At 34.7% G+C, this 72,089-nt stretch overlaps 1 protein-coding gene across 1 annotated transcript; it reads right to left on the bottom strand.

The window, feature by feature from the left end:
* Window positions 1-17,257: 17,257 nt before the first annotated feature.
* LOC132560324 (protein Wnt-5b-like) lies at window positions 17,258-62,261 on the bottom strand. Its single transcript, XM_060224997.1, has 4 exons — window positions 62,164-62,261; window positions 58,169-58,425; window positions 51,811-52,103; window positions 17,258-17,719 (listed from the first exon to the last, which is right to left on the bottom strand). The coding sequence occupies exons 1-4, from the start codon at window positions 62,259-62,261 to the stop codon at window positions 17,258-17,260; spliced, it is 1,110 nt and encodes a 369-aa protein (XP_060080980.1).
* Between the last annotated feature and the right edge of the window lie 9,828 nt (window positions 62,262-72,089).

Raw genomic sequence — 72,089 nt, 5'->3', positions numbered from 1 at the left:
CAGAAACAACACAAACCCGGAGAGAGTAAACTAAGCTATCAATTGCGGTTTTCTCTTCAAATGTAAGCTGCCTTAATATATTTAGACAGGTTTGTTATTTCTTTTGTATTGTTTGCATTTAAGAATTCTATCAATTTAAACATACTAGGTTTTTTATAATAGTATCTTTTCAAAAATTTTCTTCTGAGGTTCGAATAACAGGGACATTTCAATATAAAATGGAATTCGTCTTCGATATCATTCAAATCACAATTAGAACATATTCTTAAATTTCTTGATATATTCTGATATCGGCCTTTTCTACTTTTAGATTATGAGAAGATAGTCTTATTTTTGTAATTTCTTTCAACAATTACCTAGGTATTGATTTTTTCAGATAGCTTTGTAAATCATTATCATGATAAAGATGAGTATAAATTTGTCCTTTCGAGGAAGTTCTGATTTTTTCTTTACAATCTTGTCTAAACATATCAAACATTCTTTCTCTGATTATATTATAATGAACATCCGTATTGTTTTCTGACTCCCAAATATAACCTAAACCTAGATGATACAGCTCATTTTTTATATTTAAAACCCATTTGTCTTTCTTCTCCAACATATCATCGTAGCATGATTTCAATATACAATTTTCGGTCTTTTTCAATTTCATCCAGTACTTAATTATACGCAATTTTCTAGATACCATCAGTGGGAACCTACCAAGTTCCAAATAAACCATATTATTACAAGTATTTTTCCGCACACCTAAAAGTCTTTTACAAAACATCATGTGAATGTGCCTGGAATAACCACGTTGATTATATAGTGAAAAGTTGTCACCAAGACTAGCTGTATTAACATAGATAAAAAACGTGTCACCAAGACTAGCTGAATTAAGATAAATATAAAAGTGTCACCAAGATTAGCTGTGTTAAGATAAATATAAAATTGTCACCAAGACTAGCTGTGTTAAGATAAATATAAAATTGTCACCAAGACTAGCTGTGTTAAGATAAATATAAAATTGTCACCAATATTAGCTGTGTTAAGATAAATATAAAATTGTCACCAAGACTAGCTGTGTTAAGATAAATATAAAATTGTCACCAATATTAGCTGTGTTAATATAAATATAAAATTGTCACCAAGACTAGCTGTATTAAGATAAATATAAAATTGTCACCAAGACTAGCTGTATTAAGAAATTGTTTTTAAACGATATCTTTTGATTTATTAAGCATATATTAGAATTTTCTGACATCGTCTGGGAGAATTTGCCAAACTATTTATGTCAAAATCTAGAAAACATCCAGATAGAAGCTGCTATAATAGTCACAGGTCTACATAATCCTCATATCTATGTTTATTTTATAAAGATGTGGAGTGGCGAAATATCTAAAAGACGGGAAAATAAAAAATGACAGTTTCACAAAATGTGTCGTAATAAAACTACAACTTTTCCTTCAAACTTAATTCCAGGTAAAGCAGCGGAAAGTCACACACATAATTAAAGGAATTCAAATTGTTGATCTAAATTCATTGTTGTGACAATTAAACCACAATTGAATATCACACTGAAAAACCACTTCTATGGGGAAATAATGCTTACTCAAATCAGAAAAAATGATGAAATATTTTGACAGTCCTTAATGACATCAAACTACAATGTAAGTAAATATTTTATCTTTTATGTTTCCCTCTATTGTTTTTAAATATGTAAATTATTGTACGATATCACAAACCTATACTTGTATTTAGCAAGGTAACATGCATCTAACGATAAACACTACACGTCATGATTCACCACATGTATATACATATATATAGGTAAATTGTTAAACTTTGTTACTAATCATTCCATATAAGTGTTTCCAGCTCTGAAGATTTATTCACTTTTATGTGTGGACAGGAGTTTATATTACTTCTTAGCTTGTTTTCCTATTCCATGCGTTTTATATGTATGTGTTATATTGTTGAATGTTGAAAAGATATTGTTTAAGCTAACAGAAATACTCTTTGGTGACAACGAGCTTACAAATGATGACATTTTTTTCATGTGTTCAAAACTTCATTATTAGCTCCAAGAAATTTGAATGATTGCATTTTTGACCTAATACTCAGTTGTTTCAGTCCCAATCCCAATGTAATTTTTATCTTTCTTTAAGCAACATTCCTCTCTTATTCCTCAGTACCACCCTTTCACTTCCTCTCCGCATTTCTACTGCCCTACGTAATTCATATACACCAGAATCAACGTCCACTTGTTCACTTTCTCGACGCCTTGTCTCATTTTTATGTGCCTTGAAAAAACATGAGACGGATTTAAATAAGTCAAAAGAACTTCCGGATCGATTCCGATGTGATTGTTTTTATACAGCGTGACGTATATGTTTATATATTAAGCAGTAACTTCCATCTTGTAAGTATACACCATTACGCATTCTGAATCAGATACATTAAAGAATGCCATCCATAATACATTACGTGTTGTGATCTAGTAGATGCACGCCGTTGAACTACATCCCGTTAACTTCTATAAATACATACTGTAACACCAACAGCAGTACATCTTACTCCATTTCCCATTCTTCAAGTCATTCAGAAAACGAGGCTTAAGATATCAGATTTACATAATTACTCAATCAGTATTATCCTTATCTTGACGTCATCCCGCCTTTGATGTTTAAAAGGCACTGAAAGGTGCTAACATAGTAATTTTTTTCCTTGTCTTGATCACAATCATGCTAATTTGTGTCATTATAGCATGTCTCCGACGCTGTAACTGTTTCGGTAAATATTTTAGAGGTATGTGATGATAAATGATATGATAAACGGTATTGCCAGTTTTGTTAACCTTGTACAGACGCTGATTTCGGAAGGACAGATGACTGGTAACGCCGTGTACTTCAGTTTTATCTAACACAAACCTTCATAAAGTATTTTTAAATATGGTGTTATTAAACTTAATCTTTCATCTTAAGTAGAGTGCCGTATGTTAATTGGACCAGCTTGTAAATAATTTAATCACGCTCATTATCTCGAGTGTCTTAATTCAATTTTCAGCAATCTTGTCATCGTATTTCTTGTTTTATGGGTGGATGAAGCATTTAAGCGATAAAACCACATACGGATATAAAAATGGCGTTTTAAAATCATTATAATGTAAAGTTTGAAGCGGTTCATTAAAACATCCGGAAAGGGGGGATTTTATAGATTTATAGCCTGTTAACGTAGAACCTTAAAATAAATATATGTTTGACTTGTAATTGACTAGATGTATTGTTTTAAGATTGTATGATAACGAACTTCACGTTTACGACTATGCACCATGAATCCACCAGAGATTACAATTATACATATTTTTCAATAATTAAATACATTAATTCTACACACAAATAGTTCATTCTTATTCCAGAAAAGTCTTTCAAAAATATATAACTGGATCTTAAAATCAAAATAAAAGATGTACTTTTGCGCAGTGTTAGTGTGACAACTTGAAAGCAGATATTTACCATGTAAGTTTTGTTTTCTATATAAGATATCGGTAAAGATGTTATCGAGAAACGAATGGCATCAGTCAGACCTCATGCAATCTATTGCAAAAATGTGATCAATCAAAATGAAATATCACTTTTAAAGATATGAGGAAACTCATTTATGGTGTCACTCAATCAGCAATTAATAATGAAAAGGAAAAAAATGCTAATTTGAAACCAAATTAGAATTCTATCTGTTGAATGTTGTTGATTGCCACTTAATCTGATCGTGTTATGTTTATTTTCAATTTTAATTTTCTCAATGAATTTTATCTGAGAATGTTTTGGTTAATGTGCGAAATGGTATGTGTATGTGATAAATGATCGTAATAAAAAGCGAGAGTTTTATGACGCTATTTTCAATGATGGTGAAAAAGTGTTGGAAAACTAAAAAATAATCCTGGAAATATCAGCGATGCTAAACACGTGACCTCGTAAACACAGCTACAAAATAATTGCAAAACCAATATCTTTAAAATACTGTAATATCTATATACCTTCATAAACGTCTATAAGGAAATATCTATGTATATCTCTCTATTTCTGTTTAAACCCCAAAAATAACTAGGAACGTATTGTGAATAAGATATAGACATTGATTTTTTTAACAGAAATAGAGAGAGCATTCCTTACAATAAAAAAAACCTACTAGATCGTGAGTACGGAATGATGTGAGTAGATTAGAGAGTAACTGTATCTAGACAACACGGAATGATTTTCAATCAGCAATATGCTATCTATAGAGCACGTTAACAGGAAAATATGTAATGATAGGGTGACGTCCATTGTCTTCATCGTTTCCCGGGTATGGCTCATTGTCTGTCTCGTCACATAGTTGTATTCAAGTGCCTCTGTCGTCACTTAGGTGTATTCAAGTGCCTCTGTCGTCACAGGTGTATTCAAGTGCCTCAGTCGTCACTAAGGTGTATTCAAGTGTCTCTGTCATCACTAAGTTGTATTCAAGTGCCTCTGTCGTCACTAAGGTGTATTCAAGTGTCTCTGTCTTCACTAAGGTATATCGAAGTGTCTCTGTCATCACTAAGTTGTATTCAAGTGCCTCTGTCGTCACTAAGGTGTATTCAAGTGTCTCTGTTGTCACTAAAATGTATTCAAATGTCTCTGTCGTCACTAAGGTGTACTCAAGTGTCTCTGTCGTCACTAAGGTGTATTCAAGTGTCTCTGTCGTCACCAAGGTGTATTCAAGTGTCTCTGTCGTCACTAAGGTGTATCGAAGTGACTCTGTCGTCACGTAGGTGTATTCAAGTGTCTCTCTCGTCACTAAGGTAAAGTCAAGTGTCTCTGTCGTCACTAAGGTGTATCGAAGTGTCTCTGTCGTCACTAAGGTGTATTCAAGTGTCTCTGTCTTCACTAAGGTATATCGAAGTGTCTCTGTCGTCACTAAGGTGTATTCAAGTGTCTCTGTTGTCACTAAGATGTATTCAAGTGTCTCTGTCGTCAATAAGGTGTATTCAAGTGTCTCTGTTGTCACTAAGATGTATTCAAGTGTCTCTGTCGTCACTAAGGTGTATTCAAGTGTCTCTGTCGTCACTAAGATGTATTCAAGTGTCTCTGTCGTCACTAAGGTGTATTCAAGTGTCTCTGTCGTCACTAAGATGTATTCAAGTGTCTCTGTTGTCACTAAGATGTATTCAAGTGCCTCTGTCGTCACTAAGGTGTATTCAAGTGTCTCTGTCGTCACTAAGGTGTATTCAAGTGTCTCTGTCGTCACTAAGGTGTATTCAAGTGTCTCTGTTGTCACTAAGATGTATTCAAGTGCCTCTGTCGTCACTTAGGTGTATCCAAGTGTCTCTGTCGTCACTAAGGTGTATCCAAGTGTCTCTGTCGTCACTAAGGTGTATTCAAGTGTCTCTGTCATCACTAAGATGTATTTAAGTGTCTCTGTCGACACTAAGGTGTATTTCAGTGCCTCTTTCGTCACTAAGGTATATTTCAGTGCCTCTGTCGCAACTCAGGTCAGGTATATTCCAATGGCCTTTTTCGCCACTAAGGTATATACTAGTGCCTTGGACGTTACCCAGGTGTGAACAAGAGTCTGTGTTGTTTCTCAGCAGGCTTAGGAAAATTTAAGTTTAATGTATTTTATAACAGATTTTGCCGTGAACTGTTTATTTGAAATAATTTGATAGTTGAATATGTCATGTAGTCTGTATCAATTTATCATGACAGAAAGTGTAATTGTTATTGCTGAAGTGTAGTTTCTAAAAATGATCTGACACAAATGTTTGCAAATTGCACATTGCAAAACTCGTAATATTCGTCAATTACACGATTTTTTGTCAGGATACCAAGACAATCTTTAGTTACAGAAAAGAAATTGTTACTCGCCAGTCGGGCGTGTGCGAGGCGAAAATTACTCGCCCAAATCGATGTTTTAGTCGCCATGGCGACCGGGCGAGTGGATTTTTCCAAGTCTGCTCTGGTTTTCTCCAGCGCCTCTGTCGTTACTCAGCCAAGGGTCTACTCCAGTGCCTCTGCCATTACTCAAATTTTCTCCAGTGCCTCTGACGTCACTCAGCCTAGGGTTTACTCCAGTGCTTCTGTCGTTACTCAGCCTTAGGTTTACTTCAGCGCCTCTGTCGTTGCTCAGGTCAACTTCAGTGCCTCTGTCGTTACTGTGCCTAGGGTTTACTCCAGTGCCTCTGTCGTTACTCAGCCTAAGTTTACTCCAGTGCCTCTGTCGTTGCTCAGGTCAACTTCAGTGCCTCTGTCGTTACTGTGCCTAGGGTTTACTCCAGTGCCTCTGTCGTTACTCAGCCTAGGTTTACTCCAGTGCCTCCTCTGTCGTTACTCAGCCTAGGATTTACTCCAGTGCCTCTGTCGTTACTCAGGTTTACTCCAGTGCCTCTGTCATTACTCAGGTTTACACCAGTGCCTCCTCTGTCGTTACTCAGCCTAGGATTTACTCCAGCGCCTCTGTCGTTACTCAGCCTAGGATTTACACCAGTGCCTCTGTCGTTACTCAGGTTTACTCCAGTGCCTCTGTCGTTACTCAGGTTTACTCCAGTGCCTCCTCTGTCGTTACTCAGCCTCGGGTGTACAAGTGCCTTATTTCATTTTTTAGGCCGTCTTCAACGTTATTGCAGCAACTGATCCCTATTGTATGAATATTGGGATTGAAGGAATGGCTTTGAATATTTTGAAACGAAATACAAGAAAAAGAAGAAACTGCAAAAGAAATATGTATAAATGTGTGTTATCTGTACATACTTTGTCATTTACTGGTTTTGTAAGTTGTAAGTGACACAATTACATGATTTACTTCAAAAGTTGTTTTTACAACTTTCTGAAAAGAATGTTCAGGAGTTATTACAGTATTTCATAAATTGCTTAACATAACATTAAACATGCAAAGGCAAAAAACTGACTTTGAAAACTTCATGCAACGTAGCCCCTGAGAACACGAGTCTCTCATTCCTACTGTGTACCTACTAACATTTATCATATTTCCAAATAAAATTCTTGTTCTGGTCGTAAAAAGTTTTTTTCATTAATTTTGAAATTCATAATTATGAAGCAACATATGTAAGCAGAATGTGTTTTGAACAAGAACACCTGTGATTAAGGATGATAGCGAACCTACGTATGATGTATGAGCCAGAATGAGCAACATAAACTAGTCATTTTATCGTTTGATTGATCATGGTTAATAAATCAGGTGTATTTTGTCACTCCTTGAAACACAGGTGTGTTGTTTGAGACACCTGGGGACACCGAAGGGAAACTCGTTCGGAAGCTGATCGTAAGTGTTCTTTCGGAACACCTGGGGACACAAATGTTGGTGATTTCGTTCGATGTTGGTAACAAGTCTGCTCTTCGGAATACCTAAGTTACAGTAAAAGAGACTTCGTTCGGATGCCGATTACATATGTGCTATTCGGAACACCTTTGTGACACCAAAAGTGACTTTATTAAGATGTCGAAAACAAGTGTTTTATTCGGAACACTTTATGGACACCAATACTTTTGATCGCTTTTCGATCACATTCATTCGTTCTATCTTGACTTTTGACTCGGGATGTGTCTAGTAACTGTGAGGCTAATCGTTGGCAGTTCTAAAGACTTTTTAAAGAAGTCATATTGTAGCCACTCTCACCTTTGATAAAATCAAATCAGTGTGGCTCGGGTTCTCCTCGCGGTTGATGTGAAATAAGTATAAAAAACTAAAGTAGCAATTGTAAGTCATGAAATAGCAGGAATGAATGATTAAAGTATTAAAATATTCATAATTCGAATGAGTTACATTTGAGTCGAATTAACGTATGTAAGGCATATAGAATATAACAAACAATACTGATGCATATATTGACATGACCAGCTATAATCTGAGGATAATATTATAATGGGAATGTTTAAAGACCGAAACAGAAACACGCAACATATTTGTGCAACCAAACGACGCACGATGCAAATTAAATAGAAATGTATATTAATCAGCTTGAACTTTATAACAAATACATTTCACATTTTAGCAAAATGTTTTGGTAATTTGGTTGATAATCTGCCAACGCTTTAAGCAGTAATAGCGCTTCAGATTCAAAACCTTAAATTGCCTTATTTAGGTTCCAGTGCTACGCAGGTTTTAGCCGTAGACAGGGAAAGGGTCCAACCCTACGCCGGAGTCCAGCCCTAGATAGCGTCCAGCCCTAGACAGGGTCCAGCCGTCGACATGGTCCAACCCTAGACAGGGTCCAGCCGTAGAGAGGGTTCAGCTCTAAACAGGGTCCAGCCCTAAACAGGGTCAAGCCCTACGCAGGGTCCAACTCCAGACAGGGTCCAACCGTAGACAGGGTCCAGTCCTAGACAGGGTCCAGCCCTACGCCGGAGTCTAGCCGTAAACAGGATCTAGCCCTAGACAGGATCCAGCCCTACGCCGGTGTCAAGCCTAGACAGGGTCCAGCTCTAGACAGGGTCCAGCCCTACGCCGGAGTCTAGCCCTAGACAGCGTCCAACCCTAGACAGGGTCCAACCTAGACAGGGTCCAGCCGTAGACAGGGTCCAGTCCTAGACAGGGTCAAGCCCTACGCCGGAGTCTAGCCCTAAACAGGATCTAGTCCTAGACAGGGTCCACCCCTACGCCGGAGTCCAGCCTAGACAGGTTCCAGCGCTAGACAGAGTCCAGCCCTACGCCGGAGTCCAGCTGTAGACAGGGTCAAGCCGTTGACAGGGTCCAACCCTATATAGGGTCCAGCTATACACAGGAGTCTAGTCCTAGACAGGGTCCACCCCTACGCCGGAGTCCAGCCTAGACAGGTTCCAGCGCTAGACAGGGTCCAGCCCTACGCTGGAGTCCAGCTGTAGACAGGGTCCAGCCGTTGACAGGCTCCAACCCTATACAGGGTCCAGCCATACACAGGAGTCTAGCCCTAGACAGGGTCCAGCCATACGCAGGGTCCAGCCGTAGATTGTTGTGGAAGGAGAGAGCTAATCTTACTACAATTTAGGATTTTTTTCTCCTAATTAAACCGTTTTGATTTGCCCCTAACAATCTGTATTGTGTCAACAATTAATACTTGCAGTTACATCAACCGGACATCCGGTGTATTCTTGTATTCTGAGGATAATTAATTGTGTATCCGGTAAATTTAAGGATCCGAGTTATAAAGAATTCAACATGAATAAGTGTGCGGTCAGGACTTTTGTTCAGTAAGCGGGTTTTACACAGACCTATTTTGGAAAAAGGGTACTACAAACACCACAGATGTTGGTCAACAATATTTAGGTAAAGGTCCCCAAAACAGCAGTAAAGTTCACCACCAAAGAACGTGTTTGCATTTTATTTCATAATATAGACAATAGAGTCGGAATGGTGGTCAAGTCTTCCACATTACGACGGAAGTTGTTTTTTCTTGAACAGTTATCTCCCTTCTACCTTTCCTTTACTGTATATAACGCACGTGTATTTTGTGTGCTTACAAACACATGCACGTGCAGAATAATATGGAAATGCGTATACACACTAAGTCAAATTTCCGGGGGGAAAATGCACGAAAGTACACTAGTTAGTAGCATTTTTGCGTATTCGACATGCCTCGATTGTTTTTCTTTATTTGAGCTTTACCTCGTAATTAATCTGTCGTAAAAAAAAAAAAAAAAAAACATTCACTGCTTCCTTCTACACAATTGGGTGTAATTACGATATCTCTTTGTTTAGTTATCCCCTAGTTACACATGTTTATTATGCAGTTTACCTCGGTATTGATATATAATTATATCAATATTTTTGAGTAAAGTATGATACTGCCGTGTATGCTGTTATGTTACATATTACATTGATATGAACACCTATGCCGTTTTAGATTTATCCTTTGATGAAAAGAATACATAAAGCCAAGAGGAAATTTACAGAGGATGGTGACGGCAGAATTATCGAATTTCTCGATAACAATATCTTCGTCGAGTGATAAGGATACTTATTGGGAATAAAGCACGCTCCTCTCTTGGCTGGCATTGTCTCGTGCTCGACTAAATCTATCGAAAAGCTTAACATAACATGTAACCAACACATTGCCTTACCAAGCCCTCCAACATCACTCTTAGTTATATCGAGGACGTCTTGTTTTTATAAAATAAGAAATTCATAAACTACGACACATTCTACATTAAGAGATAATCTCAACATCGAAACAGGATTAGCTTCCCATCAAGCGTTACGGTAACTGTGATGGTGGAAATTTCCATTCTATCTATTAAACCTAGGCTTCCAAAACATACGACGTTGAATTTCAAGTACTTGTTCACAATATCACGATTTCACCGACAACTGACAGATAACCTTACAACACAGGGTTTTCAGAGTTGCAGGTTGCTACAGATTATTGCTAAGTGTTACGTCATCATAATGGTTTCATTGGAAAAATATTTTGTTTCCTTGTGTGATATGAAGCTGGACGTGTGTGATGCTCGTTGGTATGCCTGGTGGTTCTGAGGTGTAATATGAAACTGAACGTGTGTGTTGCTCGTTGGTATGCCTGGTGGATATGTTGTGTGATATGAAACTGAACGTGTGTGATGCTCGTTGATATACATGGTGGATATGTTGTGTGATATGAAACTGAACGTGTGTGATGCTCGTTGGTATGCCTGATGGTTCTGAGGTGTGATATGAAACTGAACGTGTGTGATGCTCGTTGGTATACCTGGTGGTTATGTTGTGTTATATGAAACTGAACGTGTGTGATGCTCGTTGGTATGCCTGATGGTTCTGTTGTGTGATATGAAACTGAACGTGTGTGATGCTCGTTGGTATGCCTGGTGGTTCTGTTGTATGGTATGATGCTGGACGTGTGTGTGATGCTCGTTGGTATGCCTGATGGTTCTGTTGTGTATATGAAGCTGGATATGTGTGATGTCCGTTAGTATGCCTGGTGGTTCTATCGTGTGATATGACACTGGACGTGTGTGATGCTCGTTGGTATGCCTGGTGGCTCCGTCGTGCGATATAAAACTGAACCTGTGTGATGCTCGTTGGTATGCCTGGTGGTTCTGTTGTATGCTATGAAGCTTGACGTGTGTGTGTGATGCTCGTTGGTATGCCTGGTGGTTCTGTTGTGTGATATGAAGCTGGACGTGTGTGATGCTCGTTGGTATGCCTGGTGGTTCTGAGGTGGGCTATGAAGCTGGACGTGTGTGATGTTCGTTTGTATGCCTGATGGTTCTGAGGTGTGATATGAAAATGAACGTGTATGATGCTCGTTGGTATCCCTGGTGGTTCTGAGGTATGATATGAAGCTGAACGCGTGTGGTGCTCGTTGGTATGCCTGATGGTTCTGAGGTGTGATATGAAGCTGAACGCGTGTGGTGCTCGTTGGTATGCCTGATGGTTCTGAGGTGTGATATGAAGCTGAACGCGTGTGGTGCTCGTTGATATGCCCGATGGTTCTGAGGTGTGATATGAAGCTGAACGCGTGTGGTGCTCGTTGGTATGCCTGGCGGGTTCTTTGTTGTTAACCTTGTTCTTAATTGATGAAAACAAAATGAACATAATCATAAACCAGACTGAGTAAGTAGGGCAAATGAAGACCAAATGAAATACTTACATGGAGAATCCGGAAAAAGAACTTAAAGAGTAAGACCACGTGTTGTAGGACAGTAAACGTCTTCTGTTTCATTGACGACATCCGCCATGAAAACCTTGGTCAGTCCAAGTAAATTGTGTCAAATTCTTATATAAGAACAATGTATACAACATCAGAACCAACAGGCCAACAAATATCGTGCATGTCTATTTATTATACATGTATATTATTTATTATATACACGTGCAAACTTTTGTGTGGTGTATTATATACACGTGCAAGCTTTTGTTTGATTCATCATGTACACGTGCAAACTTTTGTCTGATTTGTCATATACACGTGCAAACTTTTGTCTGATTTATCATATACACGTGCAAACTTTTGTCTGATTTATCATATACACGTGCAAACTTTTGTCTGATTTATCATATACACGGGCAAACTTTTGTCTGATTTATCATATACACGGGCAAACCTTTGTCTGATTTATCATATACACGTATAAGTGTTTTGTGCTTTTATTACATAAACGTATAAACTGTTATATAATTTGTGTTTTGTTTTTATAAACATGCCTAAATGCGTCGATTTTTTTTGTCAAAAATAACACAAACATATAACGATATAATGAAAAGAATTTATTCTCTATTTCGATAGAAATACCCTGTAGAAGCAGACATGTTGGGCAGGTTTAAACAGGGTTAATATAAATCTTTCTGTTACATTGTTTTCAGCAGGCCATCATTAGCATAGACATTATAAATATTTTACCAACAATAAAAGTTAGGAACGCATTTCTGGATAACTGTTTCGAATAAAACACGTTTTTCCTGATTACAAAATCGTTTTTACGACAAAGAATTTAGTTTTAGAATCCTGTTCCAATATTGCCTACCTTTACACATTAACAAGTCGTGTTAATGCATCCTTTCACCAGAAATAGAGCGAGATCATTCCATTGACTTTGTGCATTTCATCTACAAGTTGTACACGTAAAATTTGAATGGCAGAAATCCTCATACCACTGCCGACCATCCGTGAATAAAATCAAATATACACACTCCAACATAGTGTTCAACAGCGTCCACATTACAACCCAGACTGAAAAAAATCGCCATTTAAAAAAAAATAAGAAGATCGTGTAAAATTCAGGACTTATTCAACGCATCTTTTCCCCCAAAGTTGTGTTATTTTTTTATGCACTTTTCATCCACCCCCCCCCCCCCCCCCCCCCCCCCCCCACCCCCAAATTGTGTTGTTTTTTATTTTTACAAAGTTGTTTTTATTAGTACATAAATAATAAGTTTTGTTTCTTGGGTCAGTGATGACTGACACGTAGTGGTCGATCAGGACTGGAATCGATACAGCGAAATAAAGAAAAACTCGAAACGGTCCTGACATAAAAACACCCGGTGACACTGTAGAATGGACGCGATGACCGATTAAGGAAGTGTATGTAGAATATCTTAATACCACAATATTTATTTCAACTTGGGTGGGCAATACTTGCTTCTGTAACGTTTCACGAATGTTATGTTTGCTGCCAAAGTGAACTTTTAATTATTCATTTCCCCATTTTAAACGTGAGCATGGTATCATTTGTTAATGTGATATTCATTTACAATACCGTTACGGTAGATTTCAAGTGATAAAAGTTGGAGGGGGAGGGGAGTTCATCAAATCAATATCATTATTCATTACTTTTTATACACGATTACTGATAATATCTGACATTTTATCCTGTCTCCTGTCTTGATATAAAATTTCGAAAGTATACTTGTGTGAAAGGTTACAATGTATACTATGAGAATGTGTGTGATGTTACAATGTACACTGTAAGTATGTGTGTGATGTTACAATGTACACTGTAAGTATGTGTGTGATGTTACAATATACATTGCATGTGTGTGATGTTACAATGTACAATGTGTGTGATGTTACAATGTACATTGTAATAATGTGTGTGATGTTACAATGTACACTGTGTGTGATGTTACAATGTACACTTTAATAATGTGTGTGGTGTTACAATGTACACTGTAAGAATGTGTGTGATGTTACAATGTGCACTGTAATAATGTGTGTGGTGTTACAATGTACACTGTGTGTGATGTTACAATGTGCACTGTAATAATGTGTGATGTTACAATGTACACTGTGTGTGATGTTACAATGTACACTGTAAGAATATGTGTGGTGTTACAATGTACATTGTAAGAATGTGTGAGGTTACATTGTACACTGTGTGTGATGTTACAATGTACATTGTAAGAATGTTTGTGATGTTACAATGTACACTGTAAGAATGTGTGTGATGTTACAATGTACACTGTAAGTATGTGTGTGATGTTACAATGTACACTGTAAGTATGTGTGTGTTGTTACAATGTAAACTGTAAGTATGTGTGTGATGTTACAATGTACACTGTAAGTATGTGTGTGATGTTACAATGTAAACTGTAAGTATGTGTGTGATGTTACAATGTAAACTGTAAGTATGTGTGTGATGTTACAATGTACACTGTAAGTATGTGTGTGATGTTACAATGTACACTGTGTGTGATGTTACTATGTACGTTGTAAGAATGTGTGTGATGTTACAGTGTACACCATGAGAATGTGTGTTATGTTACAATGTACACTACAAGAATGTGTGTGATGTTACAATGTACACTGTAAGAATGTGTGTGATGTTACAGTGTACACTATGAGAATGTGTGTGATGTTACAATGTAAACTGTAAGTATGTGTGTGATGTTACAATGTACACTGTAAGTATGTGTGTGATGTTACAGTGTACACTATGAGAATGTGTGTGTTGTTACAATGTACACTGTAAGAATGTGTGTGATGTTACAATGTACACTGTAAGTATGTGTGTAATGTTACAATGTACATTGTAAGAATATATATGTCCTTTTTCTTTTGATGATGGTGACATGGGAGTGTAATTGATTTAAAACGAGATCTTAAAACAACAATATAACTAGTGAAATCAACGGTAGATTTTAATGCTTCTGTCAATTAAATTTCTTTATAAATCCAAATCTATATTTAAATTACACGTGTCTTTCCGTGATGCTTCGGAAACAAACCAATTACAAATCTGTCAAAACGGAGGAGTTTAAGGTTAATTAACGTGTTGACAAATTAACGGGGATATAATTAAGCTGCTACGAGTCGTGTAAGAATGTGTGTTATGGCTTGATGACATATCATCGTAGGTTTACGACATATAAACACAATGTTATAATTATTACATTACGGCTGTGATCAGGAAACACAGTTTTAATATTCACGTTGAAGAAAAGTGATCAATCAATAGATGATACATACAACAGAATACATACTCGATATAACACGTCTTTCTTAATTTCTGAATATCGACAAAGAGTAGTTCGTTATTTTCGTCCATATTGCTACATATTTACATTCAAAATATTCGAGATATGTGTTGTTTACTGTAAAACTAAACTTCAATCTGCGATATAAACTTTTTCACAACACAGGGATATTAATGTTTACAATGTATCGATCAACCTCTGATACCGATCTAATCACAATAAAGAGATATTGGTCAGTTTTGGGATATCGGTCTGATCACTGTACAGAGATATCGATCACATTCAAATATTGGTCTGATCTGATCAATTGCAGATGTATCGATCAAAATTACATATTGATCTGATCTGATCACAACACAGATTTATTGCTCAAACTCATATATTGGTCTGATCCCAATGTTAAATACAGCGGTCAGTCTCAGATATCGATTTGTCCACAATAGTGATGAATAGGTCTCTCAGATATCGGTCAGATCACCATAAATAGAAAATTGTCCATTTTAGACACCTATATGTCCAGAATAGAAAGATATCAATTAGTCTCAGATACTGGCTTTCACACAATACAGAGATATCTCCCAGTCTCAGATATCAGTCTTATCAAAATAGAGCGACATTGTTCAGTATCAGATATCTGTCATAATACACAGATATAGGCCAATCTGAGATGCATGTCTGTTCTCAATACAGAGACAATTCTCAATTTCAGATATATGTCCACAATACAGAGATATCAGTCAGTATTTGTTATTTGTCTTTATCACAACAAAGAGATATTAATTGGCCTTTTCTATGACAGTACAGAGCTATCAGACAGCTTGAGATACACATCTGTAGATATTAGGTCTGGTCACAACAAAGATATATCGGTCAGTACGACCATGGAATGAACTAAACAAGGAGTTGTTTGTTGTTTGTTCCATTTATTTTTGAAATTAGTCTATATTAACCTTGCTTTTCTTATGTTTTTTTCTAAATCAAAGCCTTTAAGTCAGCTTTCAAATCTACTTTTATGTAAAACAATTGGTAAAATTATCGAAATGATTCAATATTGATATAAAATGTAAGGTTGTTTTAATAACGCGTGTAACAAAAATTTCCTATTTCCAATATTACCCATGGAGCATTCTCTGAAGGACTTATTCTTCGACAGTCCTCCAGAATGAATGTCTGTTTTCCAAACTGCTCTCAGCCAATCAGCAGGCCTATTCTTATCTAGCACTATTGTGGGAAATTCCCCTCTCTATTTTTGGAATTTTAACCAAGAGAGTCGGGTTTTGTGACGCATCTATGAGTACCACGACAGAGTCATTTCATTTGATGAGAAACTAATATAAAACTATGTTCATCTTATTGAAAGTATCACATTGTGTATTGTTAAACTGAAATGACTTTACAAAAATGAACAAATACATGTATAGACAAAAGATTTCTCATCAGTGTTGTCATATCATCTTAAAAGGAAATTGCGTAATAAATATATATTCAAAGTGTATATACACATCAACAATATATACAAGTGATACGAAATGTTCTGTAAAACACAAAAAATTACAAATATGATAGTTTTCTTATGTACACATACGCATGCGCATCTTGATATGATGCTTGAGACATACATCCTGTATCATGGTCTTCCGTGGAGAATGCATGCGCATGCGCATTCCTAGAAAGATAAACACCACGAAGAAATTGTGTAATATCCTTGAACTTAACGGAATCAAAATCCACAGCAAATCTCTCAAGTCGGTATATACATATAGATCTATATAGGTCTACAAACATGAATATGTGGATACAACTGTGCATGCGCGATATTGCAGAGTACGGCAGCCCCTGAGAGATCTGCACCAGTGTCACGTGGTACAGCACTTGTTATTACAAAACATGTCTATTTTAGCACACACTGATTCCATTATATTTATCCTATAAAAACTCTGTATGGACGCTTCCATGTCTGGTTATTACATCGCCACATTCGTTTCCGTTCATTTCCATTTTAAACACATCCGTTTCCAAATTAATAGTAATTCCAGATTATCGGTCACCACACTGAGATAGCAATAGTGCCACTAACATGTTCGGCGACTACACTCATTAAAAGCTCCAATTCTGGTCGCGGTAGTCACAAGCATCCGATGTTCGGTGTCCTCTACAATATGGAACTGAATAAAGATCCATTCCATATCACCCAAACCATCTTCCATGAGTTCGAAGATTCTGTTTCATACGGATCATTTAATTACTTATTCTCAAATCATTGCTATATGCAAAGCATTCCGGAAACGTGAGGAGTTTAAACTCGTGACTTTTGGGTTTTTTGGGTTTTGTTTTTTTTTTTTTTTGTTGTTGTTTTTTTTTACTTACAAGTGTGTACATCGATCTCTCGCTCACAAGATTTACACTTAACGTAGCAACACCAGTAGAACTTACAATGACACCGCTCTACCAGTCTTCGTTTGAATGTGTTGTAGCCTCTACCACAACACATAAGGTCACATCCGTCCATGCCTACTGAGTTCCTGTTACACTCACGACCTACCGTCCCTAAACTTCCGGTTGTACGGTTAGCGTTACAGTAATCCGGTGATTCGTCTAAATATATAATATCTTCTTTTGTTGGTTTGTTGTATCTCTGAATTTTTCTCTTCAATTTTGTTCCCCTTCTGTTAAAGCGAACTTCACAACTTCCGTCGTATCTATCTTTAAGACGGTTTCCAACCTCTCGGAAACTTGGAAGCTGCTGCCAGCATGTTGTCACGCTACAGGAACCGGAAACGCCGTGACATTTACACGATACCTTCGCATAATTGTAGACAGCCTGTAAGATATAAACAACACATTATGTTATATATATAAGAATATTGATGTAACTGAGTGTAATAACAAACTAATTTTGATACCTCGGAACGTTTTTATTTCATGTACTCATTACTTCCCAACATTTTTATACTAATTAGATTTTGATGGTATTAATGCCTGTTACTTTGTACATGTATTAGTATGTGTGACATCACAGTTACACCACTACTCAAACTCGACTCTTAATTAATTAACCAAGCGCTCTTACGTCAAAATACATTGTAAATCGCGCATTCGCCGACAGCTTGCTTTAATCTATCTTGATGAATAAAAAAATGTTTTAACGCAAATTTTATATATATGGAGGAAGGTCTTCACTATATGTTGCTACAAATCAAGGAGTTTATGTTCTGAAAAAATCTTTTTAGAGAGGTGTTACTGTATTAAAAACAATATTGCCGTGTCGAAATAGGGATCGGCTGTCACGTGATTTGCATAGTCTATATATTCTCAAGAGGTCACCTTCAGACGTATATCGAGTACAATTATAATTCTCGTCATTAACTCTTTGATTGAGAGTGATACAGAAGTGACAATACTGTATAATATTTAAAATTCAACATTAACTGTTAGGACCAGAGGTAGCCTTATTTATTAGCTTAAGTTTTTATATATTATCACTTAACATAACAAGCATAAACATATATACAACTTTGCATACTACACACACAAATCATATTTATAAATAGCATTGTATACATTCTCACAATCATTTCATTATTAGGGTTACACAACACACACAAGTTACATATACTGGAGAGTGTCATATCAGATATATTATTCTAGCCCCATTTCTGTCTATATAACATAACCTATTCAATCTTTCTTATCTGATCTTAGGCGTTAATGCTATGTATTAACCAATATACTTAATTCTTCATAGTTTTTCCAATGTTTATAATTAGCATAATAATAATTACAAAATGGTGCTCGTCTTCAATTCTTGATTATTACATAATACACATAGTCTGTTATTCCTGTCAATATTTCTGTATCTTCCCCTTTCGATCTCCAAGTCATGTGCTGACATTTTCAGTTTTGTAATTAGCTTCAAATATTTAATCTTCACGGATTTTTTCATATATTTTTGTGAGGAGAATGTGTCTACAAGGTGTCGAGATTTAAACACGTCACAGTGTTTATCATCTACATTGTTTAATTAACAAATATATACTAATCAAACCGTATTTAATTCCTGTCGCAATGTCATTATCCACGAGTCGTTACTTTCTATAATATCACCATAACATACTTTAAGAATACAATTATCAGTATTACGCAACTTTGACCCGTATTTAGTATTCTGATATTTCTATTTATAGACAACGGTTTTCTGCTTTATTCCATTGACCACACCCCATCCAAACAGGGCAGTCACTGGCCACTCTCCGTCCACAAATGACAGTCACTGATCACATCTTGTCCTCTGTGGATTATTTTAAAGCGGTCAGTTTTTTATGAAAAAAAAATGAAAATTTGCATGATTTCAAAATAAATGTAATTTGTAGATTTCCATGTCGACTTCCGATACCTTTACATACATGTACGTACCAGGTACCAGGTCAGCGCAGGCAATATGCAGGTGTTTATCACGAGCGATCGTTTGTCTGTAGAATTTTATTACAAACTGTCATTTCTCCACTTTTCTAAACATATTTTTAAGGTAATGGACACTGATGGGATATCATTTCCGACCTATATATTTTGGTATATGACTGACCAGATGTTCCACTAAGAATGGTGTTATTTTGATACAAAATACTTATAGTTTGTTGTTCACTTACAGTAATGATGTCGAATCGAACACGTTGATGGTTAGGTTTCGTAAGCTAGAGAATGACCCTTCATCACAAAATAAAACGGATTGTGTTTATTGTTATGTACAGTAATATTATCTACACTATAAAGTGGCAGTGTTAAGTGATGACTGGTGTCAATTTGACGGCTGTTCAGACATGCCGTAAGGGACAAACCAATATCTGTGTAGGATCAAGGGACATAACTTTTGGGCAGTAAGCCGTGTCCGAAATCTTGGACCTGACCGGGTGGCCAGTACCATCACTTAAAATCTGAGACGTACTATTATAGTCATAAAAAACATGTTACACTTAATTTTTTTCAGAAAGTATGTTGTGATATAGATAGGTAGATTACACATATATACGAAGAATAAGAAAGCACACAATCAGCTCAAGGTACAAACGTAGACAGGTCCGGAATTGCCCTCCGGCCGGTCATTCAGCGGTGTAACAGTTATTTCTTATCGTAAAAACGTGTGATTACAAACATAAAATATACTGGCAGGTCTCAACTAATGCCCAAAACATTTATGTCGTAAAAACAGACTGACCCTTGTGCGTCCTAGAGAAATTGCCCCGCCAGGGGTGACCACGTCAAGTCAGTGTATCGCACAGTTTGTATGTAAGCGAACGTACACAAAGAAAGGTTAATAAAATAAACTTGTATTTAAAATGTTTACAATACTGACATAAATCTGAACTGGTCTGGAAAAGACATTTAAGTCAGAATAATTTATCAAAGAGATTTCTATCATTTATTAAATTATAGTCAATCTAAAAACTAACGTTAAGTGGGGGTTATCGTTTGGGATCTGGCCAGTTGAACAAATTACATACATTTTATCGTCCATTTCAGGGATTCTCACACATTTCTGGCAATTTTCGCCAATAAAATGCTGTGACCCTCGGGTACACGTAGAGATGGACATTTTGATAAATATTACCACAAGTAAAACAGACGATTGGACAGGGTATGTGTCTGTAACAGCGGACTTTAATCGAGTTTTTATCTACAATAAACACTCAATATAATGAATCCTTCAGCATGCTGACGCCGGCTGACAAATCGTGGCTTACAGCTTTGTCGTAAGAGTTCAACAGAAATATTAACTATTGGATAATGGACAGTCATCCGTCAGAGACATTTTCAAAATGACATAAATTGATAAGTGTTTAGAGCAAAAAATAATAAAATGGATCTGCAGATTAGGCCAATTTCGAGAATTGGCGTGTTTTGAAATTCTGATGAATTCCAATTGAATGGTCAGTTAGTACACCACGTAGACGTGTGACGAGAGAGAAAATTGGATAAACAGATTATCAAAATACATAGCCTGTTAATTCTCTTAATGTAGACTTCTTAAACTGACGAATTTGTATGGGAATTAAATAATTTTCAGGGGTAGCTAATCTTACAACATCGGCAACAGGATGTGACGTCATGCACAAAGACTGCTTCATTATATTTAAGTACATGCGATGCTTGTACTGATATCATCACACATTTTATTCATTATAAAGCAAGTGTGAGGTATCACAAGTATATATAATTCTTATTTATCATATTATACTACCGTGCATGCGTACGAATTGTGTGTTAGAAGTATAGAGGCGAGATGGGGTGACAAAGCGGATGTTTTCAAATTACTCAATATGGCAACCATCTGCCTGACCCAGAGCGCAAGGCATGCATGGCAAAGCAACACGCAATATTAGACCAAATTAGAAGCAATCATCAGAGCCACGTAAGAAGCATACACATGGTTAGTGTTTCCTCGGGTCCTCATTTTAACGTTTCTCTCGATCAAAGCCCTCGTGTCGACAGAACACATCAACACACATACAAGCCTATAATGTTGCTTGCTTGAAGATAATGTTTGATGATTTGTTCATATTGGCAAGAAAAAGAAGGTAACCGGTCTGAAATGGGTTTCATGGAATATCCCCTTTATTTATTTTTCATTTTTAGAGTAAGGTAGGGGCCATTGTCTGCAGAAACAGTGGAACTGGTAGCATGCATTTAATAAAAAAAAAAGCAGACTGACAACACAAATTTGACACGAAGAAAAATGAGAAAAATACATCACAAAAGTATGTATGTAACTTTCAAACTTTAATCTTAAAATATTTAAAGTATAATTTTCAAATTCACGACAAATCGTCGGAACACTGGTTTTAACATTACAGTGCGCAAAGCTCTTTTTTGTTTATTTAGAAATGTTACATGCATCTTGACAAAATGATTTTAATTCTAAAAATGAAAAGTAGAATACAAAACTATCTTCATGTATTTTTACATTACGTAGTTAACTTGTAATCAACAGACTGCATTATTATATAACGATATCTATGTTCGGGTGTTGAAACAAAATTTTCAAATAATTCTATCCTCGTTTTCAAATTTAGTGTCAAGCTCAGTCAGTCAAAATATATCAAAATTACGTACTGAAGAAATATTTCAAAGAGAATGTATTCATAGTTAATAAAGTCAATCTTTATTTCACTTACATTCTCCATTTCTATAAGGTAACGAGTTGAAAAGTAGAATTGTTCAATTGTATTAATATAATTTCTTCTTGTCATATATAACTCGAGATAAAATATAGCTTTAAAGTATTAATAAGCGTTTAAAATTGTAGTTGTTGATAAAAATTTTATAGAGCACATACACATCTCCAATACATCTTCCCCTCGTCATACTCGATCTACAATCCCTGTATACTGTACTGGGGCAGGGTTCACGGTTTGGGAAAAGCATCTCCCCAATCCTTTTTAATTGACACGGACTAATCCATTTAACAACTGTGAGTAAACGAATGCGTTCGCATCACTGGTGTGTGTATATTTATGCATTACATTTCTGAATGTAAAATAAATCTTGACGTTAAGCGCGTGGAAAATATATATATGTTCTACTTAAACACTTCCCCCTACCATTCCAGCCAAATTGCATATTTCTGAAAGTTTGTAGTTGACCCATAACCAATTATGCTAATGACCTGAAAGCACTAGATTGTATAATTAGTAGACAGACATAGTAAGAAAAAAGGGGAAGTTTTCCTGTTATACTACAATATGGTACAATGGCTTGCTGGGATCTCGGTAGGAATTTAACACCATAACGCTAATTTATGGACAGGATTCATCAAATCATTTTCATTACTGAAGTGTCAAAAAAAAAAAAAAAAAAAACACGCACCAGTATTTATTATAAGATATATGCTGTTTTATAGGAAAGAGTTCACAGTATGCTGTGCTATGAAGGCATTCTCATGCCGACCGTCTTAAAAACACGTGTTTTATCATTTCCACGCTGAATAGCGGATCTCGGATGCCTACAGCTGGTAATCGACAGCAGGAGAGATTGAGTGACGGTGTTTTCTGTAATCTTGACATATAATTTCATACTTTGAATCAATAATGATTTTATGTTATCTAAAAATATTTGGTGGGCGGAAATTATGCTCTAATGTACATTTCAAGCAGATCGTTTTTCGTAATAACTTTTTTTCAAATGAGTCTTTCGAAATATTTTTAATGAAAATAAGACAGAAGATATTTAAACAGTGACATTGTTAATTCATAAAAAAACCCCAAAACGAATAATTTACTTGCACATAAGGAGAAGGCTTTGGACAGTGACAATAAGACTACCTATTTCAACTTTTATCTTATTTAACGGCCTTAGTGTCCGTTATTACGACCTTTCGACCTTTAAGCAGACGACAAAGACTACCCAGTCTCCCGCCACCGTAACACAGGACTCGTCTGCTCACATGCACCCTTTCATACAAAAAGGTGTAACCACCTTTAAAGGGACGTGTTTGAGTCAAATTACATCATAATGGTGTACACACTGACTGTTCCAGTACCGGGTGACATTTATCTCTCGTGTGGCACGTTTTCACCCGTGTACATTGTTGTCACTATGTTTAATTTTCCATTCTACACAGACAGCGTCCATTTATCAATCTATAAGGAGTGTGATGGTAATTTTGTCTCCCCCGAGGCACGAACTTCCGCCAGGGGAAAAATATCGGACGACAAATGACCAATGTGACAGGAATTGACAGACTGACTATCTGTGTTTGATAAGTGTTCAGTGCCCGTTATAACATAGACATAATATCCACAACAAATTTTCATTACTATATTTTAAAATTCTAAAGTACCACAGCATATCGGTATTTTTCATGAGTAACACAGAAAGTCGGTATTTTTCACGAGTACCACAGAAAGTCGGTATTTTTCACGAGTGCCACGAAATTTTTCACGGGTATCACAACATGTTGGAATTTTTCATGGGTATCATAGAAAGTCGGTATTTTTCACGAGTACCACGATATTTTGATTTTTTTCACGGGTATCACAATATGTCGGTATTTTTCACGGGTATCACAATATGTCGGTATTTTTCACGGGTATCACAATATGTCGGTATTTTTCACGAGTGCCACGAAATTTTTCACGGGTATCACAATATGTCGGTATTTTTCACAAGTAACACAGTACGCCGGTGTTATTCCTGATAATTACAATACTCTGGTAATTTTTCATAAGATTCGTAATATCTTGGTATTTTCCGGAGTACAAATGTCTGTGATTTTTACGGGTATCGCAAATTATTTTAGCAGTTATCTACATTTTTTCATTCTCTGTCAGCACAACACATGGTTATAACGTCGTATATTTACAACACGTGATGTCATTACGACATATTATACTTCATGATACGTTCACAGCACGTGACGTCTTACTAACAAATATAATATACTTCTGGGTAAGTGCACCACACGTGACGTTATTAGAACAGATAAGTCACACTGCATGGTACGTTTTACCACACGTGACGTCTTTACAACATATAGTGACGTCATTACAACAAATATTTCACTTCAGGGTAAAGTTTCCACACGTGACGTCATTACAAAAACAACATTATACTTCAGGGTACGTTTACGACACGTGAGGTCTTTACAATAGATGTGACGTCATTACAACAAATATCTTACACTTTAGGGTAAGTTTACTATACGTAACAGGTTTTGTTCGACATCAATCACTACAATGATAATCTATGCCCTATCACTTATTTTTGTCACATATTTCGTCTGTCTCACATAATTAATTGATTGCAATAATATCGTGATTTGTCACAATAAATTTTGTTATAAGTTGGGCGTGTTCACACTCCTTACTCCTGTCTCGTAGTTATTTTAATTATGATGTATCACAATTTCCTCGCTACCTAATACATATTATTAAAAAACCACAGATGTGTTTGTTTAATAATAGTAACTTCTAATGATTCTCGTTCACAAAGTATATTCATGGATATGTATGACTTTAATAAAAACGCATGAATTCAGTTATTTCAAACTGCATTTATTCAGAGTATGTCTCCTAATGTAGAAAATTTTATTTTATTTTTAGATTCTTATCGCCGTTTTAACACGAGCATTCTTTCATACATGTGTACTGAATTCAGATAATTTTATTGAAATATTTTATAATGTTAAACATCTGAAGGAAATCTTAAGAATATCACGCTTTCCAGCAAGGAAGATATGTACACGAACTTCAAAGCTAAATACCCTTGTCACTTTGGTCTGATTGGTCACATTCCTGACATTTTCTAAGTTCCATTTAAACATCGAGTAATAATAATTATTTTAGACGTCATTCTTTCTTAATCTCTTTGTTTAAATCTCGCTATTCATAAAAAATAACTAGAAAAAAGTCAATCTTGTCACCTTTACCTATTATCATAATCGGTACATATTTATACAAATCGATCGAGCTGGGCGTGTTCGATCAATAGAAGAATGTAAAGACTTTGTGATAAACGATCAGTATGTTGTACAACCTACAGCTTAATATACCTTAATGTATCTTATTAGGTTATGTATTAGTAGTACAGTCCGTGTTTTTTTTTACATATTTCTCTAGCCTTGCAGGTGTTGTGTTGATATTTTGAGTCGTCCCACAGCGGGAGATGAATTGACTTATGGATCGCCATGCTATCTTGTCTTGTTTTCAATAAACTAAATAGATAAGTTTCTACCAGAGATTTAAATTCATTCTTAACAAAAAATTCAAAAGATGAGTTATGACCTATTTACAGAGACTAGTCAATTTGTATGTGGGAGCGTCTACCATGATGATTTAATGTACAGAATTGAGGTTATCATTTGTAAAATGACTACCGCTTACACAGTAATTTGTTTAAATGTTCTTATCTCAGATTCTGAGCTGAATTACATACGTATAAACGCTTTAAACAGAAATATTATCTCAGAACCTTCTCACACCATGGTTTGTGATTTTCTGCACTAAATATATTAAAGACACACTTTCTGAAACATTGAGTTTGTTCTACATAACTTTATAGTATGTCCTATAAAAAGAGTAATATAAGAGATGTTTTTCAGCAGTTCTTCAGCGATTCGAATTAAAGCAAAAATGTTATCATGTCAGCTACATTCATATTATATAAATAGACATTTAATCAAGTAGAGGTGAGTACAATAACATAACGTCAAACGATTCATACACAGGTATTTATTTGTAACATCAATTATATATATCTACTTGTCTAATCATGTGCCTAGTCATATTCTTGTTTTATCATTAAAGCTAATATATTCACATGTTTTAACCCAAAACTGTTTCTATTCCCACGTTTTAACCCCAAACTGTTTCTATTCACATGTTTTAACCCCAAACTGTTTCTATTCACATGTTTTAACCCCAAACGGTTTCTATTCACATGTTTTAACCTCAAACTGTTTCTATTCCCACGTTTTAACCCCAAACTGTTTCTATTCACATGTTTTAACCCCAAACTGTTTCTATTCACATGTTTTAACCCCAAACGGTTTCTATTCACATGTTTTAACCTCAAACTGTTTCTATTCACATGTTTTAACCCAAAACTGTTTCTATTCCCACGTTTTAACCCCAAACTGTTTCTATTCACATGTTTTAACCCCAAACTGTTTATATTCACATGTTTTAACCCCAAACTGTTTATATTCACATGTTTTAACCCCAAACGGTTTCTATTCACATGTTTTAACCCCAAACTGTTTCTATTCACATGTTTTAACCTCAAACTGTTTCTATTCACATGTTTTAACCCCAAACTGTTTATATTCACATGTTTTAACCCCAAACGGTTTCTATTCACATGTTTTAACCCCAAACTGTTTCTATTCACATGTTTTAACCTCAAACTGTTTCTATTCACATGTTTTAACCCATAACTGTTTCTATTCCCACGTTTTAACCCCAAACTGTTTCTATTCACATGTTTTAACCCCAAACTGTTTATATTCACATGTTTTAACCCCAAACGGTTTCTATTCACATGTTTTAACCCCAAACTGTTTCTATTCACATGTTTTAACCCCAAACGGTTTCTATTCACATGTTTTAACCCCAAACTGTTTCTATTCACATGTTTTAACCTCAAACTGTTTCTATTCACATGTTTTAACCTCAAACTGTTTCTATTCACATGTTTTAACCTCAAACTGTTTCTATTCACATGTTTTAACCTCAAACTGTTTCTATTCACTTGTTTTAACTCCAAACGGTTTCTATTCACATGTTTTAACCTCAAACTGTTTATATTCACATGTTTTAACCTCAAACTGTTTATATTCACATGTTTTAACCTCAAACTGTTTATATTCACATGTTTTAACCTCAAACTGTTTATATTCACATGTTTTAACCCCAAACGGTTTCTATTCACATGTTTTAACCCCAAACGGTTTCTATTCACATGTTTTAACCCCAAACGGTTTCTATTCACATGTTTTAACCCCAAACAGTTTCTATTCCCACGTTTTAACCCCAAACTGTTTATATTCACATGTTTTAACCCCAAACGGTTTCTATTCACATGTTTTAACCCCAAACGGTTTCTATTCACATGTTTTAACCCCAAACAGTTTCTATTCCCACGTTTTAACCCCAAACTGTTTATATTCACATGTTTTAACCCCAAACGGTTTCTATTCACATGTTTTAACCTCAAACTGTTTATATTCACATGTTTTAACCCCAAACGGTTTCTATTCACATGTTTTAACCTCAGACTGTTCATATTCACATGTTTTAACCCCAAACTGTTTCTATTCACATGTTTTAACCTCAGACTGTTCATATTCACGCGTTTTAACTTCAAATTATATATATGTTTTGTTTTAATATTAAACTGTTCTTATTTATTTGTTTTGACGCCAATCTCTCACATATTTTTCGTTTTGACGTCAAACTGTTTATATTTATTTGTTTTGACATCAAACTGTTTGTAGTTTTTGTTTGGACATCATTGTTTTAGTGTTGAACTATTCACATTTGCTTGTTTAAACTTTGATTTTTTTTTATATTTACACGTTCTTTATTTATTTTTCATACAGTCGATATGGTCAATATAAGTTTGATCCGTCGGTCCAGTAATGGGACGAATACATTCCTTTAACACTTTGTCGATAGATATTGAAAATATCTGCACTTACAATATGACAATATCATATTTGTTTTGAGATATAGTGAAAAGATTCAATAGCGTCAATCGGTACACGCTCCGACACACCAGTATACAAGCTTTTATTTTTAATAGGTAGATGAACCACTAAACTTAACCACTGACTGAAAGAGTGAATTGTATTGTCTCTTTCCTCGGTCCAATAGATTGAGCGACAAACACGCACATTCGTCAGGCATATTGGGTAATTACTGTTAATTATTTACAATGCAAATAATCAGATCAGCAATGGACTCATTCACCGCTCTTAAAAAATCCCAGGAGAACATCTTTTCCCTTTATGAAACGGGTTAACAAAACCAACACTTTATATCAGGTCCTTTTTAACTGTTTCATCATGAATAAGCTATGGATCTGCGATCTTCTTCATCCACACAGTGTGACCAAGACTCGGCTATATTTTAAGCCACGCGCCAGTGCACGTCCCAGAGTTATGCTCCGAGTAATGACTTTTAATTTGTCGACTTTAGATAAAAGGAAGACTATATAAAGCATGATATCGTGATCAGTAGACTTCATGCTGTAGGGCCACACTAAACACTAGAAAAACATCTCCCAGTTTGCAGAACTGTCAACTCATCGTATGAAAAAATATCTTTCATTTTTTTTGCATAAATTTTAATTTTCAGTCCATGTAAATGAACTATATAGTAGATAAGTGACATTACAATCTTACACAGCTATAAGGTGTAGCGTCTGTGATCGGTGACACACAGAAATTGCTCTAAGTTAGAATGTTCCCATGAGATAAGTAAGAACGCTGTCCAATGTTAGGTCTGCCATGCCATACAGATAGCCAAGCTGAGACACATACCTTTCTCACGATTAGTTAGTGACATTGTAATGACTAAGGTCTATACAATTTTATAAACTCAGATTTAAAAAAAATCGAAAAAAAGGCTTGATGTTTTAAAATGTTCTGGACTCATATTGAAAGATTACTTTTATGCTCGTTACATGTAGCTTTATAGGAACATGTTTTTTGATCGGTGATCATAAAGATACCGTATATTTAGCGTTTCGTTGGTGTTTAATTAACGATGTGTTTGGAATACGTCCATCAACGACTGAAGATTAGTCCCCTCAACAGGATCCCCAAGAATCCATTCAGAAACGGATATGGAGCTAAAAAAATTCTGGCGTACCATCTGCCTCTAAATTCACACCACTTTTGACACTATAGCAGATAAATTTAATAACATGTGAAGATGGCATGTATTTTAAAAAATAAAGGTAAACTTCCACTGCAATAAAGATTGAACAACTTCTCAATCCCTGTCTAAGAACCTAGCTGACAAAATGACATACCAAACAGAATTTTAGGTGAAAAGTGTATCATTGCATGCTATTCTCAAAAACATGCGATACTCTTCTAGTCTTTCCGGCGTGGAAACGTTGCACACGGATACTGTTCCGAGGTTTAGCCTTGTATCCAATGCCTGCCGATATCGTATCGTGAAACAAGTTGAGTGGAAAGATAATTTCAACTGGGCAATCGCGTGGAAAATCAATTGAATGTGCAGGGCTGGTCAGTATTTTGACACCTCGGAAAGCGGAAATAATCTATAGATCGTCAATGGCTTTCCCCGAGGGATGCCGACCTGGAAAATATTGACGCGTGTTTTATCAAAGTTATTATTTCTCCCCCTATAAAGATTCGTGTCAGATTTATCTCTGGTGTTTGATAGTGTAAAGGTCAAGGACGAACTTGGCACGTGATTTCCCTAATGATTTTCCAATACTTTAAGAAGACATTATCCAACTCACTCAATTTAGATAGTAAAGACTAGCGCCATTATTCGTAAATGACAAAATGTCTGGGAAATGTTTGTTTCCTTGGTCACATGCAAGTCGTCCCTCATTAAACGAGGGATACATCAAACAAATGGCGATGCATGAATCCGTGGATAATGATAAGTGCTTAGTACAAGAATAGAAGAATCAAAATTACAAAGTCTTTTCCTGCCAGCGGCCAAGATGATGTCACAAGGCACAATTACAGTGATAACAATTAAGACAATTTGGCGACAAAAGCAATAAAAGATATATGCTTACTATCGTAACTAACCATCCTTCCAAAGAAACGGTCAACCAAACAAAACAAGCATTCAGCCAGCGAAACAAGCATTCAACCAGCGAAATTAGCAGTCACAACCAGCGAAACAAGCATTGCACTAGCGAAATTAGCATTCAACCAGCGAAAAAAGCATTCAACCAGCGAAACAAGCATTCAACCAGACAAACAAACCAAACCAATTCAAAGGTCAATAGTCCATCTGGGTAAATACATATTCAGTTAAGTCAGGAATTATCTAATGGATTAGTTGTACGGATCACCGTGTTTACTTAAATGTTACAACAGTAACAACATACTTTGTCAATGCCATGCTTGATAAGTTTTAATACAAGATAGTTACTATAAATATATATATAGTACAAGGGACACCAAATCTCTCTGTAAATAGTCTCATTTAACATAATCTCACCATTCTCTTTTTCTCCTTCTATCTGGTTATTGTAATTGTTATCGTACGTTGAATGTGGGTATCGCTTGTCTTCTTGTGTATCTTTTCGACCAAACATTTAAAAACTTTATAATATAGATTACTTCATGAGCTGTAGATTCTGAAACATGTATGTAAGACAATTCCAATCATAAAAAACGGTCGACACGTGCAAATTCCACACGAAAACGTCAATTTTCACTCCTGTTGCTCTGCCTGCTGATCTTCACCAGATACAGGTGAGATTGGTGCCGACCTAGACACGTGTTAATTCTGTTCTTAGTTTTGACATGTTGAGCTCTAAACTGACATTTTTCATGAATTTATTTAAATCACTCACTGTGTGTGTCATCAGTGTCTAGAGTGTTCAAAGTCAGTGTTTAGGACTATCACAACAGGGTCTGAATAGAATTGCCATGACAGAAACGTAACCGGAGTCAGCCTCTGCAATCATTCTTACATAAAACTGACATGCTTCTTCTTACTCCCGCCAATAAACAGTGATGTTATGTAAAGCTTGGTCAACTTAACGCTTACAAAGCTAGAGGGGCATCCCGACATCAAGTATTCAACAGCTGAGCATTATTAAAGACACCAGTTCAAGTATTTCGATGGTAATTTCTTTTTAGTCTTGTTTCAGACTCCAATTTATATTTTAAACCCAGTCTATGCTATTGTAAATGGGATATTAATTAGGCAGACTCACGGGACGGTCAGGTATCGGTATAATGGTCCCGTCAGCAGTAAAATTCCCATAAACGGAGCCTTATGCCAGTGAAATAAGACCAGATATTGGACACGTGAACTAAGCGGGAGATAGGGGTACACGGCTTACGTTAACAAATCGTACATTTGTCGCTACCATTTTTATCTTATTTTCAATTGAAACATGACAATAGTGTTAAATAAGATAGGAATTACAACACAATTCATCCGAACGGGCACTGAAACTTAAAAATGTTTAAGTTAAGGGTGGAGTGAACACTGTACTGACATCATGCTGACATCATAATGACATTACACGGAGTTAACTGACCGAACGTGAGAGTAATATGGTGTTGTGGTATCATAGTTTTAGTAACAAAACAGTAAATGTATTATAAACTATTTCAGGAATTGTTACATTAGCATCACAAAGCAGAAGATAATTGATCAAATAGAAAGTTTAGAGAAAATTATCAGCCAACGTACATACAAACACTAATATCAAAATAAATCAAACGTGGGCTAATTGTGACGTCCGGAATACAAATATGATAAAACATATAACTCAGTTTATAGGAAGATCGAAAGAAATGGACTAGATTTGACCTCTGACCTTTGGTGATTTATCAATGATAGTCATTGAATCAATATGCTTGGTTGAAAAGCATTGATGGATTAGTAAGTAAAAAACAAACGAAGTGTTCACAGATATCTGGAAAACAAATGACTGTACAGGACTAGAAGTTAATTTATTCATTGAATATTCATATGCTGTGAATATCTAATTGATGATTAATGCAATTAACAGGTGAAAATAATGAATAATAGAACAGAGAAGAAAATGAATGAATAGGTGAATAAAAAAATGAAAACGGGATAAATGAATAAAAAGGTAATTAAATACAACAGAATAAAGAAAGTAATAAAATGTATAGATAAGTAAAGATTAAATGGAAGGATAGAAATTTACTAAGATGATATTGATTGGAAATAAAATAGAATAACAGAATGGATAGAAAATATAATAAATAGATAAAGAAAAATATAAGATGATATGATAAATGGATATATAAATATTAAAAGAGAATGTGATAATTATATAAATGGACTAATAAAAGCTGAAAGAAAAGATGATAAATTGATAGATAAATGAATAAGCACATTTTATACACAATTTATCAAATTTATTAAATAAATAAAGATAGCATGGTAGAAGAGGGAGGATAATACATCGATAAATGAATAAATATCGGATGGTAGAAGATGGAGAATAAAAATGAATAAATAAAATGAAATAAGAGAAAATAAATGGATGAATGGGTGCATTAATGAACCAACCAACCAATCAATAAGCTCGTGGAAGGAACATTGACAACGTGCAACATGGCAGAATTTAATTATAAGGATCGCAGTTTTTATTACTTAAAGGACAGTGGGTAACGTTCTTCCTCTCTATCGTAACAGTCCCTATCAGTGTTATCCTTATCTGTCCAGTGAACAGCTTCCAAACAAATTGACTCTATAAATTCCAATCACAATTGAGAAATAAATTCAAAAGAATCGTTCATCACACAATATCAGCTAAAACACATGCAAACCTCATATTCTCATTGAGTCTTTGGTTCAACACACCGCTTTAGTAGTCATTTTACAATCAATGTCTCGATCACCCAGGCGTTTGAAACGATCGATTTTATGGTCCATTCATTTCCAAAAGGCTACTTTATCAGACCAGACAACTCTATGAAGATTTGCAGTTTGAATGATTTTTTTTCTGGCGAATATTGACATACTCACAGAACTTTTATTTTGCAAGTGATATTTATTTGAAATGAGCCATTGTTAGTTGAACCTGTGCCCGATTGAAGTAATTATGGAAGGTTGAAAAGACAAAACAAATACGAATTCTGTAACAGATAAAACATATTCCCAATTAGATTAAATAACCATACAGCCGTCTATGTACTGGAGATACTAAGGTGTGAAATATGTAATAGACCATTCCAGTTTTCTACTGGTCACTCAAACGTCACTGATGAATATAAATGTACCGCGCGTTGTATAAAAAATGGAGTGGAATACACCGTGACAATCTACCAACTTAAATGAAAGTATGGAATATCATATTTTTGTTTTTATAGTATTTTGCACCGATGTTATTACATGCCTATGTACTTATTCTGGTGTTTAATTGACAGGCCCCTTGCCAGGATGAAGACGGGATCAAGTTTAAAAGTGTGATGAACCCAAGCACCCTAAAACATGTGAAAATCTAACGCAAAGCTAAATCAGCCATTTGCTGTATTGAAATTTATACCGACACTGACCGAAACGTTCTTAAGCTCTCCTGTGGGTTTTCTACCACAGCCTGGCAGGAGTACTGACGGAGCTATACTCTAAAGTCTGCTACAGATGAATAGGTTTATTACCTTATAAAAGGTATGTTGAAATAATTGGCGGCCACATCAAAGCTAGGCCATGCCCTGTCGATAGCCCAGGTGTTTTCCGTCACCACAAACCACATTGTGCCTATAACTGTATCTCACACTTTGATACCGGCAAAGATGTCGTATTGTTTTGTAGAATGTATGTAAGGGAACGAATTTACTTCCTGCATACCGCACATATTTACTTCCGGAATATCCCCTTTTACTGAATGAATTTTTCCTCAAACGAACTGGTTAATTACTTTACATTAAGCTCAAATTGATATACTTTAGATTCCAACTGTTCATTAATTGCTCAAGGCGCTATTTAACATTAATAAGGTTTCATTATCTGTGAATATTTTCATAATCTTAACAATATGGTTATATTTGTTTGGAAAGTTAAAACTTGTCGTCAGACAGGGCTGTCCTAGAGGATCTTGTTTGGACTCGGTAAATCACCTACAATGCTTATTTAAGTTGTTTACTACCTGTAATTTTTCCGTTGAGATAAGATCTCCCAGCGTCATATGGGACAGACACAGGACACAGTCATTCCTGTACTGATGGTGCTTTGGTATGCCGCTATGGTTATTCCGATGAAATTAATTGTATTTATGTCGTAAAACCCTATCTCAATGTAACGTAAATTCACATCAATGAATTTTAAAATGTGGTTTGATATGATCGCGTTCACGAAATAAAAGACGTAAGTCATTCGAGGTTTAAAAGAATTTAACAAACTGTGAAATGTTAACAACCAGGTAAGGTCGTGTTTTCATGAGGTTGTATATCTTACACCAGCCTACCAATTCCTGCTATTAAAACCGCTATACCCTAATCAACCTGTTCCATTTGCTTCAGTGCCTGACGGCCAAGCCAAGTGGAAGATTGCTGAGCATCAAAACGTCGGACAAATTAGAGAGTCCGATATCTGCTGTATGCGACACCAGTGCACAGAAACTAAACACGATAGCGTCTGTGAGATTAAGGCACCCGGGGGACGAGAAACCTGCATCTTTGATCTCTTTGTCATATAGTATAGACATGCTACATTTATAAACCATACACTTTGTGCCCGCATGCATATTGAGAAAAACTGCCTTAGATCTGAAGGTGAGGTTTTAAAACTGCCTGGGCACTTGTGAGAAAACAGATGCGAAGTATTGAAGGGCCTTCATATGCCACGCCCACTGGCATGGTCCTTTGGTTTATATCCAAGGTAACTGTCGAAAGCAATCTTGGAAATAGCTAGAGAATCATGCGCGTTTAAATTTCTAGACATACAATTTTAATCTCAATGTAAATAACTAATTATTGAGTAATTTTTCATGAACCGGCTCTCCTGTGGCAGACATCGATACCCACGTCCGAAGTATTAGAGCCTATTAATGTCTTATGAAGCACCACGGATTCAAACTATATGGTATCACAATGACATTTCAAAAGTGACATGCATGCTTAAAAGAGCACAAAAATATTCTGCATAGTCACTATTATAAAGACACGAGATAAACCTGATTATAGACTTATGTTTTATGTCGTTTCAGAGAACGGACGTGAAAACTCGCTAATCTAAGTAGTAAGCCTTATTCAGTTCAATACTGTATTGTAGTCGTGCTGCAATTTATAGAATATGTGTACACAATCCGAATGCACTTTGTAAACGTGGATGATTTCAACACGTATACGTCTCCTGACCCGCGTATGGTGCGCCAGCGACACCCTTCTGGAGTCGCTAACATGAGAACTGCATTAGTAGATAGATCTACCCATGCGATCGATAATGTACTGTTTATCGACCGTACCCGAGGTTCTTCCCATGAGGTACAACCTCAGACCTTGATATCACCCCCCTGTCGGGGCTGGCACAGACCCTTAATCACTTAAGGGCTCGACCATGTACATTGTTCTGTTTTCAGGGGACGAAAACATTCTCGAAAATTTACAATTGTTCTATCGAACAGCTTTCGAATTATTAATGACCCAGTGGTATCCGTCCTAACATGAGGCGTAAAAAGTGTTGCATAAAAATATGTGACAAACGGTAAATAAATCATGATATGTTGATAAAAGAATTTATTGTAGACTAAATCATACTCAAGCACTTGAAAAGACAAGATTTACCCACACGAGTGCCAAGTAGTGTACCTTGTCTATTATAATATTTCATAGTGAAGGCTAAAGAGACTTCACCACATTACAAACGTCTGTGACAAGCTAAGTAAATTGTTTAACCCTTCTGTTCAAAAACTTTCGTGTTTGCCGCTCAATTGGCTGACAATCGGCGTAAACAATAGATTGAAAATGACTTTAATACGAGAGAAGAATTGCGATTCGTTGCACAGAACATTGATCTCTTAAAGCAAGGTCTAAATCTATGGCAAATTGGCCTAAAGCTTGAGTGATGTATTACCAGAACATGCAAGGCACTACACGTGCTAGCTCTATAAAGATGCGATTGCATACATCTTAAAAGACACGTGCAGCGGCTGCTCGCGCTTGTTTGTAAACACGCGATCACGGTCGTGATATCGTCGGCTGAGATTAAATGCAGTGAAAAGTTGAAAAAGTACAGGCACGTACATTAAAGTATTGTGACGTCATAACATGAAAGTCGACGAAAAATCGACAAGAAATTACTAGCCTCGTAAATTTTGTGATAATGTAAGACCGCCCATTCAAAGAGTAAATTTCGCAATGTCCGCTCACAGGGTATCTGTGAAAAAGACATGCATTCCTAGGCTGTTGAAACAACATCATAGCACGTTCTTTGCGTGTCCGCCCCACTTCATACCATCCAGTATGCCTCATCTTCGTTATAATTTAATTTACCACGTGATAATGCTCTGGCACTATGATGATGTTTTAAAATGTTTCCAGCTTTGATATTTTATACAGAAATAAACTCAAAACACTGTATGATGTCATACAGGTTCATCATGGCAGGTTGACGTCGCTGATATCATTGCCAAGTAGTTCATTTGTGCTGGAATTATATATTAATTTTCAAGAAATTATTCAATGCAAAGTTTTTTTCATCTATGTATTATTTCATTTTACGGTTATAATTCAATGCCACCAGTGAACATTTTTATTGTTATCGCAATTTTCTTTTACATTAGATAATATGATGTAAGGATGATTTAATAATGTTCTCCGCAGATGATTCGTCACAGAAGAAAATGCTAACAAAAAGTGGTCGGACGAAGTAAATATTTCTGTTCAGATACACGCAAGTTTAGGAGGAAATTGAAAGGGAATAATATACCAGTATCCATGTTACATATACAGCTCTATATGAAGGAAGTGTCAGAAAGCTTAATCTTATCCTCCTTGAGGTGGCCAAAATGGCTGTTGCCGTCATTTAACTATCTTAAAATGTAGATATCACTGAAATTATCTATGTTAACATCAGAATTCGGGAAGCTGCAATTTTATTGGTTTCGAGAAAATTTATTCCTTTCTGACCTTCTATCTGCCGTTGTCAGACGTAAATAAAATAATAAAATTTAAATCTGTATTTAAATCAGATTGAATAACCTCCGGGGCTTTTTGGTTATGGCGAAAACAGTGGGGTACGTCTACCAGTTCTATGTCAGTGAACGTCTGTGCTCTAGAACGAGGAAAGACGTTCCAGCGTCATTGGTTAGCAATGCATGCTTACATGTGTTTCTGATAGATTCCGGAGAAGTCACACCTTTTGATTTATGACATAAGTCAAATTTCGTACATACATTTGAATATTTAGTTGAAATTAAAAACGAGGAATGATGACCAGGATCTAAAATATCTATTAAGTGAATGGGTATTTATGATTAAGATATACATAAAAAATTTACTGAATCACGGAGCTAGTGCACCTAAACATCTAGCTTCTGGCATTCCTTTCGATCCCTTTGGATTGTTCTAAGTTGCCACCCAGATTTCTAACATCTAACCCTTCGCATCCTTGACGAGTCCTAGAAGGACGAAACATCTGCATGATGCAGTTAAATTCATTGTTTGACTCGACTGTATCTTGTCTAAATTTGTATAAAATGACGCTCTTGACTTGTGTGTCTTTTGTACAATCATTACATATTTTAAGAGTGGATGGGTTCATATGTTACATAAACATTTATGTAAGCATACAAACAAAAGGACAAAATAGTAACGAGACCATTATTGCTTCCAATCTATTAAAAACACACATCAACATGATCTTCCCTGCTCCCGACTTTGGAGGGACCACAACACCATTCATTCCTGCTCCCCATCTAAGAGGGAACATAAAAACACTAATTCCTGCTCCCGATCTGAGAGAGAGCACAGTAAGAATGCCATCATTGCTCCCGGCCTTAGAAAGAGCACATTGACATGACCATCCCTTTCAGAGTACAATCGCAGGGCTATCCTTGTACCCAATATGTGATGGAGCCCAAAGGGTACTACAAAAGTTGAACATTATTTATCGGAAGAGACTGTCGTAAAATAAAGACACGCGATATTTTAAGTAGAAGCTACGTAGAGGTCATGACAATGTCAAATGGTTCAAAATTGTCATACTTAGTCGAAAATTACTGGTTTCGTGACAAAGAGAGTGAAACAAAATATAAACTACAATTGTATATAATAATTACCAGCATCAGTTGATATATCTATCATTTACTTCCGGTTACGCTGTACGCCACTTCAAAAAATACCCTTTTGTTTGCTTCTTCTTCATAATGGGACTAGAAAAGAAATTAAACTCTCTAGCAAATACATTAAACGATTAACTTCAATTTTCGAGGAAGATTTTATTTTTGTAGAGATGGTCCAAGAGAACTTATTTGTCATTATAACATAAAATCGGTGTGTTTGTTTTTTCTACCAACTATTTAATTATTGTTTGATGTTTTCATATTTCTCCGTGAGAGACCAGGCTAACACCTTAATTGAATTTTATTAAAATATGAATAAAGAAAATAATAACTAGGTCATTAGCAGCGAAAACCATAGTTTAATCTATCTTGTTAATTACATAAAAAGTTAGAAATCAAAATAAGGGAACCCATTTAACGTTAGAGTACATTTATAGTCTACATTTCTCCTTTGTGAAATAATTTATCATCATTTTTAAAAGTTGTTCTTATCTAAAATATACATCATACATGAGGACAATTTAGGTAGTTATGTTTTTAAGTCAAGTCATCCGTGGTGTGGACAGCTCATTTTTGTTTGTTATTTTCAGATGAATCAGTGAGTAAATCGTCATAAAACATTAATTACGACGATGTACATCATTACCGGGGAGTGGAAGGGTTTGTCGACCGTTTACGTCCCTTTGTGTCCGTACTCCTAATCTGGGGGACGATCTTAGGGGGTGGTTTGTCCACATATAACTTACAATACGCTACCGAATCCTATTACATGTAGGATATTTACAACACTGTTGATTACCAATGGTACTCAGGTGTCTGTTTACTACGAGCCACACGGTCATTCAACCCTGCTGTAACGTCGCCATAATCATGAACTGGTAGTCATCGTCATTTATCTATAGAATTGATAGAAATATTTATGAGGAATATCAACCTATTTTATCTACATATGTATTGATAGAAAATATATGAAAACTATATGCAAACTATTTTCTTATCTTGATGGCCACGATTTGAATGTGGGGTCATTTCCACAATAATAAATAGTTTACTGGGAAGTACATGTTTGTGGAAATTTTTGCTTACATGTAATGCCACAAGGTACAGTGTACTCATGTTAGCACAGATATGATTGCATATATGAGGGCACATGGTATCACCTGTACTGTGGACACATGGTATTACCTGTGCGGTGGACACGTGATATCATCTGTACGGTGGACACGTGGTATCATCTGTACGGTGGACACGTGGTATCACCTGTACGGTGGACACGTGGTATTACCTGTACGATGGACACATGGTATTACCTGTACCGTAGACACTTGGTATTACCTGTACGGTGGACACGTGGCATCACATGTATGATAGACGCATGGATGCACGGTAGATACATGGTACAGAATGTATGATAATGTATAGTGAACATGTAGTATCTTTGCATTCTGGACTTTGTGTAGAGAGAGGTATATTGGAGTTCCAATACACAAGAAATCCTTGTATAGAATATGCAATGAAATATCGTTGTTCCTGGGAATGGCATTTTTTATAGTAAAAATACCAGAATTCCAGAATTATATATCTAGACTTATCCGTATGCTAAACCCCTCTATTCTCCATACCATCACTCCTAGAACCCCAGAAACACTCCAAAGCACTTCAGCAGCAACGAAACTGTACCGCCAAGCGCTCAAACACATTTCAGAAATCTCTTCGGGTACTTACAATCGTTTTTTTCTTTTATGCCCGAAACATATAAATTCAACATCCCATCTGTGTGGCGCACTTGTGTAGCAGTCACAACATTGATGTCATATGCATGGCGAAATAGTACGGCTGATTCCAGAAAAAAAACTTCCAGCAGATCTTTGCAACGATTGATAACACTTCAACTGTATAGACAACCCTGTAGGAGTTTGTGGAAAACCTACAACATTTCTGAGTTTCCTCTTCTGGTCGATGAGGTTATGTACCGCTGACTTTATACCATTCGACCTTGAAAATTTACGGCAAACCTTCATATGTATTTGTGACTTGGAAACGATGAGGATTTCATTACCCTGGTTTATCAGCTTTAGACATTTGAGCTGCTTGAACACTTAACGAAATAACTTGCACTGTATCTTTTAAGTTAAAACGCCAAGTTTTGTGCAAACACCAAACATTTTCTGTCAATCTATTATGCGATTTTCATATTTATAAAAAAAGTCGTTGACTTTTTAAAAAAAGCTGTGTTGATTTATATTTACCAGATTAAAAACATTCAAAACATTCTGAACGTAAAATTCATGTTTAGTCTAAACTTAAAGAAGTAGTGAGTTTCTTACTTAAACGTTTCGTAAAGTTAATACTATTACTAAATCAAATGTGATGAAATTTAATAGATCGTTGGGTTCTAAAACAAAACAAAAAATAATTGTATGTTTTTTTATCAGTAGTGAAGTTCTTTTCCTATAAACGTTTCTAAATCCGTATTTTTATCATAAAGAAACTTATCATGGCATCAACCCATTTTGTTTTATACAGAAATTTTAAAACAAATCAACCCAAATTATTTCTTTTTCCTTAAGAAATCTGTTTTGCCATTATTACATCTACAATTCTATTCCAGAACAGAATTTGAATATTACCAATATACTAACATGATTTTACTATTAAACACCCTAAATTCTAAAACATGAATTATCAGAAACGTATACTTTTCTCCCGGAACGCGCTTTGAGGAGACAAATTAGAAGTAAATGAAGATTAAACTGGGGAAGAAAAGAAGAAAGGTTAAAAGAAGTGAGAGAGAGAGAAAAAGAGAAGGAAGTGTAGAACTGACTGAACAACATAGGGATGTAGTGGGGTAGAGCATTTCTTATACGGTTCAATCTACGATAAATGAACTATTATTGACACAGATTAATACTGCTGTTTAAGTTATTATTCCGTGCGTGTGAATATTTTGTCAATAAAAGCACGCACACACTTGTAAAAATGAACACATTGCCTGGTGGAACGATCTTAACACAAGAGTAATGAAGAAAATGTGATATGAACTTTAACTACTCACTCGTATAATAGAATGTTTTGCAAACGGAAATGAACAACATAGATGAAATATATTCGTCATTGATAGAAATAGATCTCTGTCTGCTTGACGGGCGGCTCTGTTTGATTGGTTACAAGGGATCAATGTGTCTCCCTATCTCCTTCACAGATCATGAGCCGTTTGGCTGATGTACCGGCTTCATTTATACAGACTTTCTACATTAATTCTCATATCTTCAATAAACATGTCAGATGGTATCGGTGAAATCGAATTCCTATTTCAATACACATTCGACATTGTATGCTTTCGAATCTCTGTCAAGAACAAGGAGATGAAAATTACTGGCAAGCATCCATTACGTAAAGAAGAGAGTAACATCCATGCCATTGTAGTATTTATAGCAAGCACTGTACAATTGTAAAGAAGTGTTTAAAGCGAGTAAGCGGTTTAACGAAAGAGTCCTTGAAGGAATGCGATGAGATTTTAGCTGATTACCGCAAATCGGTGAGTGTAAAATTTGTGACGCCGACAAGTCCGACTCAAGCACCCTTAATTACAAAATTTTACACTCTCTCTGTTAAGGATTTACGGTTTTAGGATCAAACGTGTTAATATAACACGTTTATCCCCTTAGCTCGTACACAGGCGCTAAGTCCACTGTAGAGGGACTTACGTCTAAATTGGATATATAAGGGAGCATTAATGTATCCGTTCAAGTATATCTATTGTGACATCGAGAAGAAATAATTAAAACAAAACTATTAGGAGAGCACAAAGAATGAGAACTGAGCATCTTACCTGAACATAACAGAAGATATACATCAACTTGAAAATAACCTATTGCTTATATTCTTTAATAGTAATCAAATGCATGGTTATCTAGGTAAGAAACCACAGGCCTATTTTCAGGATAGGCTTATTTGTATGTGAAAATGTGAAAATATGTGTAAAAATATCCACAGAGAAATTGCATGCTCTGCTCATCTGCTCATGTTTGAAACACATACCACTCAATACCCACAAATACCACTCAACAGCAACACATACCACTCAACGGCACCAAATACCACTTAACAGTAACACATACCACTCAACAGCAACACACGCCACTCAACAGCAACACATACCACTCAACAGCAACACATACCACTCAACAGCAACAAATACCACTCAACAACAACAAATACCACTCAACAGCAACATATACCACTTAACAGCAACACATGCCACTCAACAACAACACATACCATTCAACAGCAACACATACCACTCAACAGCAACACATACCACTCAACTACCACAAATACCACTCAACAACCACAAATACTGCTAAACATCTTTCAAAACTCTTCAACGGCATCGGTTACCCCTCAATAATAACACATAAGCCTTAACAAAACTATTTCTGTACAGGAAAATTAAGACCACATTCCATAAAGCCCTCGTGTCACAAAGAGGCGGGTTCATGGCTAAATGGTGGCAAGCTCGGCATGTCCGAGATCACGCACAGCGTGCCTCCCACAGAAATACAACGTATCGTTACGTTCAAGTTATGAGTTTAATATCTTTGGTGAACCCGCGATAATCCGGATTAAATCTAGTAATGTGCAACATGGATTTCCAGATCAGCAGTTACAATGCTTTGACAAGCAAGTTTGTTCGAAATGCGTTACACACCTTAACACTAAAGGGTTTAAGTCAAGGACAGTCGAATCAAAGTAGAATCAAACCCATATTGGATGTTATTGAGAATATATAGGAACTTAGATAAAACATCATCGCGTTATTATTTCGATCTAAATACAAGCATACAAGATAAAAATTCCTAATTTAGACTTCGTTCTATACATCGGGCCAAAGTCAAACTTTATCAATATCCTTTATCCGCCGATATAATCACTAAATTCATCCATATATACAGAAAATATCTGACACTTCAGAAATACAGAAGACCAATATGAAACATCTATGTCCGAGATTTCAGTGCACTAGGCTGAAATAACAGATCATATGGTCAAAATATTCCGACAAATGGTGAATAAATACTTAGAAATATTAACAGTTTGTCAAAGCACAAGGCCAAACTATCCGATCTAAGACTTGGTTATTACAGAGAGAAATTGAATTTCTATTGTTATGCAGCTAAGTCGAGAAACAGTTTGTAGAATCCATGGGAAAAAGTGTAAATGAATGTGTAGCTAAATAGAGAAAAAAAAGTCTTCATGGGTAAATTGCACAGTTGAGAAATATGTAATTTCAAATATGAATAACTGGAGAGAAAAGAAGTGGAAAAGACACGTGTAAGAAAATCTTCAACATCAAATAACTGAAGGGAATGGCATAAATCTACAGCACATATTAAATGAAAACGATGAAAAGATTTGGGAATTCTTGGTTATACTCCAGATAACCAGTGTCATGTCGGTGTTGAGCTGTCAGCCTTGATGAGAGGTCAACAACATACACGCATTCTCACTCGCTACTTCGTTACTTTACAATGATTTCCTGAGGTTTGGGGAAACGGTAGCAAAAGTGGTCCTTCAACAAGGGCCTCATTCATCTGCTTTGTCTGAAGGACACTCAGGAATTACTGTAGGGAGAACTTTAAACCGAGAAAGGGCTTTCATGCTATCGGCAGTATGTGACGGTAGTATTACACCAAGATATCACAGCAGGGTATCAGTTACTAATGTATATCATCGAGGGAAGTAATAACCTATTCTCTATAATATGATATACGTAATAAAACGAGGTGACACGGAGCAATACCACATCATATAAAGATTCGTGGTTACAGTAGACTAGGGAAGAGAACTAACACTGGTCTGTTATTTGATGTATTGATATCTACATATCATAGAGGTATACCCATCTGATTCAATCGGTTCTATAGAATTGCTATTACATTAATGACAGGAAACCTGCAACTGTTCGCCCAATCTAGACGTCATATTTCTGATAGAGATGTCAAGGAGTTATGAATGTCTCGATACTGGGCAGTACATGTCTTCTGTTGGCCAAACCGTCAATGGCCGAATATATTTGTAACTTGTCAAGTACATGTAACGTAAATTATCTATTTATTATGCATTTTTTCACCATGCACCAAGCCACTCTTTTGACACGAATAAAGGAAAAAGGGGGTGATTTTACCTCCACTTTGTCTTTAAGTCACTGTATTACGTATTGTTTTACCAAGTTTGCATTATCACTCGAGGTAACCATAATGGTAGAATTATCAGACATTATATAGGAGGAAAAGTGTGTACATGGTCAGGCAGTCACGTGACCGGGCAGGTATCGTTGCAATAAAAGGCAGGTAGGTTAGAAGACATGTAAGTCGAATAAGATTTCAAATTTAATACCAAATTATTTATTATACTTTCCGTGCTTTATTTTATTGGTCATGTATTATTATCTATTTTTAGCATTTTTTTTAGTCTGGAAAATACAGCATGATCGAAAAAGATTGCTGATATTCAGTGTACTTTTTACCAATAGACAGTAGCATCATATGACAACGGGTTTAACACGCAGAACTCCTTACTAGGATACCAATATCTAATGTACATCGTTTGGCAAGAGAGCCACGGTGGCCCCTGGGGCGACCATACAGACCATGTATTACTATTACTGATCACGAAATGCAAGAAGCATCAATTAATGTATGTTTCAAAACAGTGTAACCATTACGTCTGATTAAGATAGATGTGAATATTGTAAGTGAACTGGTATGGTATTGAGTAAATCATTTTGTTTGCGAACTACTCGCCAGCAGACAGAAATTACACATAATCAAATTTGATTACTTTGTCTGCTGGTGTAAGTTCTGTTTACCAATGTGCCATATGTATCAGTTAATCTTATATTGATTTCCAAACAAACCATATATGTATCGTGCGTTGTGAAAATGCAACAAGTACATTTTCTATGAGGTATCTAACACTTCCTAATTATTTCAAACAATGCCAGTTTCTAAATGCTCTGTAAGATTCATAATGAAACGATTTGTTCTACATCATGGAACAACAAAATAGCTGTATGGTGCAATTTAATTCATTGTTTGGCTCGACTACATCTCGCTGTAAATTTGTATTAAAAGGTGCTATTCACTTGTGTGTCTTTTGTATAATCTTCTTTGGCATTTTTTAAAGAAGTTAATTCAAAAATGGTGTTTACAACATAGATGAAATCTGTCGAACGGTGTTAAGGTAAATTGCAACTTCATACCGAAACAGACATCCAGATATTGTACAGATCGTAATGTAGAAAGTAGTAGTCTCTGTGAGTGTTAGCAATATCTTCAATACATTATCGAGAGCTCTGAAAGCATCATCTAACAGCAAGTTACAGTTCATGTTGTTGCGGAACTCGTGTATCGATCGCAAGATTATAATATAGATATAACAAGGATTTGTTTTCTGAATATATATAATGGTCACGATTCCACGTAACAGTTCAGGACGCATTTAACACAAACTATTTGCAATTTATAATAAGATACTGGTACAACTCTCCCAATGTATCTATTCTGAAATTTGTTTTCCATTGCTGGGAATCAATCTATTTACTTGGCTTGGCTGTATTTCCTGATAATGGTGTTTAAATCTTAAACCGTATGCGTGATATCAGTCCTTTTCTAATTCAAACTGTATATATATATTTTTACTTTTTTTTCTTCCTAATGCCTTTTGGTAATTCAAATCTATTTCTAAATCGCATTTGTATTGTACAATGTATTTCTAATTTTCCATCTTTTATATATTTGATTTTATGTCCTATAAGTTAGATGGTATTTCAGTACTTATTTTAAGCCCTATAACTTTGACGTCAGTTCAGTAGTGATTTCAAGCCCTATATGTTTGATATGAGTTCCTTTAAATCATATTTATTTGGAATCAATTTTATCTAATTAGTAGTATGAAACTTCAACATAAATATTATGCTACATATGTATTTCAAAACACTAATTCAAATTTTATATATCTACATGTACCGAAACTACTGGGTTTTTTCACATTTGCTGCAAGTAACTAAACTTCCGTCCGCTGGTTAAAAAACAAATAAAAACGTCGGATAATGAATATGAAAACATCTCAAGAATACAGCTTGCTGCTCTCGTGTATAAAGAGTCTATGTAGTCTGTGTTGGTTGCGATGGCTAATGAAATTTATTTCTAAAAAATGCTTTATAGTTGCGCATACACGTCCCTTTATGACCTCGCTACACAGAGATTGGAATCGCAGTCTACTGAGAACATGTTCCGCCAAACGTGTGCCGCTAAATCCGTCACTGATGTATCCAGAGATGTGTGGACATCATAGACTGGGATGTATTTACCGCCACGTCCGCACCTACACCGTACGCCATTTTATACTGTTCAACACCGATACAAAATATACAGGTTGTTGAGTGACTTCTTTATATTGTAAAATTCAAAGAATGTTGGATGTTGAGAGCCTGATTTATATCATTAAACACTTCCACAAAGTATGTTGGATGTTGAGAGCCTGATTTATATCATTAAACACTTCCACAAAGAAAGTTGGGTGTTGAGAGTCTGTTTTATATCATTAAACACTTCCACAAAGAATGTTGGGTGTTGTGAGTCTGTTTTATATCATTAAACACTTCCACAAAGATTATTGGTGGGTGAGAGCCTGTTTCGTATCGTTAAACACATATAAAAAGCCTGTTTTATATTGTTTAATACTTATACAAAGAATGTAAATTGTTGAGGGCCTGTTTTTTTTTTATCTTTGAATTTTTACTCAAAGAATTACGTCGTTAAGAGCTGGCTTTATATTGTAAAACACAAAATGAATAAGTGTTGTTTAGAGCATGTTATGAAGTGATAAACACTTAAACAAAGAATGGTGGTTGTTGATATTCTGCTTTATGTTGTTAAAACTTAGTCATCAAAATTTTAAAAATTCCCTGCATTTGATCTAAATTTTGTAAATTTGACATAATGCCGAAATTGACAGATAACGTGTAGACGCTTCAAACAGCTTAAATCACTGCTGTGACTTAGAAACATAAAAGAGTGACACAGATTTTGATTTGACTACTTATTGTACGGGAAGAATTGTTTAGTCTAAAATTGAATGGAATCAACTCAGTCTTAGTCGACAGGAAACTACAAACTGATAATGATTAAAGGTTAGAATGGGCTTGAAATATCTTTTGTTGAGTAGGAAGGATTCCTTATATACATATTTAGACTCTGTTGTTATCACTGACAGTGTTATGAGGCAATAATGAAAAAGTATATCAAACGATACATAAATAATTTGATAAACGTGCATAATTTTACACTGGTTCAAAACTTATATATCATATCTATTTGAAAAAATTAATGTCGCTGTCTGCAAAAACAAGGCTGTAGTGAGTGATCTCGATTTATAACAACTATAAACGCTAAGAATTGTTGTTTAACATGGATGGTATACAATACAAATATACACGTATACCAACATTTTCGGGCCGATTTCTGTATTGATATATCTGAAATATATGTCTAGCAGCAAATTCCGAATCACTTCCACAACTTTCTTCATTTAAAGTTTTTAAGTTATAGAACATTAAATGAACTTAACTGAACGTTACAGAGTTTATATTTCTCTTCCTGTGTAGATACATAGCAGTTAAACGCGGTCCTGCTGCTAATATCATTTACTCCTGTACCCAAGTCACCCGTACCGAGGTGAAATATTCCGGAAAAAATGAGCTTCACACGGAGAAGGATATGGACACCCTTAGAAAAAAGACACACGGTTTTAGAAATTTGTCAGAATAACTGGATTTCTTGTTTACAATGTACATATAATGATACCATTCCTAGGGCCATCTACCCTTGACATCAACCTCTCAAGAAAGAATTAACATGTACCCATTCAAACTGATAGACATTCAGTGTTAACGTCGGCTGAATGGGGATCAGTTCTCAAACACACAGTCCGTTTACTCTTATTTGAAGTTCAAATGACAATAGATGAAAACATGTTTCCATCTCATATCCTGCTTGGTATTGTATGTTTGGTGAATACACCGATGGACACCCGATAGACAGGGTCTTGCCCCTTCTTTTGCTTTTCCCGACGGGGGTTTCATCGAAATGGGGAGATAAAGTGGTATCTCTCTATCGGTCTATTAAGGGCACAGGCAGACTGTGTGATAACCTCTGACCCGCGAATTATTCGAAAGGGCTTCTTGCTCCTCGGATTCAATCACGGTAAGGCGAGATGAAATGTGATCATCTTGTTAAAGACACAATGTGAGAGAAAAATATCGCAGGTACCGCATTTTGTTCATGGTCTTGCACCAGGGCGAAAAACTTCAACCAGCTCCGACACATCCTTCCGCCTTGATGCTTTGATGTGCATTCAATTTGAAGTACAAAGAGCTGAAGTGTACAATTGTACGTATTGTATCGGCAGTCTATATTGAAAACACTTAAACGGAGTTTAATGTTGCACTAGATGGGGAATTCTACAGGAAAACACACTGGATGACTGATGTTTGTAAAGAAATGTGACATGACAACGTTATTTTTATCAGCCTACTCTCAAACTTTAAGCGTTCAATCATAATTACTCTATATTTCATTTATCAATGATTACCGAAACAAAACAAAAAACAAAAAAATAGAAACCAAAACAAACAATACAGCGTTTGGATGGGTTTTTTGGGGGGGAATGCGTGTTTAATTTCTTTCACTTAGGACACAATGAACATGTCTTCAACAAGACTAACTTACTCGGTCCTACATTTATCGAGTTCTTGACAAAGTGGTTTTCACCACATCTATGGCATCAACACATCGACCGCAGCTGAAATGAATACCCTGAATCAACCAGCGACGTGGGCAAACAGCCAGTCTTTTGGTAGCGTTCCTTAAGTAACTTTAGATTAGATTCAGACGGCCATGTAAGGAAAAATTCACTGATTTAAAAGTTTATACTCTAATTCAACTTGCAGTATGGCTCTGTTCTAACCAACGTATACAAGGTAAGTATATTAATACAATCAGGGAATCCCTAGCTATTTTTGATAAGTAAATATATTCCATGATCTAAAAAAAATATAACCACACACATACAATCATGCACTCAAGAGATTGAAGCCTTGAATGAATATATGAATGACTACACTAACCTGCTTCAGTGAGTTTAACATCAGTCAATGAACAAAAGAATACATTAATGTCAAATATGAAAATGTATATCATGAAGATAAAATGTCTTTTCATGTGCCACACTGTATAAATCTTATATCAAGGTTCCTGACAAAATTACTTTAACATAAAAATGAGAGATATAATTTGACCCTTATGACTAATTCAAATATTATCTTTGTCAAAAGAAGTGCTGCCGTTTCTTGAAGATGACAAGAAATTATTTACATTTTATCTATTCTTTAACAAAACTACTAGAGAATACATCCGCGTTCACAAAGTCATAATTTAAACTAATATTCCATAGAGTATTTTAACATGAATACATACTGAGATACTTAACAGAAAACGCCTTGCTGTTTACAGTGAAGTTGTATATTGATATTTTAAACAGGAGAAGTCTAATTATGATATATACGTTAATGAAGGTATGGCTGATCATCACACATGGATAAGACATACATACGTATATAAAGAGGTATTTGCCCGTATGCTATATATTTGTTGTTTTTTTTTCAATCTTTTGACAGTATTCGTCAGAAAATGATCGATTTATCAACAACTCAATCACAAATGTTCTATTTGACTTGAATTGTTCTGGGAGGGGAAGGGTCCCGTTTAAAGCTTTGATCTATCATTGAGAAACCTCCCTTCTAAACACTTCGTCCTTAAGAAGAATATATTGCCTATTTGCCACATTCCTGTTCCGACCCTTATTCAGAGAAAAGTGTTCTCCGTTTTATTGTAATGTCAACAGACTATAAATGCATTTGAATCGAGTTGCATACATAATAATATCACCATTTCCATAAGAAGGTGATAAACCGCATATCCCATTGCCGCTATCATATAGAATATCATTCCAATGACGCTCTCTACACTTCCAATGATGTACACAGCTAGGTGGGCTTCGATTTGGATTTTTTTAAAGCGAGCAGATGTTCGCTTTGTAAAAATGTTTCTTAATATCAACCGCTATAAAGTTTCATTGGCAGGGCTTACATAGCAATAAAACAAGTTATGTCAAAGGACAAATCTAAAGTTAGATAATGCAGGATATTGTAGAATATTTCATGCACGGATGCATTTCGACCTAAAAACTTGTCCTAAGACACTGCCGTTTGAAGCAAGCGCAACAAGTGCGATATGAAACAGTGTGAAAAAGGACAGCTTCATTAGCATAATCCTTAGCTGTTTCACTGTGGCACTATCACCGTATAGGTCAATACATCGTGAGATCACTGAGAATCTATATTGACGTTCTAGTTCATCTGTAATAAATCACATCTTGTGTCAAGTAAACTGCTAGCCTTTATCTATAGACATAACAGAGCTATATTGTTCGTGCTCGTTTGTTAATATCCATACATAGACTCATAATTAGACTATATACAGGCATACACACAACATTTCTGGGGACTGGATACTGCATGTTATAGAGAAATGTCGGACATCTTTAGATTGCATTCAATTCATATGAAATGTTCATTTCGTCAAAGTAGATGAGATAATTAATACATGAAAAGCGAGTCTTGTTGAAGTGAACTAAATTGTACATATGAAATGCTAGTCCGGTCAAAGTAAATCGAATCTAATACATAACATGTTGCTCCGGTCAGATTGAATTATATCTGACACACAAATAAAATGTATTTAATTCATTTAATGTTAGTCTAGTCAGAGTGAAATATGTTAAACACACAAATAAAATGTATTTAACTCATATAGTATTAATCTGGTCAGAGACATTTGTATCTTTATATAAAAAATGTTAGTTTGGTCAACTCGTGTGATGCGTATTTAAAATATGAAATGTTAGTGTGGACAAGGTAAACTGTCCAACACATAAAATGTTAGTTTAGTCAGTTACATTACTACATTTAACACGTGAAATGATAACCTGCTCAAAGTAACCTACATTGAGCATAATTAAGGTTAGTCAGTTAAAAGTACACTGTATTCAAAACATGTTGTTAGTCTAGTCAAAATCGATCGTGGTTATTGCGTAGTGTATATGATGTTGTCTTGGTTCTCTTCATAAATCATTCAGTAGTGTGGTGACTATTCAATTGACAGGAGAATTGTGTTGTTCTATCGTGTGTTTAGTAAAAAAATTCCCTCCATTCCTTACGAAATTACAGTACAAGTTTAAGTGAATGAGATGCATGTGTTAACGTGATATGCTGTCAGTCATAACTAATAGTACATTGGTGATGTAACTCACCCGTCGGCCTGCTTCGTTGTTATGAAGATTCATTAACATCCTGGCCAATTCCCGCGACCCACGTTTATGGTTTTTATCCTTTTCTCGTACATCCACGAAGTATTTAGCGAAATTGTACCCGTACTCTATATTATCACCACAGCCGCCCCAAATCCAACCTCGTTTGAGTTCTTTAGGACGCATGGCCTTGCTACAGCCACACCGAGACAGCTCGCCCTCCCGACACGCCCGACTCACAGCATGGACCACACCAGCGGCCGAGATAGCGTGAGTAAATGCAGCTTCTCGACTGGCTGAAATGTAGAAAAAAATGGATTAAACATAAATATATATTGAAGATATTGCATGGGTGTTCATTCATATGAGATTCATGAACAGTCTTTGTTTTTTTTGTTATTTAACCGAGCCTCTCTTCGAGTTTTGAAAATATCATTTTAAATGGCAACGAAAGTAAAAATGTATGCCTCGCATTAATTTAATATTTTTGTAAACAATATTGAAAATCTTATTTTTTTCTAACATAAAATTTATTCTTTATTATTTGACGTCACAATGCATATACAGCTACGGCGTCGTGACATCACAATGGAAACAAAGGGGATCTCCCGCTTGGTCAAATCATCACGAAAAAAGGGTGTTATTTCACTGATATGTTTTATGTGAAAAATGACATTTTCTATAAATAGAAACGTAAAAACAAATTTTTGGGTCGATTACTTAGGTGAGAAATATGCCCACAACATATTAACCAGTCACGGTTTTTTCTATTCCAATAAAACATGCCGACGTCCCGTACATGAAACAAGACCATATTACCATGGAGACGCTGGAAATAAAACCAATCTGTCTTGTGTTACAAAATTTACAGTAAAAACTATATTGTCTATAACTCAGTAATACGCCGTATGTTTTGGGAAAAACAATCGTATAAATGTTTTATTTGTGAATCAAAACTGATTTATGGAGGAATAATGACATTTATAACCAAACAACACTCACAATAGTTTATCATAAAAACACCATTGAGGAATACATCTTCCCTACAACACTAACCATCGCTTATAAAGTACGCAGGCGATGAAAATGTTTAATTGTCACAATATTTACGTAATAATGTATCATCTGATTTAGTAATGATAACCTACAATGATAACATCCCATAAAGTTCATTTTAATAGAAAATAAAATACGTTTTCAGATGTTGATATGTAAAGGTTTTTTTGGATGCATTATAATTTAGGTTTTTTTCTGAAAGTATAAACACAACTATGCTATTTCCAGCATCGCTGAACCACGCTCTACACTAAATAATATGTCTAACTGATTTCAAATTCAAATCCTAATGGATATTCAATGCAATCCTTTTCAATTACTGATCGAAACACTGATAATTGTTATCCCTGTGCTGCTTTGATTCTTATGAAGTATAGGGAAAAGCCTATATCTATAATTAATAGTTATAATAAGTAAATCGCGAAGCTCCAGTTATAAGAAAATATAAAATCGTGGTATTTTTTTGTTCTTTTTTATCACCGAAGTTCAGGAAAACGATTTTTAAAAATGAAGAAATCGTTATAAAAAGCTAACGTAACTTTATACAGCAGTAGATCATGTTTACATTACTTCAATTTTCATTTTAAAACTTGATAACGCCCTCGTATTGAAGTGATGAGCCGTCGTGATTCAATCGACTGGGTTGTCATTTATATGACACCGTGATCAGGTAACACGCTATCAACTTACCAAGGAATAAGGAAAACCTGTCACAGTTTGATTGAAGTATGACAAATATATTCAACTAAGTTAGAACAGCTCAATCGGTAACATCATCTAAAATATCACAAATCACCTGGTGAAATTATAGATTTATTCACTTATAGAAATCAAAACGCAGAAAAATATGTACATTCATATTAATAAAAAAAAAGATCTATAGCGGATATAGAACTAAAAATTGATCACAGAAAGGAAAGTGAAAATAAAATAAAATTAATCTATGGATCCCTGATGAAGGACGCGTCAATCAAATTATGTAGGCAATGTTTCCGACTTATTGTAAATCACACGTAACGCATGCGTGTATTCTATCGCTTAAAATATCATACTGCGTTTAATTAAGTACCGAAGTTCGTAAAGGTGTTTTCAACAACGAGTAGTTAGTATTTTATTACCTATAATTTCTTATTGTGCCATTTGAACCATCTCATATCATTATTTTATAATTGGTAATACATAGCAATATCAATTATGATTTTATAATAAACATTTAAACGATAGAATAACCCAATACCTTCATACATGTATGTATAACGGAATTCTTGAAATATAAAAAAATATATCAAAATATTTATAAGATAAGTTATTGATAAAGCGTCAGGTGTTGATGGATTTTGTACCTTCCAGATGATACAGACACTAAGCAATAGATAAATAAAGTAAATAACACCTTTCCGTTTTATTTATTAACGTAGTACCTTAATATATTTTCATTTACATATTCAAATTAAATCATTTGTGATAAACACTTTGTCTCTAAGACAAAATATGTTAGAATCGGAACAATTGCAGTTTTAATCTGGTCAAGGACAATCAGAACATCGAATGCCCTGATATAGAGGTCTGCATAACCTACAGCTTTGTAAACATCCTGTTTCATAAAAATTCTTTAATATCTAAGAACAGACCATTTTTCATTGAATATGATCGCCCCTGTTTAATTTTTGTTCATTTGTTATTTTCCTAACTGTGGTGGACTTCTGTGTCAATATCTGTTCTCTGTAGTACCTGTTAGGTAGTTTATAACAAGCATACATTATATCAGTACTTTATACAGTACATCGGACGAGAATATGTTATATATTGTAATAATATACAATAAAAATACTTCGTTATGCTATCCTCCAATATCATAAATTAGGGATAACACATCCTTGCAATACATTTACTGAATATTTCCATACTAAGTAATAAACAAATACATTTTTTTATTGTCAAACATCTAAATCAAAGTAATTTATCAAATACTTTAAAGTTGATCGGGCGTTTGTTTGTTTGTTTGTTTGGTTTTTTTTCTATATTGTTCTAGTATTGCTTGTATTTTTATTTTTCATGTAAACCTGATAGAAACTGAAGTCAGACATTTGAAAATGACGTAACCAAGTAATCACTCTAGACTAATACAGATTAAACTGCCTCAGGATAATTCAGGACTGCAATGGTAAAATTTCAGGTCATGTGAATTATCATCAACTTTACCTACTCTAAGAAACTCTGGATTCTGATCCAAGTTGCCTGACCACAGGTGTGATGTGAACTGCGGTGTTTTTACTTGTCGTGAGGTGTGATGAGAACTGAGCGGATTTTACCTGTCGTAAGGTGTGATGAGAACTGCGGTGTTTTTTACCTGTCGTGAGGTGTGATGAGAACTGAGATGAATTTTACCTGTCCTGAGATGTGATGTGAACTGTGGTGTAATTTACCTGTCCTCAGGTATGATGTGATCTGCAGTGTATTTCACCTGTTCTAGGGCTATCAGGAATCTAGAGTGGAAATACCTACCCTAAGGTTATTCTGACGATATTTATCACTCCTGTATATGATCCTGATATCGCCCCAAAATACATATCGATTGTTCTCACAAACCCGCACCAAACATACAGTAAACAGCTCCAAGCATGCTGTGACATTCGGATTTTGTGGTTCATATTCACGAACAATCATTGAACAATGATACCTATTATGATGAATTAATGATACCAACTGATCTCTTAATCATTTCTTCTCACGAGATAAATAACCTATTTACTGATATATGTGCGTTTTTTCAAAACTAGATAATTTCCCTACATTAGACTTAAGGCACAAGAACAGATAAACGATCACAAAATAAAACGTTTAACGATAACTGCCACCCCAACCATGAACGCGACCAAACCCAGAGGTAGCTCCACTCCGGGACAATAACAATGGGAAGAAAGAGCTTTGTGTTTTAGTGAAAGCCAGAAAAGCGGAATACTTGGTGGTCCTTTTCCTCTGCTGCCGATAGCGATAGACCCAGGGGACCTTTCTGGATGTTCTAGCTTGCAGAAACTATTTCTTAAATTGCTTTTCCATACCTCATATCTTACGGATTACGTTTGAAATCGCAAAGATTTTTTTCGAGTCGACGAGAAATCCCATATGTCTGGGTCTCTCTCAACTAGTTGATATTACATCAAGCAATTAAATACGCGAAAAGGGAATATTTTGACTGATGCTTCATACAACGTGTTTTTTTGTCTGACATTTCGTAAAACGTCGAGCCGCCATTTTGTATAAAAAGTAGTGTCTGCTTCCCAACACGTACGCTATAACGTAGTAGGAGACGAGAGTTACAGTGCAACTGAGACGTTCCATATTTCACCACAAAAACAAAGACTGCTAACACTATTTCTATAAAAATATCGAAGACAATCGAGCAAAAGACAACCTGTCTTTAGACTTAACATATATGTTTGATAACAATGGTGATAAATCTCACGGCTGTAAAATGCTCATAACTGTTGAAACCGGAGTTTAACATCGTCTTAAATTGCCAAAGTACACGGCAGACGGGACGTCAGGGAAGGCGTTTATAGTATCGATAAAGACAACAAAATATAATAGGAATTCTTTGGAGTTTTTATTGGTAAATCAGAATAGGATGACCTGCATGATAAACGATCCAGCGCGATTCCTTCAATCTATAGCTAACATATGTCTCTTTCGGCTCATAAAGATAACATCTTGTACCTTGGAGCTATATCATCTTCATTCGTTCCAATATCTTCCGTATTATTGACAATCATTTATTATACTGTCATAAAGCTTGGTCTTTTTCATGTTGCAATGCCCTTGCTGAATAACAATTCCGACTGGACGACTTTTAATCTACCGTATCTATTACATTATCGAACCGTGAGATAAAAGTACGCCGTATCGTACCATGGATGACCTGTTGATATTTCTAATACCAGAACACCCATTCCTTTCCATTGGCGACACAGAAAACAAGATGTGTTGTGTCAGAATCGTCGGATTCTTACCTAACTCAGTATTTTCTCTTGATTTCTGAACCGAATACCCTAGTTCAGGCATCAGAATCTGTTGCCTATCTTAAGGTTACTGATTACGTTGCTACCTGATAGCCCCGCTGTGTTATCAACAGGATTGTCTTGATACCAACATCTAATTGTCTATAAATGTTCCCTTGTCTAGTATCTCGTACCAAAACGACTTACACAGAGAAAATTTGCAATCCTTTTCATAATCGTTTTCTGTCGAATGCAATACAAAGTGATGATAATAACATCCATAAAAAGACTAACTGCGTTCAATTTTGCGACTATTACGAGATAATTTTCTAACCGGAAGTATTCATCAACCCGGCCTTTATCTAGTCAGTTATTTAGGAGTCTACACTGGGCTAGTATATAGCAGTATTTGTTACCTGACGAGACACAAAATGAATCCAACTGATAAAGACAAACTCGGCAGTGTTCATGCGTTACCTGCCAATCCAAGATCCATTAAGACACATAACTTTACTATGAGTTTGTCAATAAAAAACACGAAATCAGTTCTCAAGCTCTATTAACATTATCTGATCATGACCGTTAACCCAGGGCAAAGAATCCAGTGTCCAATGTAGGAAAATGAACAAGTTAATACGAGTTTGAGATGTGCCTGCACGACTATTCGTTTCTAATCATAGCATACAAGGTTAGCTGTGTGCCTTCATTTGGACTTTGGTCCAATCGTGCAGTTGAAAAAAGAATTAATAGATTGACGGAAAACTAACAACTAATAGTGTACTTATGTTAGTAAAGTATGTAATGGAAACTTTGATACCAATATTCAAATATATACGTGCTTCCATCTTTGAAAACTGGACGTTTTTCTTAAAGTGATTGTCCAAAATAATTATCACAATTACAGTTTTTAATACTTTTAATAATTCTGATGGAGTGAATGTGTGAATTTTAATGAGAAAAAGTATTCTTAAGACGCAATAAATCGACTTAGTCCTGAAAAAAATAGAAGTCTTTGAGATGTAGTGAAGGGCTATTACGTGGTGAGTACTGGGCATTGTCTGTTACATATGATGTTTGTCTATTTAATGACGTGTACTGGACATTGTATGAAAGTGTCTGTAAGATGATGTACATCTATTCATCGATGAGTACAATGTATGTAGATATGTTCTCCATGACAGCAAATAGTGTTGTATTTTTACCTTATCATCTAATAGATAGTTCATGATATGTTTATTGAAACAAATCTACTGGTATATCAGCACAATAAGATATTGACATCTAAGACGTAGGAAAGTGATAATTACCTCTTTCTAAAACAGGTCCAAAGACGGAGTTGTCTCCTTCGATTGTCGAGCAGTTCCACCGCCTATGACCAAACTGTACTTGACACTCGGCAATGCCAAGCTGGGCACCCCTCCCCACACTGGGCATATGATCCTGGTAAAGCTGGCACAGCCTTACCTGCCCAGGGGAAAGTCCCCTTAGCTTAGGACACAAGGGCTGAGAGCCAAGAATATATAACTGTGGATTCTTCCAGGACTCAAACTTTCCAGCAAGACTCCTATATAATAATTAATATCAAAATACATTATTAATCATTCATTAAAAAGTTGGCAGTTTTCAGTTTCTTGTAACTTGTACAAATTAAAGAAGCCTAAAAGGAAAATGTAACAAACTTCACACTAACTTCATATTAGAATATTTACAATTTATAACTGCAATTGACTATATGCTGAATATAAAGTTCTTAAAGCAGGTTAAATTTAGCCAAAAGTTTGTTTCAGAACATTAGACGAGAATATAGTTTGTTTTACATATGGCTTTAACATTATTACACACGTTCAAGAAAATACATAGATTTTGAAAATTATGAAATATAACGAATTATGGAGTTAGTATACGGCCTCTCCATTCAGATTTTGACATTTCTTTCCATCACTTAAGATTTTTTTCCCGTCACCTCCTACTCTTCATAAATCAATGAGTCCTAGAAATTAATCTAATGCTGTGTATCTAAAAGGTCTGATATATTATTATTTATATTTAACAAAGATGAAAGAATTTAGTTCCAAAAACCTTAATTAAAAAGTGATAAGTGATGTGTTCAATACAATATGTAATGTTTCAATCTTTAATTAGCTAGACTAAGATAGAAATAAGGTCATTTGAAATTGAAGTTCAGAAAATTCATTGGTAGTGACACGGTTCAGAATATACACATGTACTTCACGTAATTCCTTAAGGTATTAGATATATGAAATCAATGAATCAATAGGTTAGTGCATCTCCCAACTAGATTTTGATAACTTCGGATTGTTTTCAGTCACCTCCTTGCTTCAAAATTGAGGCCCTTAGTATCAATGACGAGTCTAAGAAGAACAAAGCAGCTGCATAATGTAGCTCAGTTCACTGTTTGGCTTTACTGTATCGAACTCTGTTTGTATTAAAATGTGTTATTCACTTGTGTGTCTTTTGTACAATCTGTAATTTCAATATTTTTATCAAATTGAAACACTTTAAACCCATTGCCAATATTTGTAAAATAATTTCTAATGAAATGAATTCACTACATCATCCGATTTAAGATCAATTATAAGAGTTCCATAAATACAACATGAATTATAATATATATATTAATATTATATACACTCATCTGTGATGGATATTAATAGTATAGACTTAATTATGATTAATCTATTCTATTAACTCATTAAACATTAAATTATATCATACATGTTTTCATTACACATATATCACGTAACGTTATTAAAGATGGCATGTTAAAGTATGACAAAAATTCATTTCTCATATTCAGCGTTTGGAAAACAAATTTTGATCATGAGATAGTGACCATATTGATTATATATCTACCTTATAACCTTATTTATCAAAAATATATAAGAACAGCTTTTCTATTATAAAGATCTAGTTTACAATTCTATAAAATTATCTTAGTATATATCCATATCTATTAGGCAGCTTGGAATCAAAACGTTAGCAAACTACCGTGCTGATTTCATATTTTTGATTATATATACATATTTAAACTTTTTACTATAAATCTGTTAAACAATCTTAACTATAATGACGTGTATTTGTAAACTTTTGTTGTAAATCTATAATACAATCTTATCTATTATATTTTTAATTAGCTTTTGTAATAGATCTGTTATATTACATCATCTACTATGAATTTGTTATATAAACTTGTTTGTAATAGATCTGTTATATTACATCATCTACTATGAATTTGTTATATAAACTTGTTTGCAATAAATCTGTTACAGTACGTTATCTACTATGAATTTGTCATATAAATTTTTGAAATAGATATTTTATATTACATTATTACTATGAATTTGTTATATAAACCTGTTTGTAATAGATGTTATATCTACTATGATTTTGTTATATAAACTTGTTTGCAATAAATCTGTTACAGTACGTTATCTACTATGAATTTGTCATATAACCTTTTTGTTATACTATACTACCTTATCTACTGTAAATGTTTGTTATAATTTCGTTACACAGCCTTATTTGGTTTATGTTATTATTGAGTTACGTCCAATTAAGACTTTTTTCTATATTAAATCTATTATAAAGTTTTATGAAAATTATGTTACACGATCTTATCTATTATGTCTTAAATAAATTATCAATCTCTCAAATAGAATACATATCATTATGTATATTAAACACTTGTAAACTTATTTATCATAAATTTGTTTTAAAACTTTTTGAAATAAATCTACGACAAAACATTTTACTGGCAAAATCACATCGTTAATATATTAAGATATAAAGTTAGAATGAAATGATAAGCATTTGAACAACTAATATGTTTTCAAATTAAATGTAATATTCTATCTAAACGATATAGAAATAACAGCATCTGTGTGATAGTGAGGTTTCTTTATCACAATCAAGTATCAGCGGTATCTAATTTGAAGTGCTGTATCTTTCTAGGCACTCGACCGCGAGTTCATAACACTTAAATGTTACGGGAAAATGCCAAATTCATGATTAAACCTGGATAGTGTTGATCAATAAAATGTAAACACACACAGGTATACAGATGGATTGAATTAGTCTGATTCAGCCTATTCAGATACTACCACAAAGTATTAATTGAAAAGTAAAAAGACTTTTTCAGACAACAAATTGTACAGTCTCATTAAAATACACGAATTCGTTCTATTTATAAAAAGAAAAGCTACATTTTTTCTAGACGACGTAATACTAAATGAAATTTATGAACAAGTAGAAAAGAAACACATGTTCTTGTGTTTCACAAAGTAATTTTGATGTGTTTGAAATCTTGGAGTGATATACAGGTAAATAGGGGGTTCATGTGTCGTATTAAGACAATTGATAGGAAGAGAGCTGTGAAGGTTGGTGTGTTATGTACATTATCGATTGTGTTGCCGCTCACCTGTACAGGTAAACTCGTGGAGAAGGCGGTACATGCTTCTGATATGGATATCGCGGGCTATATTGTATAATAATGATGTCTGTTTATCTTCCAGCCATTTTTGAGTGTTTAATTGAGGTCAGAAGAAAATCATCAATTATCTATAAGCAGACGGCAGTGTCACAGTTGTCACCCTCGCACTATTGATTCGGGAGAGCACTTTACAAACTTAGGGCTCAAGGGTAAATCCTGTATGGGCACTCTGCTCGACCAAGGTATAAACAAAAAACGCTTCTCGCTTCTCTTTCTTCTACATTGCCTTTGTTAAATTGTATACCTGTTTTGTCGCCTGAATATTTTAGATTATCTCGACAATTTTGTTCCAGTGTACACATTGTATATGATATTTATTTTAGTATATTTCGTAGGTGTGTGTATGGTATGTGTATAATACATTTTCTATCTGTATATAGTCAATGGTTAGAAGGAATGTGTCCTACGTTGATCTATGTTAGGCTAATCCGGACAATTTTGTCAATAAAGGCCGATTTCAGTGTTTACTTATTGCTGATTTAAACCGTTCGCAATATCCGTGATAGTAGTTGATGAATGAGAGGGAGGGTTTATCTTCTTTATAAATAGTAATTCACAACAGGTAACAAAAGAACTAGGCAAACGACTGTATATTTATGTATTTCATTACACAACACGGTCATCTATATGCATTCTGTAATACTTCAATACCCCCTATCGTATTTTTTGTGTGTTTGAATGCTACAGAAATATATAGCGAAAGTGATGTAAACTTAAACGTCGATTTCAAAATAAAATATCAAATTTTGAAAAAAAATTAATTAGAAAAATGTAAGATCATAGATTACTTACCACCAAATATCGCCGACAGCAGAAACAAGAAAAGCCTGTAATATTCCCAATAGAAGCACGATTCCTATGCCTTGCCACCGTGTCATTCCTAGTGCCATTTTGGCATATCACTGACGTACGACTTCCCGAGGTTCTACGGACGGAAACAACAATGTGAGGTAATACATATCTCATTGATAAATCCCATGCTAAGCATCCTCCGACAAACTATATCACAGTCCCCCCTCAAATTACTACTTCTTCCACAGCGTGCACGTGGCCCGAAATATTCACTACATGGTGGGTAAGATGTACACAGAAAGAATCGGACTGACGAGTGATTAAAATTCACAACAAATCATGTTAAACGCACACACACACTCCCATGATATTTTTGCGAGTGATCTCAAGGCATCATTGCCCCTCCAACAGAGGTGGCACTCGACCTGTGATTGATGGAACGGAGCAGACGACTCCTCTGACGCTAGCTCGTCTCTGATTGGTCCATATCCACTCACATCCTAAGCGATTCAAATGTTTTTCTCGATCTGTCCATTCGAGACCTGTACACTAATGATAATTAAAAAATAGCTTCTTCTCTTTTTATCTGTTGATTTTTTCCGTTTTGTTTGTCATATGAGAGCGCCAGTTTGCTTTGCGAGTGTGTTACGGGGTTTAATAAGGTTCGTCCCTGTGTACGATTGAACCGTATAGGAGTACAGCCGTAGAGGGTATTATGAAGGAGCGTCGATATTATCCTTTCTATGCACATGTACACTGTAAGCGGGATGATAGGAAACATATAATATTCACAAACCATGAAATAAGGCAGGCTAACAGGACAATATCCATGAGCGTAAATATGTGTGTCAGTTGACTTTAGTCAGTATATGATGATCAGAAGGGCTCGGGGGCTGCCGCTTGGAGGGACACAATGAGCAGCCATGCATACACGATAGGGCCCATGTTGCCTATAAATGCTACAGTAACGTAACAAATCTTCTCCCGTTGAATTGTGCTGATGAAAACTGCTATCAAACCATGATACGGTCTTTATATACGATAAGTGCATGTGAAATCAGATCGCGTTTCACATCGTACACGGAATATCGTAATGAAAGTTATCATTTTTCTTCTTACCCTAAAATGATATATTTATTGCCTACAAAGTGGCTTTCTTACCTCTCAGTAGGAACTGTGTATGATGTGTATTAGGACAATATATGAACGATTGGTGTTGTACACGACCGAACTAGTGTCACAATAACTTATAACTCAAATTTAGACATCAAATAAAACCTGCTGTGTAGATACAAATTTCAATATGTTTTTTTCTTTTTATGGTTGCATTATGGTGTCTAATGTATGCATGTTTGTAGTGGAAATATATGTATAACTTATGATACAAAATGTATCAGGTATAGTATGAATATATATATATATATATTATGAAATTTATCATTTGTGGCATATAATCCACGATGTATTTAATCAATAATGTTTGGTATAAAATCTATAATGTGTGGTATACAATCTTTAATGTATATAATATATATGTGTGGTATATATATATATATAATGTGTGGTATATAATCTTTAATGTATATAATATATAATGTGTGGTATATAATCTTTAATGTATAATATATAATGTGTGGTATATAATCTTTAATGTATATGATATATAATGTGTGGTATATAATCTTTAATGTATATAATAGATAATGTGTGGTATATAATCTTTAATGTATATAATATATAATGTGTGGTATATAATCTTTAATGTATATAATATATAATGTGTGGTATATAATCTTTAATGTATATAATTAATGTGTGGTATATATCTTTAATGTATATAATATATAATGTGTGGTATATAATCTTTAATGTATATAATATATAATGTGTGGTATATAATCTTTAATGTATATAATATATAATGTGTGGTATATAATCTTTAATGTATATAATATATAATGTGTGGTATATAATCTTTAATGTATATAATATATAATGTGTGGTATGTTTAATGTATATATATATAATGTGTGGTATATAATCTTTAATGTATATAATATATAATGTGTGGTATATAATCTTTAATGTATATAATATATAATGTGTGGTATATAATCTTTAATGTATATAATATATAATGTGTGGTATATAATCTTTAATGTATATAATATATAATGTGTGGTATATAATCTTTAATGTATATAATATATATAATGTGTGTGTATATAATCTTTAATGTATATAATATATAATGTGTGGTATATAATCTTTAATGTATATATATATATAATGTATATAATAGTGTGTATATAATCTTTAATGTATATAATATATAATGTGTGGTATATAATCTTTAATGTATATAATATATAATGTGTGGTATATAATCTTTAATGTATATAATATATAATGTGTGGTATATAATCTTTAATGTATATAATATATAATGTGTGGTATATAATCTTTAATATCTAATATATGATTTGTCATGTACGGTATTTAATGTATGGATTATAATTTATAATATATATATATATAATCTTTTATATATGGTACATAATCTATAATGTATGGTATATACATGTATTCTTAAATAAATGGGATGTGATTATATAATATATGGTATATGATCTATATGGCACATAATATCTTATATATGGTATTCAATCTATAATGTATGTAAGTTATAATATATGGTATACAATTCTTTATATATGGGACATAATTTACAATATATTGGTCAATTATAAATTATGGTACAAAATCTTTGATATAAGATAATGCATGGTATATGCTATTTGATACATGGTATGCACTAGGGTATTGAACAGCTAACGGGAGGTATGGAAAATAAAATTATAGAAATTTATCAGATAATATATAACATTATATGTGTTTTTGCATTAAACGATTATTTAGTACATATATGAATAATGTTTGAAAAGTGTTTCAGCATTAAACTAGCATGTTGTGGCGTTTTTGGTCAATGTACGAGACAGAGCTTTCTGGGCAAACTCATATTGCGCAATTTGGTGTGTTTACCTGCAAAATTCTATCATTTATAGCAAACATTAATTCTACAACATAAGACTTCAATGTTTATATTTACATTTCCTAACATTGTTTTCTCTTATACCGATTATAACTTGATTTAAACTAAAATAAGCGATTCATTGTCGTGATTCCAATGTGTCAAATGAAAAATCCATCTTGCCGGCGAACTTTGGCCATTTCTATGCCCACAATTCTGATGTTATAATGGCCATGCGCTGGATGGCATTAACTACATCATAAATCACACATCTTTTCTGTTAGTTTATATTGGGGTATTGCCGTACAAATTAAGTTGAACGCAATGGCTTAGTATTTAAAAGGTTTACACTACACTGCTGCAACTGACATACCAATCTACACTAAACCAAACTTAACCAACTAAATTAAATATTGGATACAATAAAATATAATGAAGATATAAAATACCTTAAGTAAACAATAGAGACAAGGGTATTTTATATACTAATGTGATTTCCGTTATATACCAGTCCAGTTCTAAATCTGAAAACGCCCCCAACACACTCACCTATCATACATAACGAGGCCGTACCGAAATAACCATGGCTGTTAATGTGATGTTTAACGAAATCTAACCAAACCATTGCAATAACTACTGACTGATATATTTACACATTTTACAAATAGTGTATGATAGCGTGCTGATGTAATGCAGTGCAATTATTCGTAACATGTGTCCAGTATGTTGACCAACACACACTGTACGAATGTACACAGTAGACTGACCACTGTACATGTAACAAAGACTGTCCCTAATATATATATCTACAATTATTGTAAAAATAATACACTTCACATGTGTATCTATAAACATTGTACAAATGATAAAATTAGCATGGTTATCTATACATTGTACAAATTATAAAATATAATATGTTTATATACTAACATCGTATAAATAAAACACTTAACATTGCATATATAAATGTTGTGCAAATAAAAAAAAAAAGATGAGTACCTACAAACATTGTACGAATAACAAACTTCACATATGCTCAAAATGTGTACCAATGTACAGCCAAAATCTACAAACAGTGTACAACAACTTTAAAGTGTACAAATATTGCGATAAACTTGTGAATTGCTGAATAGTGCAGAGTATAATTAGCGTGCTATTCTCACACTAAACTACAATAAGTGTTATGTAGGGTATTACCTTATATTTGTGTTATCTCACTTCTACAATGGATTCCCATGTTATAACTTAAATGGTTTTACTATCAAAACATCAAGAAACAATTTGGAAGGCTTTCAGATCATTACGACCCATCCCGATACGCATACGTTATGAAGTAGGTATCTGTATTATTTATATACTGTGACTCTTTATAATGATGTTCTGCCATAAAATCACGTCAGATAATTTATGATACAATTTTAACACTAAAGAAACATTTTTAAATGTTATCTTTTCTTTATGAGTATAGAATATTGTGTTATTTCTGCATTAAAACGTGATATCAAAACCTTATCTTTTTTATTATGGCGTTTTGCCGTTTAATACTGGTACAGGTATAACGCACACTGCGTCATCGACAGGTCGGTGCTGTTCACTATTTGATACTGTAAACGAGGACATGTTCGTGGTACTTATGCAAAATATGGCGGTATGAAAACCGGCAATGAAATTAATGTAAACTATTAAATTTTTGTTTGTAAAAGTCTAAATCATTGTTTATACATCCGTTCAGGTATCGCGAAATATCATATCACAAAGTATGCCATATCTGTTACATAACTGGTAGGTATTTGTGTGATAAAAATGTAGCAAGTTAACAGGGTGTCAGCAACGCAACTGTATCAGAATTTATGTTATTGCATGATCTCAATACATGTACTTGTAAATCAGCTGATCGGCCTTGACAAAAACATGAACATTCCTCAGTCTACCTGGTTCCAAATTAGTTTTGTATTAAACCCTGGCGGAGTCCAAGGCAATTTTCAGTCTATTATCTAGTGAAGAATTTCGACTGTACAATGATAAAACACACAAAAACATATTTTCTAAGGAAAACTTGGTAATCGTGGTGCAACATGCAAGTTGTCATGTTCTCAAATTAATTAGAAATTAATATTTTATCATACTGATTTTTTTACGATTTAATTTAATGATAATAATCATGACTAGAGATTAAAAAAAAATATTTACTTGGTTTGAACAGCCTAGTCAAGACCGTACTCAGTATTGGTTCCAATGCCTTATACAACTACTTGCAGAAACCTTCTGATTTTTCATATGTATATCAGTAAGCTTCGTTCTGTATTATTGTTTCAGAATACATTTCACATGTGAGCGTATCGCATAGCATTGTTATCTGGACATGGTAAATCCATTATCGTAATTAAATTAATAATCACTTTAATATATAATATTCTTAAAATCTATTTCGAGTATTTTGCATCACGTCAGTTGAGTTTCAACATGACTGAATGTTTCATTTGTCATTTGAAAACTTTACAAGTGTAAAACCTGTACTCCAGGATTCAGAACAACGAAACAAATTAACTCAGTGTAGGATACCTTATATCAACATATATAAACCAAACACATAGCATGTAGCTCAAAAGTTATCAACTTTGGTTGACTCTGACTATCATGCAATGGGGACAACACGAAGATTTCTTACGTCCTACCTGCAGAGCAGCAGGATTCAATATAATCAATCTATGACCACAAAAGTTTGTCCAGGATTCAATATAGTCAACCCCATTAAGTGAATTCAGGATTCAATATAATCAACTCTAGTAAATTTAGTACAAGAATCAATATAACCAACCCAATTAAATTAAGTTCAAGAATCAATATAACCAACCCCATTAAATTAAGTTCAAGAATCAATATAACCTACCCCATGAAATTAAGTTCAAGAATCAATATAACCTACCCCATGAAATTAAGTTCAAGAATCAACATAATCATCCCCATGAAATTAAGTTCAAGAATCAATATAATCATCCCTATTAAATTTAGTTCAAGAATCAATATAACCTACCCCATTAAATTAAGTTCAAGAATCAATATAACCTACCCCATGAAATTAAGTTCAAGAATCAATATAACCAACCCCATTAAATTAAGTTCAAGAATCAATATAACCAACCCCATTAAATTTAGTTCAAGAATCAATATAACCTACCCCATGAAATTAAGTTCAAGAATCAATATAACCAACCCCATGAAATTAAGTTCAAGAATCAATATAATCATCCCTATCAAGAATCAATATAACCATGAAATTAAGTTCAAGAATCAATATAACCTCATTAAATTTAGTACCCATTTTAATCAATATAACCTACCCCATGAAATTAAGTTCAAGAATCAATATAACCTACCCCATGAAATTAAGTTCAAGAATCAATATAACCAACCCCATTAAATTAAGTTCAAGAATCAATATAACCAACCCCATTAAATTTAGTACAAGAATCAACATAATCATCCCCATGAAATTTAGTTCAAGAATCAATATAACCTACCCCATGAAATTAAGTTCAAGAATAACATAATCAATCCCCATTAAATTTAGTTCCCCATTAAATTTAGTTCAAGAATCAATATAACCTACCCCATGAAATTAAGTTCAAGAATCAATATAACCAACCCCATGAAATTAAGTTCAAGAATCAATATAACCAACCCCATTAAATTAAGTTCAAGAATCAATATAACCAACCCCATTAAATTAAGTTCAAGAATCGATATAATCATCCCGATTAAATATAGTCCAGGATTCAATATATTCAGCCCCATTAAATGAATTCATGATTCAATATAATCAACCCCATTAAATTTATCCCATGAATCAGTATAACCAATCTTAACCCATTCAATTCAATTGACATATTTTTATTACCTTCAGCTTTGATCAATTTGCACAGTTCACAAGCCACATCAGAGATTTAAGAAATGTGAATCGACATGGTGGTGATGTCTTTGATCACGTGATGGATAAAGAACACAGATATATAGACAAATTGATTGATTGAAGGGGAACAAAGGGGTAGGGAACGAAACCTGCTCCTTGTTTATTCTTCTTATGTTATTTTTATTTTTTACCTCTTTGTCCACATAATAAAGAGGAAGTTACGTCATCAGTAATGAACTCGTGCTTTATGAATCATAAAATAGTTTGGAAGGCAGATAACAAGCTTATCAGGGAAAAATAAGAAATATTCCAATCGTATAATTGTCCAATTGCACAAAGCGATGACTTTACTCTTCACAATTACAACAATATGTTATTAGTACACTCGTGCACAAAATTTGGCCTGAGTTTGATACAGAGTGGCGTTTTTCTCAGTACCCCAGTTGCTATCCTTTAGATCAGTAGTTTATTATGAAGTGACGTTTTGCCCGGATTTCAGTCGCCTGGGATAATAATGTTATTATTACCCATTACCCGAGCAGGTAAACCAGTCGGGGGAACAAGTGCAAGTCAGACACATACAGCACTGATTCCTATTACAACTGTGAATTTCACGTGTACTTTACGTGTAAAACCGACCTCTGCAATTTTGGATTATCTAGGCCGGTATCAGTTCCTGCACTATCAATCGCCAGAGGTGTTCCGAATTACTGCTACAGTATGAGAGTTTCACCTTGTTTTATACCAAGTTTGAGAAACGCACACATATCCGTCGTATGTGATTATTCTTCATCATACTTGAATAGGCATCATTCCTATGTAGGGAATGTTCCTAATTTCTTTTATTCACAAGTACGTTGTGATTCTCCAAGAGACAACGCATTTCGGAGACTTTTTTCCTGCCCTTCTTAGACACATTCCCGTTTTGGAAACGAAAGGCGAACCAACATACACATAGGGAAAACCAAGTTTTCATGCACTTCATTTTTCAAAAAAAAAAAAAAAAACATTTTATGGAGTGCAACCATTAGACTCATGTTACATGGACCAATTAAGATGTCAAGGAATATATTCTTTCCATCACAACAACTTACAGTACATAAAGATCTAAAAGCGCAGGACACACACAAAAAAGATAAGTTATCTGTGTTTGATCCTGACAAATATCAATCTCAGCCAAACTTTTAAAAGTCTTATCTTCGGATAAATATTTAGAAGCTTAAAAGAATGATCGATTTGAAAGACTAATATTTAATTATTTGTGCTTTGGATAAGCGTTTGAAATCACAGAAAGTTTATGTGTGATGACATTAACATGCTATTAATCTCTCACTCACGCGATCAAAATAATGTGTTAAACATTTCGTAATTCGTTTGGTAAAATTGTTCATCCATAATCTGTTTAACATTTCAATATTCAAACTTGTAGTATTGCATTAAAGCACTTGGGTAGTATTGTATCTCAGTACGTAATGTAGTGATAAGTTGTGTTGTGTTGTATAACAGTACGTGATATAGTGATAAGTTGTGTTGTATAATAGTAGGTGATGTAGTGATAAGTTCTGTAGTGTTGTATCTCAGTACGTGATGTAGTGATAAGTTGAGTTGTATAACAGTACGTGATATAGTAATAAGTTGTGTTGTATCTCAGTACGTAATGTAGTGATAAGTTGTGTTGTATAACAGTACGTGATGTAGTGATACGTTGTGTTGTATAACAGTACGTTTAGTAGTGATAAGTTGTGTAGTGTTGTATAACAGTACGTGATGTAGTGATAAGTTGAGTTGTATAACAGTACGTGATATAGTGATAAGTTGTGTCGTATCTCAGTACGTAATGTAGTGATAAGTTGTGTTGTATCTCAGTACGTGATATAGTGATAAGTTGTGTTGTATCTCAGTACGTGATGTAGTGATAAGTTGATGTAGTGATAAGTTGTGTTGTATAACAGTACGTGATGTAGTGATAAGTTGTGTTGTATCTCAGTACGTGATGTAGTGATAAGTTGTGTTGTATAACAGTACGTGATGTAGTGATAAGTTGTGTTGTATAACAGTACGTGATGTAGTGATAAGTTGTGTTGTATCACAGTACGTGATGTAGTGATAAGTTGTGTTGTATAACAGTACGTGATGTAGTGATAAGTTGTGTTGTATAACAGTACGTGATGTAGTGATAAGTTGTGTTGTATAACAGTACGTGATGTAGTGATAAGTTGTGTTGTATAACAGTACGTGATGTAGTGATAAGTTGTGTTGTATAACAGTACGTGATATAGTGATAAGTTGTGTTGTATCACAGTACGTGATGTAGTGATAAGTTGTGTTGTATCTCAGTACGTGATGTAGTGATAAGTTGTGTTGTATAACAGTACGTGATGTAGTGATAAGTTGTGTTGTATCTCAGTACGTGATGTAGTGATAAGTTGTGTTGTATAACAGTACGTGATGTAGTGATAAGTTGTGTTGTATAACAGTACGTGATGTAGTGATAAGTTGTGTTGTATAACAGTACGTGATGTAGTGATAAGTTGTGTTGTATAACAGTACGTGATGTAGTGATAAGTTGTGTTGTATAACAGTCAGTACGTGATGTAGTGATAAGTTGTGTTTTATCTCAGTTCATTATGTAGTGATAAGTTGTGTTGTATAACAGTACGTGATGTAGTGATAAGTTGTGTTGTATAACAGTACGTGATGTAGTGATAAGTTGTGTTGTATCTCAGTACGTGATGTAGTGATAAGTTGTGTTGTTGTATAACAGTACGTGATGTAGTGATAAGTTGTGTTGTATAGTACGTGATGTAGTGATAAGTTGTGTTGTATAACAGTACGTGATGATGTAGTGTGTTGTATAAGTTGTGTGATAAGTTGTGTTGTATAACAGTACGTGATGTAGTGATAAGTTGTGTTGTATCTCAGTACGTGATGTAGTGATAAGTTGTGTTGTATAACAGTACGTTATGTAGTGATAAGTTGTGTAGT

The sequence above is a fragment of the Ylistrum balloti genome, unplaced genomic scaffold (genome assembly GCF_031769215.1).
Source record: "Ylistrum balloti isolate Yb309-2 unplaced genomic scaffold, AGI_CSIRO_Ybal_v1 Utg371048, whole genome shotgun sequence".
Lineage (NCBI taxonomy): Eukaryota > Metazoa > Mollusca > Bivalvia > Pectinida > Pectinidae > Ylistrum > Ylistrum balloti.
Note: the sequence above shows the minus strand (reverse complement) of the source record. Positions and strands in the feature narration are given on the sequence as shown.

Coding starts and splice junctions, on each gene's coding strand:
- LOC132560324 (XM_060224997.1), bottom strand. CDS start 62,261: ATGGCACTAGGAATGACACGGTGGCAAGGCATAGGAATCGTGCTTCTA. Junction 58,426..62,163: donor GCTGTCGGCGATATTTGGTG/GTAAGTAATCTA, acceptor ATTATTATATAG/GAGTCTTGCTGGAAAGTTTG. Junction 17,720..51,810: donor ACAACGAAGCAGGCCGACGG/GTGAGTTACATC, acceptor TATATCTTACAG/GCTGTCTACAATTATGCGAA.